We start from the raw sequence: 70,997 nt of genomic DNA, 5'->3' as shown, positions 1-70,997 counted from the left end.
TGTTGAAAGTTGGGGATAGTCTATTTTTTAGCAAAATTATGATATGTTTCGTCGTGATAGGATGACATCTTGAGAAACATTATTGATTTCTACTAAGATTCTACTGTTTTTCCTCCCCTATGAGTTTACTTCAGTTGGGGTTCTAATTTCGTGATGCTCAACTTCTTTTGTGATTCAGATCCTCGATTTTGTCTTGGGCCATCAAGAGGCTTTATTTAGGCGACCTCAACTAAAGGCTCTCGTATCTATCCATAGCCAGGAGGTATGCCCTTAAAGTAAAGCGTGATCGACTATATAATAGTAACACATACATGCCATACCATTTTCTAAAATTGAAAGTTCCAGCATCCCCCCTCCCAACGAAAGAAATAAAAGTGATTATTTTTTTTATACTATTTTTTAATTTGGTTATGTCATAATAGGCAGGCAGAGGTGGTGAACTTACTCATGACGAAGCAACAATTATTAATGGAGCACTAGATTTGACAGAAAAGGTATGTTCACGTTCAGAAGGATCATCTTGTGTTATTTTACTCCTATCTGTTTTCTATCCTCTTTTAGTTATTGCATTTCTGGCCTTCTCATTTGACTTTGTATTAATTCTTTGTCGTTACCTAAATTTTCATGGGATGCAAATGGGAGAAATTTAGTTCCTATGAGTTCAAAGTATAAAAGCTCTTTACTTAATGGAGGTTTAGTCAATCCATGGCAAAATGCTTTGTCCTCTGTTTCTACTGTCATACCTACATTATTTTAGATTCATATTTCAAAATAAAAATTGTACTCTTGAGTTCTATGACAAGTGGGGAAGAAGTATGTGAGCAAAATTAACTAACATCTGAATTAGGTACCTAGCTTTTATATATTTCAAATTTGCAATTCTGATAATAAATGGCCTCTTCTTATACATTTGCAGACAGCCAAGGAGGCAATGACACCCATTGAATCAACATTTTCCCTTGATGCGAACACCAAACTGAATTGGTGAGTGTGATCCTACCTATGAGGGATTGATTTTACCTAAGCATACCCTTGTTCCACCTTCTCTCTCTCTATCACACACACACAGTTCCAAAGCTCAAACGAAACCTGTTTATGTTCTTGCAAGCTCTATTCTGCAGGGAAACTATTGGAAAAATCCTTGCACGGGGTCATAGTCGCATTCCTGTGTACTCAGGGAACCCAAAGAACATTATCGGACTTCTGCTGGTATGCCGAAATTCCCTCATTATTGAGCGCGTTTTGGATAAGCCTTTGTTACTAGATAATCGTCATTTGCCAATTCATCTTTTGAGCTAGGTGAAAAATCTCCTCACTGTAAGAGCTGAAGTGGAGACTCCAGTTAGCTCGGTTTCAATCAGGAGAATGCCTAGGTGTGCGCATCTCTCTGAATATTATCATATTTTTAGCACGAGTGAGTGACGTATTTGACTCATAAACTCAATTTACTATGCTACAGAGTACCAGCAGATATGCCCTTGTATGATATCCTTAATGAGTTTCAAAAGGGTGGCAGCCACATAGCAGCTGTAGTAAAGGTGAGAGAGAAGGAGAAGAAGCTTATTTCCTCTAATGTGATGGTTGGAGAGAAAATTTCCACCAAAGGTGATTCGCAATTAAAAATCCCATTGCTCGACAAGTATGGTGGAGAAGCAAATACTGTTGTGGTCAACATCGAGAAGCCTGAGAAAAAGGGTTTCGTGACATACAACTCGAATGCTGTAGAGGATGTTGAAGATGGAGAAGTTATCGGCATAATCACCTTGGAAGACGTATTTGAAGAACTTCTACAGGTAATGTTTACAATAAGTTATTGATCTTCCCTTGAAATCATGTTGACATTGACACCTAAATTTACAGTTGTAGATTATTATTTACAAATATGCTCTTTATGTCGTACAGGAGGAAATTGTTGATGAGACAGATGTTTATATAGATGTGCATAAAAGGTTATTCCATTGTTTTTGTTGAAGTTATTTGCTCTTTACCACCTTATATCTTACTAACATAGTATTGGACAATGGACGATGACTATAGCAGAATACGTGTAGCTGCTGCTTCTTCAGTTGCTCGAGCTCCTTCGACTCGTAGGCTTCAGAAGCCAGCCGCAGTATGTCATGCAGCACTTGTCTTTGCTCATTTTTCCGTCTTCCATTGTAGCATCTGCAGTTTGTTGATTGTGCTCATGCATTAGCTTGTTTCTAACAAGATAATTAATGTACTATTAAGTTTGCGATCTTGCTGACATGCTTTTCATCTTCACAGGTCGGCCCGGGCAAGCAATGACCGTGTGTGAAGAAGATGACATGGTAACGACACAGATGTGTGAAAATGATTCACGGTGTTTGTATGTTCTACAGTGGACTGAGTTGTATGTCTAAAAGGACATTTTTAAAGGACAACTGAGATGTTTGTAAAAGTAGCCAATACTCATGAGTCGATATAGCCTCCTTTTTGTAGAATGGCAACTCTCAAGCCAAAGGTAGTTTCTATTTGAAAAAGAATGACTAGTGTGAAATAATATGACAAACCTAAGTTGTACTTCAGTTTTTATTTAGTGATGTTAAGTGGCATCCTAGCAGATTTCGGGTCAATCCTACTCGTATTGCAGGCTAATCGGATTGTAATTAATCAGGTTGTTGCCGATAAAATAAACATGCGCTTAATCTAATATAATGATGAAATTTAATCATTTTCATATATGAAAATTTTAATGTATACAATTAATCTCAAATATGATGAAATACTAATTTAAGATTTATACAAATAAAATAAAATAATGAAGGAACATATTTCCAAAAATTTTAAAATATGTTTTATAAGGGATGATTAAATACTAATTTAAGATTTATACAAATAAAATAAAATAATGGAGGAAGAACATATTTCCAAAAATTTTAAAATATGTTTTATACGGGATGTGATCCAATACAAACCATATATCTAATACAAACTCAAAAATTTAATTATAGTCATTAATTATAACAGATCTGTGGTTAAGATTGCGTAGAATTTCTATCTCAACAAGAGCATGTATTTTGTCAACATAAGGTATTTTTGTAAGTTAAGTTTCTGAACGGTTTATGTGTTCCTAATTTCTCTCTCACCTTCCAAAACTGAAAATATTCACATCTTCGAAAGGATCTTAACACCACTGTAATTGACGTCGAAACTTTAATTGCGTTGATTCTTTGTTGATGTTGAATTTTGTGTTGAAATAGTGTTGATTCTATGTACATTCTAAAATCTGTTATTTTATGAAGATTTTTGTTGAATTTGTGTTGAATAGATCGTGTTGCTTTTTTGTTGAATTCTGAAATCTATGTTGATTTTTTGTGCTGAAATTTAGTTGATTCTTTTGTTCTGCTGTTGGTGATTTTTTGCGTTGAAATTGCGTTGATTTTTTTATTCTGCTGAAGTTGAATATTTTGTTGAAATCGTATTGATTCTATGTTGATTCTAAAATCTGTGTTGATTTTTTGTAGATTTTTTGTTGAATTTGTGTTCAGTCGATCGTGTTGCTTTTTTGTTGAATTCTAAAACTTGTGTTGATTTTTTGCACTGAAATTTCGTTGATTCTTCTGTTCTGCTGTTGGTGATTTTTTGCGTTGAAATTGCATTGATTCTTTTGTTCTGCTGCTACTTCACAAATAATCGTCACTGCAGCCGTTGAATGAGGGTTGAGAGAACGAGGGGGAGAATAGTCGAAAAGGAGAGAGAACGACAAAAAGGCAAAAAGTTGGAATGAGGGGGAATAATTGAAACAGTTGAGTTAACATGAATAGTGGAAGTAGAGAGAACGATGAAATCGGGATTACACAATTATTCTATAATTAAATGATTCGCCGTATTATGAAAGTGTCTAATATACCATCGGTTGATAGATTCATAGAAGTTATTGAAATTTTAATCATGAAACATAATAAGCGTTGATCTATAATAATTAGTGGCTAAGATTAAAGTTTTTAGTTTGTATTAAATATATGGTTTTCATTATATCACTAATTTATAAGATTACCTAATAGAGAATTTGAAATTTTTTAATTTATTTATCTTTTATTATATTAATAAAAATCAAATATAAATATAAAATAGAAGACTATTTTTTATAATTATTTTATTAATTTTTATGAAAAACATCAATAACATATATCAAATTAGTTATCAACTAAGACGAAATAAAGATAATAGTTATGTATAGGTCTAACCCACTAGGCCAGCCCATTGGGTTATGAATCAGCCTGACTCGAGTTACGACTAGGGGAGGCGCGGTACGGTAGATCGCACTGAGAATGTCATACCGCATACCGTACCGCAAATTGCGGTATGAGAAAATGTCATACCTATACCTTACCGATTTTTTCGGTATACCGCAATGCGGTATACCGAAAATTAGGTATGATAATTTCCGATATCGTTACCATACCGTTTATGTGGTGTATCATACCGTATTTCGGTATACTGCACTTTTACGGTATACCGAAATGATGTATGGCATACCGAGTACAGTATACCAAAATAAGATATGACATACCGTTATACCTATGTTTCATACAAAAAAAAACCTATTTTATAACCAAATATATAAAATAAAATATCACCTATTTAAATAATGTCCAAAACATTAAAACTACACCACAATCAAATCTTATTCAAAAAATTCAAATCAATAAAACTTCAACAATCAAATTACAGTGGACTGGATTTGCATCTCTGCTTGAGTGTGTTTGGGGTTGGGGGCAGAGGAACTAAAATGTGAAAGCAGGGTTAGGGATTTTAACTTTTTAACAATTTTTATATAATTTATAAAAATAATATATATATACCAAATTTTTGGCAAATACTATATATGCAGTATACCGCGGTATACGAAAATCTATACCTTTACCGTACCGAAATATATCGGTAAGGTATCATATCATACTGCAACTTGCGGTATACCGCAAATTCGGTATTTTCGGTACAGTAAGTGCGGTATTTCAGTATATTTAGCCAGCCCTAGTTACGACCTATTGGGTTGTAATTTAATATGGCTGTAAATGTCCAAAAATAACCTTCTAATTTTAGCGAGTTATTCGGAATAACTCATAGATTTCGGGCAACACTAATATCCCTGTTTCTATTAGACCAATTGGAGTTGTATGATTTAATCATGTTATAGTTTGATTTCAAGTTTGTTTCTTTTTATTTTTTATTTTTTATTTTTTATTTTTTATCTTTTGTGTTAAAAATAGAAATATTTGAAACGACACGAGTTTTAACGCAAAATTAATAAAGTAAGAGAGATAGAAAGAAAGTGTGTTAGTAGAAAATGAATCCCACCTCATTAGAGAGAAAGAAATTTCCTAAAAATAAAAGTTTTTATTTTTAGAGACGAACAAAAAAGAAAAAAAATTCACTTTAATGAATGAAGGGAGTAGTTTGTTCCCTTTCTTCATTAAATCCATGAAGTATAAATATTCAATGCAGTAACTATGAATTCATTTATCTTAATATATGGAAAAAAGTGAAAAATTTAAGCATTTTCTTATTGAATTGGAACTACACGGTAAAATAATACTCCTTTCATTCCACGCTAAGTGGAGCATTTCTAATTTGACAAGGGATTTTATGTAGTGTTGTTTCTATAAAGTAAGAGAGGAAAAGTGGAGATAAAATGGAGATAATAAAGTAAGAGAGAGTGATAAAAGTAGAGAGAGTGATGTTTCTATATTTAGAAATGTCATTTAGAGTGGGACATTCCAAAAAGAAAAATGTGTCACTTAGAGCATCCGCAGCGGTGAGCAGGACGGCGTCCGTTCGTGCCAGCGGCACGGCACCGCTGTCTGCTGCTGCGCTCTTGCCGCTGGGGCGGCGCTGCTCGATGCATCGAGCACGTCCGTGCCAGCGAGCAGCTGACGTGGCGCGTTCTGATTGGCCAACAATATTTCCGTTGAAAAATCAATTTTTTTTTTAAAATCGAAAATAATACCAAAATTTTAAATAATATATTTTCAGAATCCCAAAAAGCTGGCCGTTTTTTTACCATTTTTCTTGATTTTTTTTATTATCCCCAAAATCATCTATAAATACACACATTCATCATCCATTTTGCACATCAAATCATATCTCATTAATCTCTCATTCATATTTTTTCATACAACTTATATCTACATCTTCCTCTCTCACTCAAACCCTCAAATGGATTTCACCCATCTCATTGCGGAAGCGGAGCGCGAAGAACAAGAATACAATGAACAACATCGTGCCGCCTATGAAGCCTATGTCGCAGCGAATACCCCCACCCCTCCTCCTCAACCAACTAGATCAACTCGCCGATACATCCATCGTGACCGGGAGGGAGCCAACGAAAGGCTCGTTGCCGACTATTTTTCCAACCAGCCGCGGTTTCCGAAAGATTACTTTCGGCGCTGTTTTCGCATGTCAAAATGCTTGTTTATGCGTATTGTCAACACATTGTCCGCCCGTGTTGAATACTTTCAAACAAGTACAGACGCAGCTGGTCGGCAAAGTCTCTCGGCGTTGTAGAAGTGTACGTGTGCCATCCGACAACTTGCTACTGGGCAAACGGTTGACCTCTTCGACGAGTATTTGCATGTCGGTGAGTCCACTGGAATCATTTGCCTTAAAAGTTTTTGCGAGGGCGTTCGTTCAGCTTTCGGGGATGAATTCCTCCGGGCACCCACCACCGATGATTGCCAACGGTTGCTTCGTCGTCACGAAACAGTCCATGGTTTTCCCGGTATGCTTGGCAGCATTGACTGCATGCATTGGAGGTGGAAGAATTGTCCGACTGCTTGGAGGGGGCAACACTTAAGCGGCCACAAAGGCGGCGGCCTAACACTTATCCTTGAAGTGGTCGCCGACTACCGCCTATGGATTTGGCATGCATATTTCGGTGTTGCCGGATCCAACAACGACTTGAACGTGCTCTATTCTTCACCACTCTTCAATGATGTGTTGAATGGTGTAGCACCGGCGATCGACCACACCGTCAACGGAAATACGTACCACATGGGTTACTATCTCGCCGATGGTATCTACCCAACGTGGTCGACTTTCGTGAAGACGCTCAGCAACCCGCAAGACCCAAGACGGGTTCTTTTTGCGCAGCGTCAACAGTCCGCTCGTAAAAACGTTGAAAGAGCTTTTGGGGTCCTTCAAGCCAGATTCAACATTGTGAAGGCCTCGTCTCGGCTGTGGTACGTGAAAAATATCGCCGACATCATGTACACGTGTATTATCTTGCACAACATGATTATAGCCGACGAATGACCGATGACGGCTAGCTTTTACGACGAGGGTGAAGCCGGAAGCTCAACCGCGAGGTCTCCCCCACGCTGAGGTGTGCATACTACGGTGGGTGAGAGGATCGAAACAAGGCACACAATGCGCGATACCCGAACCCACGTTGAGCTAAAAGAAGACCTAATCAAACACATTTGAGCAAAATTCGGCCACGAGTAGTGGTTTTTTTTTTTAATTTTATGAATTTAATTATGTAATTTTTAATTTTTAGGATTTAAATTATGTAATTTTTAATTTTTAAGACTTTAATTATGAAAATTTTAATTTTTAGGTTTTTAATTATATAATTTTTAATTTTTTTGTAATTTGTAATATTATTCCGGTTATTTATTTTTAATGCATTTTAATATTGTGGAAATATTTTTATTTAAATTGAATAATAGAATGGTGAGACCCTTGAGCTTGTCCTTGCGGAAGAGCACGGATGTGGGTGTTGTGCTCTTGCCTAAAAGTAGGGAGTAAAAGTGGGTCCGAACCAACATCCGTGCTTGTTGGCAAGAGCACGGATGTGGATGCTCTTAGAGTGATATGGGGAGAGTATAGTTCTAAACAATTAAATACTATTGTAGTGAATTGAAGTAAAAACAATAATATTTTAAAACATATGACAATTTTTTTTATCGAGGTTCGACATAACATTCCAAAAATTAATGGATAAAGTAGAAGAAAGAAAGAGAAAAAATTGTGAAGAAAATTCCACTGATAAAAGTGATACTCCCTCCATCTCATTCAAGATGTGCAAGTTTCCTTTTTAGTTTGTCCTACTCAAGATGTTCACTTTCTATATTTGTAAATAAATCTCTCTCTCACCTCTCTTTATTATAATATTCAACTGCTTTTTTTCTCTCTACTTACTCTACCAAAAAAATTTTAATGGACGAACTAAACAGAATATGATCGAAAGAGGAAGTATTAAAGTTTATATTTTTTTATAAATTATTAATGCATTCAAATTTTGAACATTTCGAAATTATTTGTTATATTGTCTTTTCATTTTTAACTAAAGATAGGTGAAGTTGATAAACTTTTTCATTCTTTTTATTTTTTATTTTTCAATCCCATTACAAAATTTGTGAGTAAATTGCGTTAAAAAAAAGTGTGGGTCGAATCCATATATTTAATTTTAATCCATATCTTTCATAATAGTCCATCCTTATTTAAGATCATGATTAATACTCCTTTGTACACCTAAATTATAATGGATTTAAAAGATGTAGATAGGGACGGAACTAGAAATCGAAATGAGCCGGTGCTAAAATTTAACAATAAATACGCCAAAATGTGTGATGCTTTCATAATACTAGTATATCCATTTGCGATTACTTTGACTCGTTTCTAATAGTATTAAAAGGGTAAAAAAGAAAAAAATAGTGGAATGTGCGTCATTTTATATACTAGTACTAATTTTATACAATATGAGCAGAACGTGAAATTTATTTATCAAAATTAATAAAAGATAGTAAATAAATATGTATTTGGATAGACCAAAAATAAAATATGAGATGAATAATACAAAATATTAATCAATAATGTTATTATACAAATAAAAATAATGAAATTAAAAAAATATTAATAAATAAATTGATTGATATAATATGTTACTCCTAAAAATAATAAAATAATAAAAATAATAGTAAAATGTTAAATACTCCGTGTGGTAATTAATTTTGAAACATTTTTCAAGAATAACAAATATTAGTAATTTATTCCTAAACTAATAATCACACAAAACAAGAAATGTATACATATATAAAAGGAGAGTTTTGAAGATATTTACAAAACTGCCATTCTAAAAATAAAAATATAATTCAATTAAAATTATTTTTTTAATATATAGTATTAACTACGTTGTAACGGCCGGCTGTTTCAAAACTGATTAATCACTATGAATTTGGTTTCTCGCTAGTACATTAAATTTTCTTTTTGTTTTCAATCAACACTCATTAACATAGGGATTAATATAGAAATGAGAAATTTCTATAGAAATATGAAAAGTGAGGAGTCATTTGAATTAAAGAGACTCTTAGCATGAAACAATGCATGCAAACTCTCTATAAATACTCTTCCCAAAACAATTCTTGTATCAAAATTCCTCTACGACTCATGTGATTGGAAGAAGAGGTGATGCAAATCGGAAAGATGAATTTCGTTTGTGCGTGGAGCATAGTGATAGATCGAAGTGAAGTGGAGGTTGGGAGAGAGACAAAATAGAGGCGTATTGATTTAGGGAGATTCTTTAACCTAATAAATTTATATCTTAGTAATGGTCTTTTTATGTTGCTCCAATTATTTTATTGAATAGTCTAGACTAGATGATTACTTTTTAATTGTTTTAATAAATAAATTTGATTACAAATAATTTATGAGTTTAATTTATTGAATTGTGTTACTCCATTTAATAAAATTATCTTTTATGAATTAATTTATTTAATTGGCTTAACTTAAATATATTACTACATGATATATTATGAATTTAATAAATTATTTAAAATAATAATAATAATAATAAACATACTCCATAATATATAAATCCTAAAAATAAAAGTTACAAGTAGGGCTGGGGAAAAATATCGAAAAAATGATATATCGCTCGTATCGTATTGAAAAATATCGAAAAATTATCAAATTTTCGATATATCGTAATTTTCGATACGATACGATACCGTATCGTAAGTTTTCGATATGATAACGATATGAATTTCCTTATATCGTGATATATCATTTTAAATCGAATATATGATATATATCGATATTTTCGATATATCGTTTTATATCGAATATACGATATATATCGTATATATCGAAACATATTGAAATTCAATACATATTAAAATTTAAAATTATAAATATATATAAATCCATTTAATTGTACTTGGTTGTGTTGTATTTTGATTATGGAGATAAGAACACTATTAATTTTATTGTGTTGAAGTTTTATTAATTTTTGTGTGAATTTTAAGTTTTGAAATTATAATTTTCGATATATAGGTATTCGAATTTCGGTACGATATATCGAAATATCGATACGATAACGATATTGATATTATCCATATCGAAAGTTCGATATATCAAAACTTTCGATACGATAACGATATGAAATTCTTTCATATCGATATTTTCGATACGATATACGATACAACGTTTTCGATACGATATACCCACCCCTAGTTACAAGCCAAATGGTATGTTAAATTTATTTTAATTACAAAAGGGGTACGTATTGAATCAATTATATATTTAATTATTTATGTAAATATCTAGAAAATATGTTATTTTTACGCATTGAAGTCTTGCCAAAAAATAACGGCATTTACCATCAGAGTACCAATTTAAATCATCATGGAGATGGGTGGGATTGAGTTGATTGGGTTGGAGGGAGCGAAATTCGTGACACAAATTGTGGTATATCGTGGGGAAGGAAGAATGAATTCTCTTGGAAATACAGAAAATGGAGAGATTTATGGGAATGAGTCTATACTCTATAGACTATAGTGCTCAAACGGCTAATTTGAATGGAAGGTCAAATTGAACGCAAAAAAAATTATTTCAATTTTTTAGTCATGATCGTGAATTACCGTTATATTATTAGTGATTGAATTATAAAATTATAGCTACAATTATTATATAAAAGAAAATAATTTACAATGGACTACGCCAATACACTTCAAATATCTTAAATTTAAATTTTATTAAGTTATTGATATTGTAGATATTGACTAATCATAAAATAGATATAAATAGTTTAATTAAACTATCATAATGTTAATAATAAGGCAAAATCACCAATCAATATATTTGTGTGTTATTTTTTATTTCTTTGATTGATTTTATATTTTTTAATAATTGTTTTTTATTTTTTATATTTATGATTTCAGATTTCATACAATAATATTTTTATGAATTTATAAAATCATTTTACAATATAAAATAAGTTTAAATAAAAGAAAATGGATCTAGTGAGATTTAAAGGTTATCTTTTTGTTACCGAGGTCATAATTACTTTTCAACACCCTCATTTCTCTTCCCTCAATCTCTCTCTATTAGAGCATCTCCAACAAGGAAAGGTAAATGAAAGAGGTATATCATCTATTTACCTCCTCAAAAAGTGAAATATACCCTTTCAAAAAGTAACACATTCCAAAAGAAAAAATGTATATAGAAAGGTAAATGATTTTTTAAAAATAAAACAATACTACAAAATGCATTAAAAAAATATAAAGTGTAATACTTTCTCAAATATCTCCTCTCTTGGAGAATGATTTTTCATGAAAAGAAGACAAATATGGTAGTTATAAGATTTTACCTCTCCAAAGATACATTTTCAAAATGGGAAAAGGTATAATACATTCTCAAATACCTCGGCCTGCGAGTGGGTTTCGCAATGCCGACGTAATAATTCATTTTTTTATAAAAAAATCGAATTAAATAAAAAAAAATTAAAAATTCAAAAAACGGTAATATTACCGTTTTCGACCGTTTTCTTTTTTCTTTTTTATTTTTTACTCTATAAACACTCCTATTTCATCCTCATTTCACACACAAACACACATCTAAACCTCTCAAATCCTCTCTCTTTCCTCTCCAATTTTCATCTCAAATCATCTCTCTTATTCTTCCCCCAAATTTAATCGATCTAATGGATCCATATGAGCAAATGCGTCGAATAATGGAAGAATCACTTGAAGAAGATCGACGCCGGGAGGCGCAGAAGCCGCGCCACCCCAAAGACGCTCCCGGACTTACATCCATCGTAATCGGGAGGAAGTCGCCGCAAGGTTAGTCCGCGACTACTTCAGCGATAACCCGGTGTGGGGAGATATCTACTTCCGTCGCCGTTTCCGCATGCGGCGACCGCTATTTCTCCACATCACAAATACATTGGCGGCCCGGGAAGAGTTCTTCCAAGAAAGGTTCAACGCCATCGGCCGTCCCAGCCACACGACGTTGCAGAAATATACTGCAGCAATCCGTCAGCTTGCGACTGGACAAACGACGGATGTGTTCGACGAATACCTCCACATTGGAGAAAGCACCGGGATAATGTGCTTACTCCAATTCTGCAAAGGCGTCCGGGCAGCCTTCACCGACGAATTTCTTCGGAAGCCAAGCACGACATATTGCCAGTTCCTTCTCCGCCTTCACGAAGAAGTGCACGGATTCCCCGGGATGCTTGGCAGAGTCGATTGCATGCACTGGCAATGGAGGAATTGCCTGGTGGCGTGGAGGGGTCGTACACGAGCGGCCACAAAGGCACCCACCCCACCGTTATACTCGTGGCCGTTGCCGACTACCGGCTATGGATCTGGCATGCGTACTTCGGGGTCCCCAGCTCGAACAACGACATAAACGTGCTCCACCAATCCGACCTCTTCGCCGAAGTTTTGGATGGTAAAGCGCCGACCATCAACTTTACCCCCAACAACCGGTGCTATAAAATGGGGTACTATCTTGCCGACGACATCTACCCGAAGTGGCCAACCTTCGTGAAGACGTGCACCAGGCCTGTGAACGCAAAGCAGGCGCTTTTTGCGCAGAAGCAGGAGGCTGCTCGGAAGGATGTGGAGCGAGCGTTCGAGGTTCTCCAAGCGCGCTTCAACATTATCAAAGCCCCGGCTTGTACGTGGTTATGGAGAGCATGGTCGACATCATGTATACGTGCATAATCTTGCACAATATGATTGTCCAAGACGAAGGACCCGAGGCGGGAAATTGGTTCGACCCTGAACCCCCCGGAAGCTCTACCGCAAGTAGTCCGCCACGCAGTGGAGTGCATCCGTCTATACAAGAACGGTTGTCTATTCGGGCAAGGAAACGTGACTCTTCCGCCCACACCCAACTCCAAGATGATCTAATGGAGCACATTTGGGCAAAATTTGGCGGAGGAGATTATTAAATTATGTATTTTTAATTTTTTAGGAAATTATTAAATTATGTTTTGTTTTACGAATTTTATGTTGTAAGTTTATTTTATTTAATGAAGTGTGTTTTTATTAATTTAATTTGGTTGGAAATAAAAATAAAAAATGAAATTGAATGAATAGTAATTTAAGGGACGGTTAAGGGACGAAGGGTTGCAGGTTCCGTCCCTTAGTTAAGAGATGGAGTAAAAAAGTACAGTGAGACCCATGAATAGTAATTTAAGAGACGATTAAGGGACGAATAAGTGACAGCGTTGCGAATGGCCTTAGGATCGTATCATTCTCCTGCAAGCTTTCTAATCTCTGTAAAAAATAAAGCACAAAATCACTATAGGCGATTCCAAGAGGACGGCACCGGCCAAGCCGCCACTCCAGCGGGGGCTTGGCCTATGCTATATTCATCCCTGGATGTAGAGGTAAAAAGGTATACAATGGAGTACAAAATATAAATTTATTTAAAAATAATATATAATGTAATATTACTATTTAAATAAGTATATGGAGTATAGAATTATCCTAAAAAATAATTACATTATATAAACCTTAAAATAACAAGAAGAAAACGTGTATAGCTTAAGCATGATACATATCATTAACGTATCATGGATGAGATTCGATTACCATTATCCACGTACGCCTAAATCGATTTCGCAAGATTATCAACATTGACCTTTAACACAACTTATAAATAGTTGCATCACTCCATAATCTTTTTGCACTCCATAATCTTTTTGCTGCTCACTGGTTTAATCTCTTTCCATCTCTCTATGTTTTATGTTTGTTTAGGTTTTTCATGTGCGATTTTATTCTGAACTTTAGCCTGCTAATTTTTGTGTTATTGTCTTAATTTTTGTAGGATTTACGGATATGACTTTCCAGAAAATCTACTACTCACTGCGAGATCTTTTTCCGATGGTGATTTATTTTAAATGCAGACAATTTATTTTAAATGCAGACATAAATAGGCTGATTGAGTTTTATGATTCTGATTATTTTAAATGCAGACAATTTATTAGTATTTAATGATAGATATTCTGACTATCAGTTTGTTAGTTATTTCTAAATTTGCTCTGGTTGTTTTTCACTTTTCCCCTACTTAGTAGTTTCTTTAACTGTTGAAAGGTTGATGATCGAGCTCTTAGGGCTGTTGCCATCGATCATATCAACGATGCTGATGCGGCTGTTGAAGCAGTGCTTGAGGAGATAATTCATTTCTTCACTGAAAGATCTGCACCAACTAGTCCTTTGACTTGGAGTGCTATTGCGGGCGAATCATCATACGGTGTGTAGTTTTATTGTTTGCATATTCTTCTCTACATATATATTGAAGTGACTTGCCTTGCTGTTTCCTTCAACTAATCTCTAGTAGCTCATGCTGGTGCAATGCAGGTAGCTCGTCTGTGAGAACAAAGTTCGCTGATCAAGCTGATGATGATCATAGTTTTTTTGTTAGTGGAAAGAAAGAATCTTCCGGTTGTGCTGATGTTGGGCTAAGTGAATCTGTTGGTGATGCAAGTGCAGGGCATCTTGATGTGGAAACTCATGATGACATTCATTCTCAGGCTGAATCACTGGTGGTGGTAGGTGAAACTAGAGGGGGAACTTGTTGTATTGAAGTTTTGGAAGACTCTCAAACAGAGAGAACAATTACAGCAGAAGATGAGACTTCATGTAGTAGTAATGCACAGCCGAAGATGGATTGCTTTCAGCAAAACAAAGATGATGCTGATGGGATTGCATTAGAGGTGGAGGCGTCTGACATCGATGGGAGTGATTTAGATGAATATGATGAGAGTGGCATAGATGATTATGATGAGAATGAAGATGAATATGATGAGAATGGAGACGAATATGATGAGAATGATTTAGATGAATATGATGAGAATGATTTAGATGAATATGATGGGAATGAAGATGAATATGATGAGAATGAAGATGACGAGAATGAAGAGGAATATGATGAGAATGGAGACGAATATGATGAGAATGAAGATGAATATGATGAGAATGATTTAGATGAATACGACGGGAATGAAGAGGAATATGATGAGAATGAAGATGACGAGAATGAAGAGGAATATGATGAGAATGAAGATGACGAGAATGAAGACGAATATGATGAGAATGGAGACGAATATGATGAGAATGATTTAGATGAATATGATGAGAATGATTTAGATGAATATGATGGGAATGAAGATGAATATGATGAGAATGAAGATGACGAGAATGAAGAGGAATATGATGAGAATGGAGACGAATATGATGAGAATGAAGATGAATATGATGGGAATGAAGATGGATATGATGAGAATGATTTAGATGAATGTGATGAGAATGAAGATGAATATAATGGGAATGAAGATGATGAATATGATGAGAATGAAGATAATGAATATGATGAGAGTGATTTAGATGAATCAAATTTATCCTCGTCTACTACTAACAGTACTTCCAGTGAGGAGCACCTGATTGTTTTAGATAAATCAGATTTATCCTCGTCTACTGACAGGGCTTCCCGTGGGAAAAACATGAGCAATACTCTTGGAGCGGTGAATGAAACAACCTTGAATTCTTCCATGTGTAGTCAACATGGTACTAATATTGATAACTTGGAGGAAATCATTGCAAATGCAAGAAATAATAAGGTATCAGCATTACAACATTCTCATACATCCGAAACATTTAGATGTCTTTGATTAACCTTCTCAACTTGTTTTTCAATTTGATGTGACTTAATATTTGATATTTACATTTTTCAGAAAACATTGTTCATGGAAATGGAGTCTGTCATCAACTTGATGAAGCAAGTGGAGGTGAAGGAGCATGCTGCAGAACAGGCCAAAACTGAAGCTGCAAGAGTGGAGATGGATTTGCAGAATGAGATTAAGGAGCTGAAAATAACTATCAAACATGCGAAGGAGTCAAATGACATGGTTTTAATCCTTTTATTGGCTTGTATAGCATAGTTTTAAATGTAAGCCATGGTTTTAACTTTTTCATATTACCTCTCAGCATGCAGGGGATGTTTGTGGTGAGAAGGTCATCTTGACAACCGAGCTGAGAGACCTCCATACTCGCTTGGTTTCCCTCTCGAATGACAGGGATAAATCACTTGCAGATCTTGATGAGGTGAGTTTTTATACTTCTGTACAAATATCTCCTGTGAATTCAATGTTTGTTTTTGAAGAAATAGTTAACTAAGTAATATTTTCCAAAAATTTGCTGCAGATGCGTCAATGTTTAGAGGTTCGACTAGCTGCTGCTGAGAATGAAATAGAATCTGCAGTGGTGAAAAGATTTGAGGATGAAAAATGTGGAAAGCTATCCCTTATTAAAGAGAAATTAATTATGGAACAAGTGGTACAAGAATCAAAGAACCTGAGACAACAGGCTGAAGATAATGCTAAGGTAATAATGAATCCCTTTAGGATGTTTGTCTCACCTAATTACTACTTGGTTTGAAGTCTTCATGAGAATTGAAAATTGGACAAAATTATGTGTTATGTGACTGTGAATTGGGAGTTTCTGTCAAGATTCTCAAAGGCTATATTTGTTTGGTTTCTTATTGTTAATTCTGTTACTGCTGCATCGCAGTTACATGCGTTTCTCGTGGATCGCGGGCAACTGGTAGATACGTTACAGTAAGTTGCTTCTTTTATGTTAATGTGTTGAATCCTTGTTTTCCAAGAGTAGTTTTTCATTTCTACATCAATATCATTTCTTCATATAACATTTGTAGTCATGATAGATCTTTAACACGGCCAGGCCAAATCACTCGACCGCCATTTTAGCATATACGTTTAAAACCTGTAATGCCTGGATAAGTTAATATGAATGCTGCTAATTTCATCATCTACACTCTCAATTTCATCATTGATCACATTTGATGGCTTTCTTTTCCTTGTATTGTGTCTGTCCACAGGGGAGAAATAGCTGTTATATGTCAGGATGTGAAGCAGCTAAAGGAGAAATTTGACCAGCGTCTTCCGCTTAGCAGATCACTTTTCTCCACTCAGACGAGCTTCCTCTTAGCTTCTTCGAACTCATCCTTGAAAAGCTCGGTCCAAGATCAAGTGGAGGCCGTGGCAGTCAGAGATGATGACCGTTTGGAGACTGGAGATCACAAAAAGGACCCTGAAGACGAACTAGCTAGTGCAGACCCCAAGGCGCTTGCAGAAGACGACGATGGATGGGTACTTTTTTGAAAGCCTAATAGAGAGAATAATGTCCATTCTCTCTATATGTTTTAGTAGGACCTTGGCTCTTTTAAAACCATCTTATTTAAAATCTTTCTAGCTATCTGAATGTTAGTATTTTTTTATTTTTGGATTTTGGATTTTTGGCTTCTTAAAATGTGAATTATCTCTGCTTTTCTTCTGTTTTGTGTCAATTTGTTTCTGCATCTACATATCCAAATCCAATTGATATTACAAAGTCATCTCAATCAGAACTCAGTAAATAGTTAAATGTAACTCAAAATACTTAAATTGTAACCAAAATATGGTTCCTTTTTTCTTTTACATTGACATATATATGTATGTCCAAGCCATTTGGATTACACAGCCTGCATAGCTCAAGAAAGTAGCAACACAATCTTGGTCATGCTAATTTAATGCTCAAAACTAGTGTTAATTTACGAAAATCAAGATCACAAATATGAGCCTTGAGAAAAAAAAAATAGTCATATGATCTAAACCTATTGTGTGTTGTGTATATTTGCAAGAACACAAACTCTTCATTCATGCCAACACAATAGAAGCACTGTGCATCTCCATATGATGTAAAGACGAGCCTTGTGTTCCCTCATTTGCTTCGAACAACGTTGGACCGATCTCTGCTTCAAGTTTCTTGATGGGAAGACTGAATATGCAGCCATGTTTTTGTCTGAAAAAAAGCCTTGAATGAAGAAGTAAGAAGTTGAAGATTCTTGAAGTTTTTTGCAAGTGGAAATGATGAGTTTGATGAGATGCTTGTAGTGGCTATATATATATATATATATATATATGAATAGAGGAAGAGTGGAGAGAGAAGATATGGAAATTAGAAGTTGTGGTGTGTGTGAAATAGTGGCCCTTGTTGTAGGGTTGAGGGGTTTGGGTGCATTCACCTCATGGAGAAAAAACATTAAGATGACAAATCAAAACTTGTGGAATTTGTCTGCATGCATGCCCTACTAGAAAATGACCTATTATCAACTCCTACATGTTGAGGGACATATTGTTCCCCTTTTTTATGGATATATGTCCTTGAATAAAGGCAAAATTTTTTTGGAAATAAATTAGCTGTATCTTATGGAATATGGCAACCTATTTAATTTGTTTGGAGTGAATGAGGGGTTGCAATTATGTACTTGCCTAGAATTTTAGATTTTTCCTCTCGAGATTGCAAGTATTTCATGGATTTGAAGTCTTCTTTCTGTTGGGGGCGAAAGTGAGTTACGTCGGACAATTTATGTTATAGTATTATACAGTAAAACTATTTGGAAAATTTTAAAAAATTAAATAAACCGTAATTTAAGATAATTCGGTAGTTTATGATTAATGATCGACTTCGTTCCGAAATTTGTGAATTTACAAATTGTATTCTAATTTTAAACCGTGATGTATATAGAATCGACTATTAATCTTAATATATATTTTTTAATTATCTTTTACCCGATGAAATCGAGTCAACTTGAGCTTAAGTAGACATGTTTATTGATTATACGATTTGTCGAATATCTATGTTGGATTTACACATATTTACGTTATGTTTGAAAATATACCTAATTTGCCCAATATATGCTCCAAGTAAACCTAAACCATTTTAAAATTTATAATAGAGCACGTAAAATAATAGGGAACAATATGAGGCACAACGACAAGTTTAATTTGTAGATTTGGAAAGGTGTATGCAAGTTTGATCTAATGACGTATACTATATTGCCTTAAAAACACCCGACCTCTTCATTACTAATACCATTAGTTAGGTTTTAAAGTATTAAAAAATGGGATTCCACTTGCAAGTATTTGGATATGATTGACCAATAAATATTGTTGTTGTTACAATTGTTTCTTAGCAATACCTTATTTTTTATGTGTTAGTTTTGGGGTTCATGCAGCTGACAGGTTAGGTACAAATTATTTGCCCTTACATGGTATGTAGCCTATGTATAATGCATTTTGTTAAATATAGTTTCTTTTTGTCAATTGTCTCGTGTATATCATTTATAAGTATGTGGTATGTGAATACTTGTATTAACTAGGTGGTGTGTAAGAGTAAGACTCATCCCAATAATCTTAATTATGATTATATTTAAATAAGTTTTGAAAATGACTAATGCCCTTGATTTGAAAACATACAAATCCCAACAGCTCACATGGCCTTTGATTAGAACCATTAAATCATAAATGGGCCACACAGCCCACGAGTCGAGTTGACAGAGAGATACCACTATTCAAATCTTTACATTTAAAACGGCGTCGTCACGTGCAACCAATATTTGATTATATCCTCTCATTTTCCGACAAACCCTAGTTTTTAGCCTCTTCATTTATTTTGTTTCTTCATTGATTTTTTTTAGCCCCTCGTTATTGATGTCTTGATTCTTCACGCAATTTGACTTTAAATTGATTCAAATTGTAGCCATTAGCTAAAACTAGACTTTGAAGCTAAGAGTGAAATGTTTAATAATCATGCGAAATTGATCGATATTGTTGTGTATTATTATCTCCGTCCATAAAAAATAGACTAAAATTAGACGAATTCTAAATATGAAAACTTTTACGTAGATACTAGCTCTATTGTGGACCCACAATGCACTAACACTACTTCCACCATATTTTCCCTCCTCTTACTTTACCAATTACGCATTAAAACTCGTGTCATTTACAACCTTGTGTATTTATTGTGGACGAAGGTAGTATTATTTATCAAAGTTAATCGTGCCAAAATTCAGCCAAGACTTGAAACACAAGAATCTCAGTACATAATTAAATTGAAAAAAAGAGCTTTAATATAGTGTAGAGTTTATCATGTTTTGGAGTAGGGCGAAACACGAGCATTTCTTGCATTACACACCCTCTAAAATCGTTGTGGCCTTAAGTGGTGTTGGAAATATTGAAGCCTTTTAGACGGGCAAACTCTTGCTATTACAAAAGAACTAAAAACTGGAAGGTAAGTAAAACAAAGTAAATACAATAAAAGGAACAAGATGCAAACTATATTCTTCTTCAAGTCGAGTCGAGGTATCCCTCTCTCCGCAAGACGAAATACGCCCCGACTAGTGCTCACGGATTGGCGTAATGTCCCCAAAGATGAAACGACTTTCCTCCTATCGAGTTGAAGCACCTCAAACTCATAGGCAACGACAAACTTGAATTGGAGGCGAAAATCGAGCAATGCAATGCTCCTAATGCGAACTAGAATGCTTAAGCTAGAGAGAAGAGAGAGTGATTCGTTTTTGTTATGTTCTCTTCTCCTAAAACCCATCTATTTATAGGAGAGGAAAGACCAAGTGAAAAGTCTCACCATCAAGGCACCTCATAAAGTAAAAGGTGGTGAAAGGCCAAAAGCCTAGACTTTTGGAAAATCCACACGTTTTCCTACAATCCCCCACATTGGTTAGAGCACTGCAAGCTCAAACCAACACCAGACACAAATGCATGTATGCAGACTCTTTTGCTCAGTTCTCAGGAAACGATACTGTATTTGGAGAGGTAACTTGTGGTTTTGAACCTTCCATAGTCAACACTATCGGACATACCGGTGGACTAGTGGACGCGATGCCTTGAACTATTCCTCCTTGGTGTATGCCTAGTCAATAGCATCAACACAATATTGTCTCAACTCCATCAGTTCTCACGTTTGTGTCTGTTTCGGCCGTGGAACACCTCTTTGGAATTCATAAGTGACTCACACACACGAAGCGGCCTCACTTCTCACTTACATAGGTGATTCTTTCATGAGTATCCTGCCGTACTGCATCTCCTTGAGATTTCAAGAATCATTAAAAGTCAAAGACTTAACCTCTTACCACGTGCAGGTTACAACACTCAATGCTTTCTAAAGAATGGGCGAAGATTAAAATCTTCTGAGTGTTACAGCTAGATTTGTATAGCTTCGTTTTCCCATTGAACCAATCCCATGGGATCTCCAATCGTATGGTTGGGTTACCACTATACTCATCTTTTAAAATGTGGTTTCCAGTCCCATTCCTTTTAGCAATTTATGCATTTGATCACGGTTTAAACCTTTTGTTAATGGATCCGCTAAGTTATCCACTGACTTTACATAGTCAACTGAGATAATGCCACTTGTGATCAACTGCCTTACGGTATTATGTCGCCGACGAATATGTCGAGACTTACCATTATAAAAGCCACTTTGTGCTCTACCTATAGCTGCTTTGCTATCACAGTGTATCAATACTGCGGGCACTGGCTTCTTCCAACATGAAATTCATTCTAGGAAATTTCTGAGCCACTCGGCTTCTTCCCCTACTTTATCCAATGCGATAAACTCAGATTCCATGGTGGAACGAGCAATACACGTCTGTTTTGTTGATTTCCACGAGACAGCACAACCCCCCACAGTGAACACATACCCACTTGTCGAAAATAAGTCTTTTGAATCAGAGATCCAATCTGCGTCACAGTACCCTTCAAGTACTTGGGGATATCTTGTGTAATGCAACCAAAAGTTAAGAGTATACTTCAAGTATCTCAAAATTCTACACAGAGCTTTCCAATGTTCCTTACTTGGGTTGCTCGTAAATCGGCTCAACTTGTTTACAGGACAAGCAAGATCAGGTCGAGTACAGTTTGTGATAAACATCAAACTTCCTATGACCTTTGCATACTCTTCTTGAGCAACAGAATCACCCATATTCTTGCTTAGATGGACATTGAGCTCCAAAGGAGTCTTTGCTGGCTTACAATCAAACGTGTTGAATTTCTTAAGCATTTTCTCAACATAATGAGATTGCGTTAAGGCAATTCCCTCATTAGTCCTCAATATTTTGATTCTGAGAATCACATCAGTTAGACCCATATCTTTCATATCGAAATTTCTTTTCAACATGTTTTTTGTCTCGTTAATAATGACACTATTGCTGCCCATTATCAACATATCATCAACATAGAGACACACAATAACAAACCTGTTATCTGTGTTCTTAATGTAAACACACTTATCACACTCATTGATAGTGAATCCATTTGCCAACATCACGTTGTCAAATTTTAAATGCCATTGTAATGGTGCTTACTTCAACCCATATAATGACTTTACCAGTTTTCATACTTTACGCTCTTGCCCAGGCACAACAAACCCTTCGGGTTGTTCCATATATATTTCTTCTTCCAGATCACCATTCAGAAATGCTGTTTTCACATCCATTTGGTGAATCTCAAGATTGTGCAAAGCAGCAATCGCTAGAAGCACCAGAATGGAAGTGATTCTCGTAACAGGTGAATAGGTATCAAAAAAGCCATACCCTTCTTTCTGCTTAAAGCCTTGGACAACTAGGCGAGCTTTGTACTTATCTATAGTACCATCGGGCTTATATTTCCTTTTCAGAATCCACTTGCACCCTAAAGGCTTACAGCCTTCAGGCAAGTCTACTAACACCCAAGTGTTATTTCTCATGATGGATTCAATTTCACTGTTGATAGCTTCTTGCCACCACGCCGCGTCTGGGCCAGACAGAGCTTCCGCCAATGACTTTGGTTCGTCATCCAACATAAAAGTTATGAAGTCGGGACCAAATGTTTTAGCAACTTTAACTCTTTTACCACGTCTTGGTTCAACATCCTCAGGACTTGACCTCATCCTTTTTGGAGGATTAGAACTAGTGGATTCATCCATCATTCTTTCACTAGAACGATCCTCTTGCAAGGGTATACATTCTCAAAGAATATAGCATTCCTTGACTCAATCGTTGTTCCTTCAGCCACGCCAGGCACAACTGACCTATGGACTAGGAAACGATAGGCACTACTATTAAGTGCATGGCCAATAATGATGCAATCGACTGTTTTAGGGCCTATTGCAACTTGTTTCGGAGATGACACTTCTACCTTCGCTAAACACCCCCACACTTTGAGGTATGAATATGAAGGTTTCTTCCCTTTCCACAACTCATAAGGAGTCACATCCCTATTTTTTAGTGGAATTTTATTCAGGATATGATTCGCTGTTAACACAGCCTCCCCCCACATGTTCTGGGATAAACTAGAATTAATCAACAGAGCATTCATCATCTCTTTAAGTGTTCGATTTTTTCGTTCAGCAACTCCATTTGACTGGGGAGAATATGGAGCCGTTGTTTGGTGAATTATACCACTTGCATGACATAATTCTGCAAACGGGGCTACATACTCACCACCTCTATCACTTCGAACACACTTAATTCGACAATTAAGTTGATTTTCGGCTTCATTTTTGAAGTCTTTAAACGCTTCAATTGTCTCATCTTTACTTCTTAATAAGTAAAAATAACAATACCTTGTGCAATCATCTATAAATGTGAAGTACTTTTTACCACCTCTAGTTTGCACAAATTTTAAATCACATACGTCTGTATGGATTAACTCTAGAGGTTTTGTGCTCCGTTCTACCGAGCGAAACGGTAGCTTGGTCATTTTTGCTTCAACACAGACTTCACATTTTTCTTGTGAGTTAAACTTATCTATTTTTAGTAAATTAAGATTTACTAATCTTTTTATAGCATTTAGATTTACATGTCCCAATCTTTTATGCCATAAATCAGAGCACTCAAGCAAATAAGAGGATGTGTCATCTTTCTTATTTCTTAATCCTTTTCCACGGTGAATGACCGTAACATTCAGCTCAAAAATCTCATTCACTAGGTGACCTTCACCTATGAACTTTTCATACTTGGTCAATATAACCTTTTCACACTCAAATTCTAGTGAAAATCCATGATTTACTAGAAGTGAGCCTGACACTAAATTATTTTGGATGTCTGGGACATGCAACACATCTTTGAGGGTAAGAACCTTTCCGGATCCTAATTTTAGGAACACATTACCCACACCAACCACCTCGGAAGAGGCTTGGTTTCCCATATGTACTTTTCTACCTCCAACAGATTTGTAAGTAGAAAAAAAGCTTCTCTCGGAGCACACATGACATGTGACACCGGTATCAACAAACCATTCATTTGGATTATTACCATGGTCCACGTCGGAGACCACTGCGATCACCTCGTGATCTTTGTTGTTTATAACAACACGTTCAAATAATTTGTACAGTATTGTTTCCAACAATAAGTACACAATTATATTGAACCAAATGTGCATTGGTATATTCATCAACCCATGCATCACAATTACTACTACCAAGTCTAAATTGGTCTTGCTTGTCAAATGACAAACGATAAACATCATTCTCAAGAGAATAGATCTCAAGGAATTAACCACTCCATAGCGCATCAACATTGCGACCGTTCGTTGCTTTATTCCAGCTTTGTATTTCATGTTTCCTCCAGCATCGGTCGACATGATTTCAACAAGAGTACAATATTTCGTCTTGCGATTGTTGGAAATATTGAAGCCTTTTAGACGGACAAACTCTTGCTATTACAAAAGAACCAAAAACTGAAAGGTAAGTAAAACAAAGTAAATACAATAAAAGGAACAAGATGCAAACTATATTCTTCTTCAAGTCGAGTCGAGGTATCCCTCTCTCCGCAAGACGAAATACGCCCCGGCTAGTGCTCACGGATTGGCATAATGTCCCCAAAGATGAAACGACTTTCCTTCTATCGAGTTGAAGCACCTCAAACTCGTAGGCACCGGCGAACTTGAATTGGAGGCGAGAACCGAGCAATGCAATGCTCCTAATGCGAACTAGAATGCTTAAGCTAGAGAGAAGAGAGAGTGATTCGTTTTTGTTATGTTCTCTTCTCCTAAAACCCATTTATTTATAGGTGAGGAAAGACCAAGTGAAAAGTCTCACCATCAAGGCACCTCATAAAGTAAAAGGTGATGAAAGGCCAAAAGCCTAGACTTTTAGAAAATCCACACGTTTTCCTACAAGTGGCGCCACCCAAACGACTGCCAACCCATTGGGAAATGTCTGATAGAACAGAAGCACGACAACAACCCGTTGTATTGTTACGACTAATTAAGAACTAGATTTCATGCCTTTTCAAGCCCACCTTATAAAAGGACCTTGAGCTTGTTTTTCAAGCTTTTGACTAACTTTGAGTTCATATCATATTTCATCTGGCTGCTTAAGGATCAACTTAAGCATGAACGATTGAGGATTTAGCGATGACACTGTATTCTGCCTCAATAGTTAATCTAATTTGTTTTCATATTTTCCTTCTTGTCTCTTTTACTTGTTTTAAGCTATTTGTCTATATGGATAGCGGTTAAGGGATGCCTTCCTTAACGTCCGAATTCCACACAATCAAGAAACACATGCCGAAGTCGTCGAGCGCCCAAGAGGTTTGGGTCGGCGATTACTTCCGGCAAAGGGGATGCTGTGCGCGAGAGAGGTTCTCGTCGACAGCGATAACGAGAGTTTCTTGTTGCACAATTAATTGAGCCAAAATAATATATTCATTGATTAAATATTATGGAAGACTCCACACATATTTATAATATGTGTGGATAAAAAAAGATACGATAATCCCTAAAATATCTCAACAAATTAAACAACTAAAGACTAATATCAATAGCTAAACTTATACTAACATTTTAGCAGTTGAAACTAACTACTTAGACTCAGATATATTTTTTTGATTTATGTATTTAATTCTAGACTTGTTTTACTTTAGTAATTCCTTTATTTGAAACTGACTGTTTGATAGATTGCATGCTTATAATCATTATGCCAATAATTAAATGCGTTAGTGTGTTGTTTACCACACTCGAGAAATTTGTATCTAATATGAACATATGAATTATTAATAACAACTCAATAATAATTGAATGTATTGTTATGTTTTAAAATTATGATTTTTATGTCACCCTAACTGACACATTTTTCTTTTTAGGGTGTCTCGTTCTAAATAACACATTTCTTAAAATAGAAACATCACCCTCTCTACTTTATTACTACATCCGTCCATGAAACAATGTCTCAATCTGTCATTTTGAGACATCCACAATTTAAAGTACAACTTACCTTTTTTCATTTTAGGCAATGGACCTCACACTTCACTAAAATCTTACACTCACATTTCACTAAAAAAATTAATATATTAGTAGTATAAAAGTGAGACCTACATTACACTATTTTTTTCACCACTTTCGTTCATAGTATTTCTAAAACTCTTGTCAAGTCAAATCAGGACTATAAATGGGAGTCAAGTGAGTACTCTCTATCTTACTTTATTTAATTTCCACTTAGCTCGCTAAACAATACGGCATAAAATTACTTGTCAAATAAGAAATGTTCCACTTAAAATAGAACGAATATAAAATAGCTCAAAAGATGCTTTCAATATACCTATCCTAACAAATCATTGCATAACACCAGAGTACGTGATCACAAAATAGTTAAGTCAGAACATTCCTAGTTCATAGGAGTATGTAACTAGAACAACCTTGAGAATTATAGGATATAGTACTGAATAGAGAAAGAAATAGAAAAAAAAATAGAAGAAAGAAGAGTTTTATATGAATTAGGTCAATATGTAGAATCAGTATTTTATAGTACTATATGTAAAGGCAAATTTAGGATTTGATCTTGATAAGCATTTGGTTAATCTCACACAAAATTTGTAATACGTGACCCAAAAGGGCCAAACATGGGCTACAGTGACTAGGACGGCTGAATCAGGCAGTGGGCCCACTTCACATGCTAACCCCCAATGTTCCATTAAAGTGAAGCATTATCTCTTATCTCTATTTCCACTCTCAATCTAAACAACCACATTTAATAATTCAATTTTTCTATGCTTCGCCATTTTTGGTTCACACATATTTACATATACTTTTAGCTATAAGAAACGTGTCGGTGGATCTAAATCTTTTTCTTTTTTTAGTTATATCATCTTTTTTTAGCTTTATATAACACTGCTGGAAAATGTATTTTACAACTCAATCATATAGATACATACTTAGTACTACTATATTTTTCCTCCTTTTTAGGTTGAAACTACCTAACTTTTATGGTGAATAGTAGAATATGTCCTTTTTGTACCTGTTGAATATATTCATAAATGATGATTCAATTTGGACTTAAATAAACATACCATCTCATGCCCCCACAAAAAATAATTAAAACTCCTAATTGTGAGTTATAAAGAGTGACAGAAGTCATGTTCCAGAAAAAACAGAAAAATTGAGAGCGTAAGTCCATAAATTGAGAATGTTATAGGTTTATACTATCACCGTGCATAAAAAACGTCATATTTTTTTCATTTTGCGTCGTGCACTAAAATTAGTCTCTATTATTCGGAGTAAGGTTTCCTCTTCAACGAAGTGAGTCTCATTTTTCACTAATAACTTCATCCAACTTTTCTCTCTACCTCTTACTAATTTTGTATTAAAACATGTGTAGTGAACTAATAAGACTGTTTTTGGTTGATGGAGTTAGTACTATCATTTTTTGCATGTTACAAATGCTGATAGAGATGAAGATGCTACAATAATAAACCGAAGCAGTGAACAGATAAAAAAACACAAGAAATTGGTACATAAAGTTGATCAAATACAATAAGAATAAAAGTTAGATAAATACACATCTACCTAGTTTGCCGCTCCTTTGAGTTATCACATCCTCTTTCAACTTTCTCCCAAGGCTTTCTTTACATCATCACCCTGCAACCATAAATGTGAAATGTGAATAACCATGAGAGAGAGAGGGAGAGCGAAGAAGGAGGGATGACCTCGATTGCCAATGGTGAGGTAGACGTTGCATAACGCTTGATTACAATCCCATCTTTGTCAACTAGAAACTTAGTGAAGTTCCATTTGATTTGGGAGCCGAACCAGCCGCCTTTGCTTGCTTTAAGGAACTTATAAACTGGTGCTGCATTTGGCCCATTCACTTTCACCTGACAGTCAGAGTAGAGCATCAAACAGTTAAATATGACAAAACTAGGGATCGTCGTAACATTATCTACAAACAGCTTCAACTCCACCAAGCAGAAGACCATTTCACCTAAAAATGTCATCACAATGCAATAGACAAACAAGGAAGCAGGAAATACTCCCTATTTTGTCATGATCGGCGTAGAGTCTTAAATGATTACTACTTTTTTGATACTAAGGAAAATGGTCGACCATCCATGGCCCAGGAAAATAATAATAATAATAATAATAATAATAATAATAATAATAATAATAATAATAATAATAATAATAATAATAATAATAATAATAATAATAATAATAATAATAATAATAATAATAATAATAATAATAATAATAATAATAATAATAATAATAATAATAATAATAATAATAATAATAATAATAATAATAATAATAATAATAATAATAATAATAATAATAATAATAATAATAATAATAATAATAATAATAATAATAATAATAATAATAATAATAATAATAATAATAATAATAATAATAATTTATGGCTCCACAATAAAGGTTAGTGAGTCGTGGCAGAATTAATTTGAGCAAAATTTGGACCGGATTACCTAACATGTGAAAGCTACTACTCGAGCAACATATATAGACCGACTAACTACCGCTATTACAACCACCATTTAAGCATATTTGTGATCTTTTATGTTCACCACAAACTTTGAACTTGTAGGGTTTATTGAAATAGATTTCAATCCAATTTTGCGATTCTAATTTAAACAATACCAATTATGACTCATCCCTATTCTACGAATGCTTACTAACCACCCATTATATCAAAGCAAACACAAATGTTTTAACTTGAAGTGTACCGGTTCAGACTTGGGATTTCATGTTTTCAGATTATCAATGCCAAGTGAAATAATGTGCCAATGGCTTACAGTATAGGACCACTTGGTTCAGTGACAAGCGGGATGCACGACATTTTGAATTGTTCGCTTAAATTTCTACCAGTTATTCGTCACTTTCTCACAATAACATTTTATAGTATATCTTCAGAATCAAACAGATGACACAACAGTTATAAACAAATGATATTCCTATAGCATTTAAGACAGCATTAGCACATCATTTGCCCAAATAAAGTCAATGCTTTTGATAATATTAGCGGTTAGGCTTATGTTGGTAAAAGCTTTACATATTCATATTGTTTAATCTCCACACAAGAAGTTTCTAGCACAATAAACACAAGCTTAACTAGATGCAGAAATATTTATACCGGATCAAAAACAGATGATGCTTTATCAAGTCAAACCTTTAACAACTTCCAACAGCATTGGTATATAAACCACTTACCACTCTTGTGGACGTAAGTAACTGTTTCCTAATTGTTTATTTTCCCTTTATTTTTTTGAGTTACTCTACTAATCTACTAAACTGAGCTCTCAACCACCCTATAAATTCTTCTAATTTCGGATCCAAGAAAGATATTCACTTTATAGCCATTATTCTGAACTGAACTATACCATAATAAAGGTATATCTTTTACATTCCGAAACCATGCTTAGATATTTAGAAAAAACGATTCTTTGAATAAAAGACTTGGCTTATGTGTTTTTTATTCTGAATTTTCCAATTTTGACAAAATGATATCCTACATCTGTAAATGATCAACACCTTCCTAAACACTTGAATCACAAAGAAGGGGAAATCCCAATAGCCAAATGAAATCAAGTTACCTTCTGGAAAATGGGATACTCAGCTTTGAATCTGGAGCAAGTAAATTGTTATGCATCTTGGCTTGTTCCGGGTTCTTGATACAAGAACTGGTTGCACGGGAATGCCAATATCTCGAAACCTGTCCAAGCAAAATCTCAAACCCAAAACATTGATGAACAAATATGCTATTTTGGTTCATATATGAATATGCAACATTACCACCTGAAAAAAGAGCAAATAAGAAATTAACAGACCTTTATCCTTGTATTTCGAGTGAAGCTCAGTCAATTGGGTATAATTCGAATTCGTGAACCCACTGTTTAATAAAAAACACAATTAAGAACAAAATCCATACAGAAGATTGAACTTTTCTTCCTTTTTATTCCAAATTAAGAAAAGAAGACTTCTCATAATTTGGAAGCAACATTAACAACGAGCAAGACTTTCCCTTTATAGCTACTCAAGTTGATATCATTACATTTGCTGTCCTGCTCAACGCAATCAAAATTGGAATATTCAGAAGCAAAAAAGGTGGATTCTTTAACAAAACCCAAAAAAGAAGAGGATTAAAAATTGAACCTTGACAGTGAATTCGTGTATGGACTTTTCTAGGACTGAAGAAGAAGCGCCCATCTCTCCCTGTCTCTCAACAGCTGGTCGATGTCTGAATGCAATTTAAAGTTCGAATTTTTTGGGATGATAATGTGAAAGGAATGGAGACTTTGAGTAATTAAATGAATTGAGTGAATTATACTCATCATCATTCATAATCTTACAGCTGTTTTTTATTCTCTGCTTGAAAAAAGGCCACACAGTTATTATCTTTCAAGTACTACTAACTAACAGTTTACTACTTGAGCAACAATTTAAGGGAAATACGTAATATTATTATGTAAACAACCATTTAAGGGAAATACGTAATGTTATTATGTAAACAACAATTTAAGGGAAAGTGTATTAAACAACAATTTAAGCAGTAATGTTATTATGCGCTAAGTGCTAAACGTTATAATTAATTTTACAAACTATCATATTAGTATAACCTTGGCCGGAAAATGGTGTCTTCGAATCTTAGAAGTATATTACTATATGATAGATACGTGGATGTATTAAAAAAATAGTATAATTGTTATGAGGGATTACTATTCACAAAGTAAATCACACCAAAAGAATATTCACAAAGGATTATGAGCAATGTTTTAAAAACCGGACCGGTGAGTGAACCGACAAAGCCACTGGTTTATGGTTCAACCGGTCCAACCGGTTTAATCACTGGTCGAACCGTTATACTGTTATAAATGTGTATATATACAATTATATAATATACCAAATATTTTTAATTAAGTGAATGATAGAATATATAATATATTAATAGTATATCCCAAAAACATTACACCTCCACCTATAAAAGTTTAGTGAATGATTGAATTTTATTAATTTTTTATCAATAAATATGATTAAATATATAAATTATACTAGTAGTAAGTTATTATAAATAAAAAATTAATATTTATGTATAAAAATAAATAATTTTATAGTATTATTTTCAAAAAGTAATGTAGCAAAATAATCACAAAGATATATGAATAAGCATAAATTAAAAACATACATTTAGTAAATACTCCTAGTATATAATCAAATAGTAGTAAACTTTAAGTATAATTAATCACATATTCATAATATACATATATACGTATTATACAAATAATAATAAAACTAGCAGTAGTAAGCGATACATAAATAAAGTGGATGATAATTAAATATCATAATTAGTATTATTAATTACTTTGCTATTAAACACGAATTATTAGTTTATATAGATAAAATATTTCGTGCTTAACATATAAAAATAACTTCTGTTCATGTTATTACCAAGAAGTCCTTGTGGTGTAGTGGTAGAATTGTTAGTAAGTTCACCGGGAGGTCTTGAATTAGATTCCTATCAAGGCCGGAATTTAAAAAAAAAATTGAAAAGCATTTGAACCGGTTTCCGGTTCCCGGTCCGGCCGGCCGATTTCGGCGGTTCATGGCGGTTAAGCATGTCACTGGTTTTATAGGGCTAACTGGATCGGACCACTTACCGGTTCGCGACCGAACCGGTCGAACCGACCGGTCCGATCCAGTTTTTAAAACATTGATTATGAGGGATTACTATTCTTTACAACATTTACTATTCTTTGATGTATATTCTCATCCTTGTATACTCATCGATCAATCTCTATACCACAATATATAATTAGATCTCAATAGTAGTAATAATTAAGATCAATTTTTAAGCTTTAATTTGGAATTTTAGTAATTAAAATAATGTCAAATGAATTACTCCCACCGTCCTTGAAAAGTATGAACTATTTTCTTATCAGTCCATCCCTGAAAAGTATGAATTCTCTAATTTTGGAATAGTTAAACAGCACATCATTTTATTTACAACCTATATAATTACACCACACTACCTGATGATGTGGAGCACATTCTCCACCAGCACTACTTACATTTAGGGCTGGCAATTTTAGACACGACACGATAATCTGACACGAATCCGCATGAAATTATTGGGTTGGGTCAAGTCTTATTGGATCCGTGTCCTTATCGGGTTGACCCATTAAGAACCCGATAATTTCGGGTTGGGTTCGGGTCGGATGCGGGTCGGATACGGTTAAGAAATAATATTATTATTTTTATTATTATTTAAAAAAATATATATTACTTTAATGTTTTAATTTCTTATAAATTAGGTTTAAATAGTATAAAACGAATTTTAATTGTGTAAAATATGTTAAAAATTAAGGTTTAATCGTGTAATATTAGGTTGTAATCATGTAAAATCAGGTTCGGGTTGTTATCGTGTCGTGTCAACCCATATTATATCGTGTCGATAACGGGTTCGTGTCGGGTGCGGGTCGTGTTCGGATTTGAAGGTAGCAGGTCGGGTTCGTGTTCGGATTTACAAATTCTTTAACAGGTCGGGTTCAGGTTATGCCTTATTGGGTTGGGTCATTATCAGGTTGACCCGATAACGATCCAATCTGCACGATTTGCCAGCCCTACTTACATTACCTTTTATCTCTCTATCTTACATTACCTACTATATACTCTCTTCGTTCCATAGCAATAGAGGCATTTCATTTTGCGCACTCGTTTGAAAAAATAATTATAAATAGCTGAAGTGGAGAAAAAGTAAAGTAAGAGAGAGAATATTGTAGATACGACTCTTCTCTACATTATTCTTTCTCTTACTTTACTCTTTCTCCACTTTAACTATTTATTATCATTTTTTTAAAACGAGTGCAGAAAATAAAATGTCTCTATTACTGTGGAACGAAGGGAGTATTAAAACTCATGCCGAACCAAATGTTCATATTTTCGAGACGGGAAGGAGAGTATATTCTAAATTTGAAAAATTATTAATATTGAAAAAAACAATGTCAATCTTTATACAACTTATATCATACTTAACAAACATTTTCACTCTTAAAAATAAAAAAAAATTTAAATTTGCATAACTTTATCAACTTAAATTATTTTTTCGCTAAAAATATATCAAATTAAAGACCATTTTATAAGGATTCTAACGAGATTTTAATTGCATATGTTAGGATCATGCTCGGATGAAAATATGATAATTTTTATTTGAACCTTTGTTGTATGTATTTCAATAAGCAGTTTAATATCAACAAATCTATCAAAAGATATTACTCTCTCCGTCACACAAAAGTATGCTCTTTTGGTTGGACACAAGTTTTAATGCACAATTGGTAAAGTAAGAGAGATGTAGAAAGAAAAAGTAATTAGGGTATTGTTAGTGGAGAATGAGTCCAGTTCATTAGAGGGAAAAAATTCAAAATTAAAAAGTGCATAACAACATGTGCATTATTAATATAGCTGCATTGATATTTTCATGTAATTGTTCACGTACACATGTCATTATGTTAATATTTTTAATACATTATGTTGATATAATGAGAATCACTAAAATTAAATTACTAGTTTCTAACAAATTGATAATTACATCATGCTACTATTTATTGAAATTTAAAAGTTTTATATTTATCTACTCATTTTAATACTCCCCAAAAAGGCGTTAAACGCAGAATTTTCCCATCTTTTAAGAGCCATATAATACTAGTATAATTGGTCTTAATTGTATATTAAAATATTATATATATTTTAACATGAACCTATAATGCATTAAAATACTACTATGAATTTTAACATGAACCTATAAATACATGCACATAATTATAGATTGCATTGCCACACATAAATGGAAATAATTACTCATGTCAAAGCACAATCAGATTGTAATGGTATGGTTGTACCATACCACATTGATTAGTTGGGCCAGCCTTATATTTAGGTGGGTAATTTTTTCATAGCTCAGCCCAGATTCTAAAAATTAGGCGGGTCAGGCTTAGTTCGAAAGTTTTATCCATAGTGGCTAAGCCCACAAATGCAACCGTAGTCATTAGTAGGTCATCTCCAACCATTTACACCAAACTCATTTTTAGGTATATGTTATATCCAAAAGTAATTTTACTCCAATCATTTACATCAAACTCAAATCAAAAAAATATTCCATATCCACCTACTTTTTATACCTTTTCAATTACACCTACATACTTATTTAAATTACACATTAATCCTACAACATTATATCAAAAAAATTTAATTAATAACAAAATAAAATTTCTTATTATATAGTATTAAATATAATCTATTTTTAAAAAAATACACTTACTTGAAAATTAATATACACTTCACATGCTATGATAAAATTAAAACATAAATCAAAACATATTTAAAAATATCACAATTACAAAAAAATATATACCGCAATATGGATATAAAATTGAAAAAAATTCAAGACTCGAGATTTGTGTTTGTTCCCACAACTGATCAATTAGTGCAAGTCCAGAGGAGCATTTATCTCTTTTTGCGTTATATCAAGTCAAATACTTTTAAAATCGAGCATCTTCATCTTCATTTGTTATCGTAATTTTTTTCTTGTTTTAATTCACATAATTAAATAATAATGAACCGATTTGCAATATCTCATAAATTTTTGCAGTAACACCATATTTGATGTAAATCCGTAGAAAACACTAAAAATAGGTTTGCGTTTGGTGTATGATTGGAGATGATTTTTACACCAAAAATAGGTATTGGTTTATGGTTGAAGTTGGTCTTATGGAATTCTAAAGTAACCAAACCCACAAAGAATTAACGCTCTCAATGAGGCTATTCCAAATATCTATCAAGTATAATAACAAATGAGGCATAAAAGCCTATATATACTAGAAAGACGATTACACATAAAAATGTCCCAAAAGTTGACTTACTAAGCTTAAAATCGGAGTCAGTAACGTCCACTCGGATGAGTGGAGTAAGGGGTAAACACCACTCGATCGAGTGGTAGAGTGTGATTTTCGTAAAACGGCTACAACTTCCTATACCGACTCAATTTAGGTGTGTAATAAATCCCCGTGAAGCGCTTTTGGCCCTTTCCAACTAGATGTTGACAAATCATAACCGACTTATGAGCATTATCTCATAGTTGGAAAGATAAAAATTTACTAATGAACATATTTTGATCTAGAGGTTGTAAATTTATATTGACTTGTTAGCATCACCATATCTAGCGCCGTAAAAATGAGTATTGACTTTTTAATGTTATCGTGCCTCGAACTTACAGAATCAAAACTAAGTTATTAACATAATCTTGTCTGGAGTGGAATTTGACAAACCACTTTCGACTTTTAAGCATCATTTCATCTGAATGAAACTCATAAGTCAAATGTGAAAATAATGTGTATAGTAAACTAATAAATGGAAAATATTAATGTTGAGTGATGGAGTACGTACTAAACAAGCCCAACAGCAGTAAAGCCCATCAGCCTAAAGCCCAAGAAAGAGTATCAGTCCGGCATGACTAAAGAGTTCAGTTCGGCACAACCAAAGAGTTCGGCCCCAGCCTACAGCTTGGTAAAAGCCAACCAATCAAACTCTGCTCTCAGGTCGGCATCAAGCTCTACTCTCAGATCGGCAAAAGCTGCTCGGCAATAATTCAGCAGTTCGGTCTCAGTATTCGACCGAACTAGGAGATAGTGGACTCATGCAGGATTTCCACCTCCACTACACCCACGATCTATTTAGTGGTGTCAAGCAGTCTTTAACTCATGCAGGATAGTGGACCCATGCAAGATCGCCACGATCTCCACGACATCCACTGCCTAGTAAATAGTGCTGCATGCCACGATCTTGGTTCAATGTATAAATAGAACCTAGATCAGATAGATAAGGTTAAGTTCTAAAAGCTCTCTAGAGATAAAAGATAAAATAGCAAGTCTGTATTGTAAGCTGTAGAAAACAGATCAAGCAATACAACTCTGCCCTCTTTTCTTCCCGTGGACGTAGATTTACCTCAGTAAATCGAACCACGTAAATTCATTGTGTCGTGATCTGCATTTTCCTGCATTCGTCACCATCAAAAGTTCGCGGATTCATCACTGGCGCCGTCTGTGGGAACCAGAGAACCAAATTTGTGATAAAGCGAATTTTTGACCCTTTTTCCACCCCAAAAAAATGCATACCAGATCACATAACACCCATAATACCGTTCGTGATAACCGTGAGGAAGCTAGTCCAGCTCGCAGGTCTGAAAAACGGCCTCGGGAGACATCTACCTCCGGTTCTCACGAAGAAGGAACAAGCCACTCCAGGAGTCATCGCACCGAGTCTTCCCAGCAGCCCGATTTAAATGAAGCTATCAAGCTGTTCTTGGCCGAGAAGCAGGAGGAGTTCTTAATCTTCCTGCAGAAGAGCCAACAGCCGGAGAAGACAACGGCGGATTCTCCCTCCTCATCCAGACATAAAAGTCACTACCGCAGTAGTGACGTGTCTTCCAGGAGAAAGAATCCTCAACCCCGACATGTTCCTGTTCCTCCTCGGTACCGGAACCACAGGAGAACTCCATCTCCTCCGTACCGAAGAAATATCGGGTTCGCCATGTACGGAGCATTAAAGACTCCGTTCTCGGACGATATCACCCGAACTCCTTTGCCGCGGAACTACCGGACACCGTCAATGACTTATGACGGGCTCGTGGATCCTCATGATTTCTTGGGACGCTATCAGTATAACATGGCGAACCAGGGTCTCAATGAGGTCCATATGTGCAAGCTGTTCCCCGAGCTGCTCATCGGGAACGCCAGAAGGTGGTTCGACAGCCTACCTCAAGGCAGCATTAGATCCTACCGAGATCTAATGGATGCTTTCCACAGGAGGTTCTTTCAGAAAGCGGAAGCCCGGATCACTTCGGCTCAGCTGCTTTCTATACGTCAAGGTTGCGACGAAAAGATCAGCAACTTCATGACGAGATTCCACAAGGAATGCCTACAAGTAGATGATCTCAACGATCTACTTGTCATTTCGGCATTCCAAAATGGAATCCTGCCCGGAGCTCTCTACAGAAAGCTCGTGGAATGCAGTCCGCAAACAGCTCAAGAGATGTGGGACATTGCGGACCAGTTCTCCCGTGCCGATGAGGCAGACCGTCGAAAACGGTCTTTAGACAGCTCATCTAGAGGAGACGAAAAGAAGCCCGATCATAGCGATCAGAGGCTTCCTCGCCGAACTCCTTTTGAAAGAATTCAAAGGGCACCGGTACAAGGCAGATTGGGACCACGTCTCAATCCTGAGAAGCCGCCCGCTCAGTTCGTACCATTGAACAAGTCAAGAGCGGAAATTTTCGAACTGCATTCCGATATGTTCGAAAAGCCAAGGCGGATGACGAAATCGGCCGCGCGCCGACCTCAGGATCAATATTGCTCCTTCCATCAAGACTACGGTCACGATACCGAGGAGTGCCGACATTTGGCTGCAGGTATTGATGCCCTTGTGAAAGCAGGGACGTTAAAAAAATACCAAAGCAAGCAGCCGAAAAAGAACAAAAAGCAGGGAGGTGCGAACTGCGCCCCTCAGGATCCGAAAAGGCAACAGGATCCCGAAGACGATAACGAGCCGCAATATGATGGAGTAATCCTAACTATTGACGCTCTCCCTGCCGGGAAGACTAAATCGTCTCTGAAGTCATAGAGCAGAGGTTTAAAAGCTCAGTCCGTTTCTGGGTTGTTGGGTTTCAAAGGACGGACTCAAGGCAAACCCCTCAAAAGTTCAAGTCGTTCAGAACATGGCAATGCCGAAGTCCATACATGACGTGCAAAGGCTAACCGGATGTCTAGCCGCACTGAATCGATTCCTTTCCCAAGCAGCCGAAAAGCAACTGCCGTTCTTCAAGGTGTTGAAAAAGGCACCAAAGTTCGAGTGGGGAGCCGAGCAGAAAAAGGCCTTTGACGAGCTCAAAAGTTATCTAGCCGAGCTTCCTATTCTCTCTGCTCCAACCGAAGCCGAAGTAATATTCTTATACTTAGCGGCATCGGATCAAACCATCAGCGCGGTGCTTGTACGAGAAGAAGGCCTAAAGCAGCTTCCCATCTACTTTACAAGCCGAGCATTAAGAGGTCCAGAAACCAGGTATCAACCTCTGGAAAAGATTGCTCTGGCATTAGTAAATGCAGCAAGGAGACTGCGGCCATACTTCTATGCTCACAAGGTATGCGTCTTAACTGATCTGCCACTTCGGCAAGTGTTGACCAAACCAGAAGCATCAGGCAGAATCGCCAAATGGGCCATAGAGCTGGGAGAACACTCAATCGAGTACCTACCTCGAAAAGCCATCAAGGGACAAGCCTTGGCAGATTTTCTTGCAGAGGCAAAGTTCGATCAAGCAATTCCTGTTATTGCCGAACAGAAGAATTCTGAAAATGCCGAACTAGCACAGCCCTTGGAATCCGAAGTAGAGCCGCCGGACTGCTGGAGCGGATTCGTAGATGGAGCTTCAAACAAGATGGGAAGTGGAGCTGGTATTTTACTTGTCGCTCCCGACGGACACGAGGTAACCTACTCACTTCGGTTCCTATTCCCCACTACTAATAATGAAGCCGAGTACGAAGCCCTCCTGGCCGGACTCCAGTTAGCGCAAAGTCTGCTCGTCAAATCTCTCAAAGTCCATTGTGATTCACAAGTCATAGTAAATCACATGTTGGGTACAAGTGAAGCTCGTGACGAGAGAATGAAGAAGTATTTGGACAAAGCGCAAAGCATCAGCCGAAGTTTCTCCTATTTTCGGATAATCCGCATTCCCAGAGCGGAAAATAGCCGAGCAGATACCTTAAGTAAGTTGGCCTCAGATCCGAGCTCAAAGGCGGAAGAATTAATGCATCGAAGCATTGATGAAGCCGAGGTACATTCAGTATCCAGCTCGCCGAACTGGATGACGCCGATCTTGCAGTATCTGGATCAAGGACAATTGCCCGAGGATAAGAGAGAAGCTCGGAAGATCACGTGCCGAGCACTTCGGTACGAACTTCATGAAGGAGTCCTCTTTAGAAAGTCTTACCTCCAGCCGTTATTGCGGTGCGTAGGACCAGAAGAGACGGACTACATCCTCAGAGAAGTTCATGAAGGATCGTGCGGTAGCCACATCGGAGCCAGAGCTTTAGCTAAAAAAGTTCTGAGATGGGGATATTATTGGCCAACCATGGTACAAGAGGCAGTGCAGCTCGTCAAGAAGTGTACGAAGTGCCAAATTCATGCAAATGTCCCAAGGATGCCGCAGACCGATCTATACACTATGCAAAGCCCTTGGCCTTTCATGCAATGGGGCATAGACATAGTGGGACCACTTCCTCAAGCTCCTCGGCAAATGAAATTCCTTATCGTTGCCGTGGACTACTTCACGAAGTGGGTGGAGGCTGAACCATTAGCTACGATAACGAGCTCAAAGGCATTGGATTTCGTCTGGAAGAACATAGTGTGCCGATTTGGCATACCCCACATCCTCATCTCGGATAACGGGACTCAGTTCACCGACAAGACGTTCAAGAATTGGTGCCAAGAGCTGAATATTCAACAGCGGTTCACTTCGGTCTCTCATCCACAAGCAAACGGACAAACGGAGGTAACAAATCGTATCCTGGTGAAAGGGTTAAAAGCTCGGTTAGAACAAGCCAAAGGACAATGGGTAGAAAATCTCCCTCAAGTCCTATGGTCCTACCGAACTACACCCACAACCTCCAACGGTGAAACTCCGTACAGTCTTGTGTACGGCACTGAAGCCGTGATTCCGGTGGAGATCGGCATACCCAGTCCCCGAACTCTAAATTTCTCAGCAGAAATGAATGACGACGGACTGAGAGCCGAGCTAGATCTTGCCGAAGAAAGAAGAGAATTGGCATGCATAAAAGCAGCCAAGTACAAGGAGCAAGTAGCCCGGTATTATAACCAAAGGGTGAAGAAGCTGCAATTTCAAGTGGGAGATCTCGTCTTGAGAAACAACGAAGTAAGCCGAGCAGAAAAGCTGGGCAAGCTCGAACCCACATGGGAAGGTCCGTATCGGGTGTCAGAAGTCCTCGGCAAAGGGTCTTACAAATTGGCTCACATGTCAGGAGAACAGGTACCCCGAACATGGCACATTTCCAACCTCAAGAAGTTCCATTTGTAAGAGACAGTCCGGTCAGTCAGTCTTGGGTCCTGTTCGGTCAATGTGCTTTCTTTGGTTTGCTTGGTCTTTGTTTGTCTCTGTGCGTTTTTGTCTCTATGTGCTTTTTGTTTGTCTCTGTGCGTTTTGTCTGTGTGTTTTGTCTGTCTCTGTGCGTGTCGTCTCTTACAAATGTTACTGAGGTATCTTGTTCTTCGAAGGCTGATCCCCTTCTTAGAACATATAATAAGCCAACGATTGTGAGTCAAAGCTTCTAAAGAGGATACAAGACCACAATTCAGCTTAAACAAGCAGTTCGTCTAAAACGAGCTGCAATAAGCCAACGATTGTGAGTCAAAGCTTCTAAAGAGGATACAAGACCACAATTCCGCTTAAGAAACAAGCACTTCGTCTGAAACGAACTGCAATAAGCCAACGATTGTGAAGTCCAAGCTTCTAAAGAGGATACAAGACCACAATTCGGCTTAAAAATCAAGCACTTCGTCTGAAACGAACTGCAACAAAAGTCTGATTCACGCGATAAAACTTGCCTGAATTAGGACAAGGGAAAGTCCGATCCACGCGATAAAACTCGCCGAATTAGGACAAGGGAAAGTCCGATCCCCAAATTAGGACAACGGAAAGTCCGATCCGAGCGATAAAACTCGCCAAATTAGGACACAAACCAAGTCCGGTCAAAGAAGAGTTCACTTCATAAGACCGAGGACAAACATCAACTTACCCCGTACCTTTATCCAGAATGCCGAAGTGATTCACTTCGCTTTTCGGGGGGGGTAGTGATGGAGTACGTACTAAACAAGCCCAACAGCAGTAAAGCCCATCAGCCTAAAGCCCAAGAAAGAGTATCAGTTCGGCATGACTAAAGAGTATCAGAGTTCAGTTCGGCACGACCAAAGAGTTCGGCCCCAGCCTACAGCTTGGTAAAAGCCAACCAATCAAACTCTGCTCTCAGGTCGGCATCAAGCTCTACTCTCAGATCGGCAAAAGCTGCTCGGCAATAATTCAGCAGTTCGGTCTCAGTATTCGACCGAACTAGGAGATAGTGGACTCATGCAGGATTTCCACCTCCACTACACCCACGATCTATTTAGTGGTGTCAAGCAGTCTTTAACTCATGCAGGATAGTGGACCCATGCAAGATCGCCACGATCTCCACGACATCCACTGCCTAGTAAATAGTGCTGCATGCCACGATCTTGGTTCAATGTATAAATAGAACCTAGATCAGATAGATAAGGTTAAGTTCTAAAAGCTCTCTAGAGATAAAAGATAAAATAGCAAGTCTGTATTGTAAGCTGTAGAAAACAGATCAAGCAATACAACTCTGCCCTCTTTTCTTCCCGTGGACGTAGATTTACCTCAGTAAATCGAACCACGTAAATTCATTGTGTCGTGATCTGCATTTTCCTGCATTCGTCACCATCAAAAGTTCGCGGATTCATCATTGAGCGATGTCTCAACTTGAAAGACCAATATAACTTTTTACCATCCTTTAGTCTGAAGTTTCATCATTAAGAGTTGTAACCATCATCATTTGGCATCTTCTAAATACACCTTCTGAAATTTGTGTGGCTTTCATTGAATAGGGTTTGCTTGTGAGGAGGAGTAGCCATGGCCATGGTTGCTAATATTAAGAACATCAACAATAGGGAGGCAGATGCACATTCAATTGTGGGATGGCTCTCGTTGAGATGGCATGCATGTTAGGGTATATACTAAAAACATATTTTGTGCTGCTTTGTATTTGTAAATCGTTATATCCCAAATATATTAGAAGAAATTGTTTTATCACATGGTTTGTCTTTTATTACTACTGTTGATTAAGTTAATAGAAATAATATATAAATCGAACAAATAAGTCATGATGCATTGTTGATTGAATGATAGACTCAGACTCACTGTTATAGTAGATCATTCTATCAGTAACTTGTAGAATAAAGTTATTATTCACAACCTATATACATTGGACAATCTACTGTGAACTTGATACGAGTATATCTAATATCTCTATTATTTTATATATTTTTGATTTAACATATCTAAATTAGGTTATTAGGGAGTATTATAAATAGGAGCCTTTGTTATCTTTTGAATCATGCATTGAAGAAATACAATTTATCTTTTTTATCGTCTTTTACTTTTAGTTATTTACTTTCTCTGCAAATTCATCTCGCCAAACCTTAATTGGCCGAGAAATCTAGGCTGCTCGACGGGGAGACCCCGCGAACGAACCTACCCCTTCGCCGGCAATCTCTCGCTGCCGGAACCGATACGAGTACCCTCGTATCATCTAGTGCTTTTATTGTGATCTCTTCCTCCATATTTTCGCCATCATGTCGTACACCTACACTGACTACCACCATCGCCAATTCGACAGACAGCTCTCCTTTCCACTGCCCATGCCGAGCCCCACATCGTGTTGGTACCCCCAGAGACAAGAAGTGCAATTTGGGTACTCCTATCCAGATCCGGAGTTCACACTGCCCCTGCAAATCGCCCAGCCACACCAGCCAACTGACTCAACTTTAATTTACCCAATTAATACCCGCAAGTGTACGGGGTTATTGTAGCATTTAGCAAGCAAGAGTATATCGTATCTCACAGAGGCAATTAAGTGTAAACATAAGTACCACGAACAAATTTCAACTACTATCCAGACAATCAGGAAAATTTGGGTTTTGAAACTAACAACTACTAAGAGCATATAAATTCAGAGATTAAATTAAAACACTTAAACAAGAAAGCAATTAACCAAGTTGTATAAGATGATGGAGAAATATGCAGAATTCCGGGATCCGATGCGCAACTCATGGTCTAACCCAATTGAAATAGATTTACCATTTAAAGTCTCCAGAATTGTTGAATCAATCACAATTGTAGATTAAACCCCTCCCGAGGTGAGAAATCCGTAGATTATGTGTAATAATTGAAGTCCCATTCTAATTCTTAGACCTAACTCCTAACAGTTTGATTATATTAATGATCTCACTCAAAATCTCAACTCTCTCGAGTTCTATTGAATTAAGGTGTGAATTATTCCTCTTTCAAGATTAAATATTTCATCTCCCGATTACTCTAAGAAACCCTAACACTCCCAATTGGTGATCAAACAATTGATAGGAAAAAGCACAAGAATAATTCAAACAATTGCAAGAGCAAGATAAACCGAAGTCAATTGGATTAAAACTATGAATCAATGCATCTTCACCAAGAATTCTACATGAAAGGTGCTTAGCTACTCATGTTCATGGTAGACAACAAACCAAAACTAAAAAAAACAATGGAATTCATGATACGAATTACAATTGGCGGAGGAATTGAAGCTTGAATCTTCAATCGTCTTCCAAGAGTTCTTCGGAGAGAGAGAGAATGTGTGTTTGGCGGTAAGTGTGGAATAGATTGAACCGTAGGCTTTTTCTCATTTTAATCCCCATAAAAAATCACATTTTTGGCATAAAAATACGCCAAAACAACGTACCCGGCCTGGTGAAATTATAAAGGGTAAAACTCACCTGGCCGGGTTATGATTTTCGACCAGTTTTCGCTCAATTTGCGACACCCGGCAGGGTGGAATTATAGGGTAACAATTCACCCGGCCGCGTGAGATTTTCTGGACAACGCAGTGCTTGCAAAACGGCCATAACGTCTTCTACAGAGCTCCGATTGAGGTGTTTAAGATACCCACGCGAAGCTCTTTCAAAGACGAAGAGAATGATATGCATTGGGGTTGATTGGAATTCAAAATCTCCAGTAAAATTGTCTCAAACCAAGGCTGCTGCACATCCACCTATTTTGCACCTTTTTCTACACATTCTTAACAAAATGGTCAACATACCAACATAATAGAGAAGTAGATATAAACACGCCTAATAATAGACGATATATGATCAAATTCATACAAAACCACCCTCTAAAACCATGTAAAATCCAAGTATGCCAACTCCCCCAACTTACACAATTGCTAGTTCTCGAGCAATGAAGAAAAAAAAGCTAAAAGAAGACTTTGATTTAAAGGGGTTTTAGACATCATCATCGTCTCAAAGAATACGGAAAGGAAAAAAACATATCACAATACAAATTCCATCAAGTTAAGCTGTCGAATGCACTTTTACTACTAACTCGTATATCACCTTGGATTCATGCTTCACTCAGGATGTATATATGTGTGTATATTCACCTCACTAAAAAGTGTATAAGATATCAAGTAGTCACTCAAATCAAGCAAAAATGCATGGTTTACCATAAGCTTGCTCAATGTCTAACCTCTCATCTACCTCGTGTGACAATAAATCAAGAGTCTGAAAGATCTTTTATTTAGGTTATAATGTAGGCTCTTTGGTAAGGTGAGGAAATATTTGGCTAAAGTGACTGAAATTCCCAAAACGTAAAATCCCAAGAAATCACAACAATCAACTTTTAACTTCAACCATTCTCAAAACACTTCTCGATAATAACTAGACCTTGTCTAATTTCTTCCCAACTTCCAAAGACCTCAAATTATTCTCCATATACAATTTTTTTTTCTTTCTTCTTTTTTTTTCTTTTTCTTTTTTTTCTTTCTTTTTTTTTCAATCACGCCTCTTTTTTTAAGTACAAACTCAACCAACTTTTTTTTCAATTATACTCTCCCAACTCTTCTTTTCATATCTCAATAAATTTAGAGTCTAGGATTCCCAACCCACTTGATTAGCTTGACAAAAGAAAAGGCTTAAGGCTCAAACTTGGTTATCAAGGATGTTATAGATTAAGGTTAGTGTTTAGGTAAAAATGAGGCTAACAACGATGGCCTAACATCTTCCCCTATCTTTAAGGTCACTATGTAGACTCAAGAAGACCAGGAGCAAGTTCTAGAAACATATGCACAATTGATGATAAAACGCACATGAAAGAATTGAAGGCTAAAAAATCTCACTTGGGTAAATAGCATGAATCAAGGCAAACAAGCAATTCGTTGCTTATGCACCCTATGACTCAAACTCTCAAGTCAATGGTCAAGTGATAGCTCAAAATGGATGGTTCTTTTATCATAGACGACTAGTCTTACCCCAATTACTACAAAAAAAAAATTCAATTCAAGAGAAAGCAATTCTATCCTAAAATAAAATAAAAAAGCAACAAAAGACAACTAAACAATCTAAAGCAAAAATAAAGCAATAAGATAAGTATCTCATTAGTGTCCCTATCCACCATATCACCCCTCCCCCCTAAACTTATTCAAAGCTATGCAAAGAATAAGTTTGAAAAGTTGGTAGAGAAGGGAGACTTACATGATGTGCAAGTAACACAAAACACACCAAAAATAAACTGAAACGATAAAAATAAAAGTTACCTACTAGGGGTTACCTCCCCCACAGTGCCTTTGGTTATCGTCGTTGGCTCGACGTCCTCCATGAGCTGCATCATGTCACGCCATAACTGGTGGTGTTAGACTTTCTGTCAATCTTGGAAGCATATGATCTAGCCAATCTCTTCTTCCACCAAGTATTTTTCAGAGCTCCATCAAAAAATTTGGTTTCCACTTTGGGTGAATTTTCAACTTTTGTTTCTTCTCCTTCACTTTAGGATTTAATGCAGTCTCTTCTTTAGAACTTGATCCACCACATGAACCAAACATCCACTACAGCAAAGAAAAATCCCCAAATGTGGACTCAATTTCTTGTGCCTTTTGAACCTCTACAACATGCACAACTTTGCACTCATTCTTCATAACAAGTTCCTCTTCCTCACGACTCTTCATAGCATTGTAGATAGATAAGATGTGGCGTTTGTTGCCCATATGAAGAGTGAGCTCTCCTTTTGCTATATCTATCAATGCTTTTCCCATTGCAAGGAATGGACGCCCCAGGATAAGCGGTACATTCACGTCTTCTTCCATATCCAACACTACAAAATTGACGGGAAATATGAAGTCGTGTACCATCACAAGAACGTCCTCAACAATTCCTTTAGGATAGGTGACGGTTCTATCTGTCATCTGCAGTGTGATTGTTGTCGGCTTGAGAGTGCCGATCTTCATCTTTCTGAAAAACGATAATGGCATCAAATTTATGCTCGCCCCCAGATCACAAAGTGCCTTTGTCTGTCTGTCATTTCCAATGACGCATGAGATGTTGAAACTGCCAGGATCTTTAAGTTTGGTCGGTAGCTTTTTCTGAATTATGGCACTACAGTTTTCAGATATGTTCACCGTCTCATAGTCAGTCCACCTCTTCTTCTTGGAGAGCACATCTTTTAGGAACTTTGCATATGTAGGCATTTCTTGAAGTGCCTCCACCAATGGGATATTCAAGTTAACCTTCCCAAAGATGTCTAAGAACACTGAGCATCTGTCTTCTTCTTCTGAACACGTTGAGGATAAGGGATCCTCACTTCAGCTGGAGTATGAGCTGTAGGTGAATGTATAGCCGTGTTCTCCTTAGGTGGAGTAGAAATCTGCACAGTCTTATTTTCTTTGACCAATTCCTTCTCTTCAGCTCTCTTTTCTGCTACTCTATCCTCATTTTCGGATGGCATTGGAGGTCCCTCATAGCTTGTTCCACTCCTCAGATGTATAACTTTGCAGTCCTTGGGATTGATGATAGTATTTGATGGAAACTTTCCCGGTTGAGTACTAGCACTCACAGTTTGGGAAATCTGGCTGATCTGTATGTCAATATTCTTCAGATGAGTGGCCATTCCTTGCACGTCTGATTCAACTTTCTCCATCCTTTGGTTGTTCTGTTCCATGACCTTATTAGTCTGAATCATGAAGGACTTGAGTATGTCCTCTGTGGTCATCTTCTTTTGATCATTAACCATTCCATCAGTAACTGTGAACCCCTGAGGTGGTTGCAGAGCATTATTGAGGTTCCCATAAGAGAGGTTGGGATGCCCCATGTTCCCGTACTGATTATAACCTCCACCCTGATAGTTGGGGCGGGGGTTATTATAGTACCTGTTGTTGCCCCCTTGTTGCATGTAGTTCACATCTTCTACACCTCTTTGGGGTCCTTGAGAGGGCTGCCCCATCGCCATGCAGTCAAATTTAATTGTAAGAGCATCCAACTTGTCGGATAAGGTGCTTATTGGATCATGATCTGTAGTGGAAGCCACCCTATGCACCTTACTCCTCTCATTGCTCCATCCTTCATCATTATAGGTGAGCTCCTCAATCACTTCCATAGCTTCATTCACTCTTTTCTTGAGAAGATTTCCACATGAGCTCAAATTCAACTCCCGTTGTGCTTCAGGCACGCACCCTTTGAAGAATGTATTGACTTGCACTGTTGGGGTTAACCCATGGTTGGGACACCGCTTCATCAAGGCTTTGAACCTCCCCCATGCTTCTCTAATATTCTCTGCAGGGTTCATCTGAAAGGCAATGATCTCATGTTGCCTCTTAATAGCCTCACTCGAGGGATAGAACTTTTCCAAAAACTTTTCCACCATAGCATCCCATGTTCTAATAGAACCCGGCTTCAAACTCTCCAATCAGTCATTTGCCCCTAAAAGGACTGAATCTGTTCATCTGTCACTCCATTCAACTTCGTTGTGTTGCAGATCTGAATGAACTTGGTGATATGCTTGTTAGGGTCATCTGTGGATTTGCCCCTAAAAGCAATGTTCTCCGTCATCTGGATCAATCCTCTTTTCAGCTCAAAAGTGTTGGCCACGATGTTGTTATGGACATGTTGGGTTTGCCACTCCTTGGTATACATACTGATTTTGCACAGGCACGGGTGGTCCATGATTGACCTGTTGGCGCAACTCTTCCAGCTGTCGTAGAAGCTCAGCATTAGTGGGAGGAGGGGGTGGTGGGTCGTTGTTACCTTCTTCGTTCTCCATCAGACTATGAGAAACGAGATCAAACTGAATATGATCCTGAACTGGTGATCGGATGGGTGAAAGATCCCTCTGATCTGAAGATGCTCCTGCGCTGGTAGGCGAAGAAGTGTGAATTTTCTGCGTGAGCCTCCTATATGCGTTCCTCTTCCGGTTCGATGCTTCGATCTCAGAGTCCAAAGGTTCTAGAGGCAAGCCTTTAGAACGTGTGTGCATACACCTGAACACGAAACACAAATGTGAAACTCGAAAAATTAAAAGAAAAATAAAGAAGTAAAATCTGAAGTAGTAATCTTGATTATTATCACGATATCAAGCTATATAACACAATATTGTCCCCGACAACGGCGCCAAAAACTTGACTCAACTTTATTTTACCCAATTAATACCCGCAAGTGTACGGGGTTATTGTAGCATTTAGCAAGCAAGAGTATATCGTATCCCACAGAGACAATTAAGTGTAAACCTAAGTACCACGAACAAATTTCAACTACTATCCAGACAATCAGGAAATTTTAGGTTTTGAAACTAACAACTACTAAGAGCATATAAATTCAGATATTAAATTAAAACACTTAAACAAGAAAGCAATTAAGCAAGTTGTATAAGATGATGGAGAAATATGCAGAAATCCGGGATCCGATGCGCAACTCATAGTCTAACCCAATTGAAATAGATTTACCATTTAAAGTCTCCAGAATTGTTGAATCAATCACGATTGTAGATTAAACCCCCTCCCGATGTGAGAAATCCGTAGATTATGTGTAATAATTGAAATCCTCTTCTAACTCTTAGACCTAACTCCTAACAGTTTGATTATATTAATGATCTCACTCAAAATCTCAACTCTCTCGAGTTCTATTGAATTAAGGTGTGAATTATTCCTCTTTCAAGATTAAATATTTCATCTCCCGATTACTCTAAGAAACCATAACACTCCCAATTGGTGATCAAGCAATTGATAGGAAAAAGCACAAGAATAATTAAAACAATTGCAAGAGCAAGATAAACAAAAGTCAATTGGATTTAAACTATGAATCAATGCATCTTCACCAATGAATCAGTTGATGGGCTTGTCCCCTAACCCACCACAGTCGTCGGGCTATGTTCAACCAACGCCTTACTATTAGCAGCCCCTAACTGCCGTCCTGCCACCACAGTCGTTGCCTGCTGCTGCCCCGAGCTCGATGAAAAGGGTAACCTCGGCTCCTAATCCTGACCGTTTCTACTTCCAATCGTTGGAATGTGCTTTCAAACTAGACAACTACTTTCCGAAACTCAACTCCACTGCACTGGGATCCGTCAAGAATACAATTGAAGAACATGTCATAGATTTGGATAAAGATGGTGACGGATTTTCATCGTGTGGAGAGATTAATACTTTGCATGAGATTTCCATATGTGTGATTCATGAGCGTGACAACTGCTCTAGTTTTCCTTTCGGCAAGAGGATAATAACCGAGGAATTTCACAAATTTGATGATAAAATTATTAATGATGAAGTGAATTCAGATGCTGGTGATGAGACGTCTTTCAATTTATTTTGTGATTTAGCGCTCGACGCTGATGCTAGGATGATTCCTCCGCGAACCGACGCACCGTCACCCCAGCTCTGTGCATCATCTTTCTGGTTCGATATGTCCATGGATTACCCCTAGGAATATTGGGACGTTGTTGATTCCCGATATCATTGGAGATGAGGGTGATTTGCTACTCCGTCCTTGAATCTGCCCCCGCTAGCTCCTCCGTGCAGCTCCGATATCATTGGAGATGAGGGTGATTTGCTAGAGGATGACCGGCCTCCACCAACCATGATGACTCTGTCGTACAACCCCAATATTAGGTATGATTCAATGGAGTTAATTGTCGATGATAGTGATGAATCAGTAAAATCTTGTTCGAGTACTGCAATTGATCGATTGACTAACCGAGATCAAGTTGGAGTTGAAGAGTTGTTAGACGATGATAAGAGTGATGGATTTCTGAAAGCTTCATAAGTGTCTCCAATGTCTATGTGCATTCAGAACCTTTGTTTTCGAGCTCATCGTGAGATACTAGGGGGCATTCAAATTGGGCTAGATGTCTATGAAAATGCTAGGAGTGGTTTTGTAATCATCATGAGTGCAAATGGAAAAATATATCAGCCAAGGGCTCTTGGTGTTTCGATGGGTCTCTTCACATTTATCAGTGGTATAAGCAAGGATCTCTCTACTAATCTTTGAAACACTCAATCAGTTACTTTTTGGGTAGAAGACATTGATGAGTCCTTTGTAATCCACGGTAATTTCCTCGTTGTGATGGTACATTTTGCCATAACTAATGTTGTTGAAGAGGTGGCTGATTCAGAAAGTCAGAATGTAGTAGCTTCAAAAAATTTGATTGCCAGTGGAAAAGTGGAGGCTCCTATTGTGGACTTTCTTGGCAGAATTTCAGAGTTTGGTGTCTTAGCCGAGGGACTTATGAACAATCGATCTAAGAATTGTCCAAGGATTTCTCCAGTTGATCTATTCGTCATGGCTTCTTCATCAACGCTCTTTGTTGCTTCTTGGTTTTCACCTTGAGGACAAGGTGAATTTCAACCGTGGGGGAGTTGATACGAGTATATCTACAAGATATTCTCATATCTCTATTATTAAATATATTATTGATTTAACATATCTAAGTTAGGTTATTAGGGAGTATTATAAATAGGAGCCTTTGTTATCTTTTGAATCATGCATTGAAGAAATACAATTTATCCTTTTTATCGTCTTTTACTTTTAGTTATTTACTTTCTCTGTAAATTCATCTCGCCAAACCCTAATTGGCCGAGAAATCTAGGCTGCTCGACGGGAAGACCCCGCGAACGAACCTACCTCTTCGCCGGCAATCTCTCGCTGTCGGAACCGATACGAGTACCCTCGTATCTGAACTATTCTAGATTAGATTCTAAAGTCACTTTATACTTTGGATGACCGGGGACACTAGTTGTGGTATAACACTGAATTAGATTCATATCAAGCAATTTTTGTAAGCATGGTATGGATTGGCTGAATTCATAGGAAACTTAAAAAAGACATATGCACAACCATGTCTTGGCACTACGTGCATAGGTTTGGTAAGTATGGTTGAGTTGTTGGAACACATATCAGGCTTACCGAACTTCTGCTCAGTTTCAAATCTTGTCGCTCACAGATTTTGAACAAATTCGTACCATACTTACTAAACTTGCAAGCGCAATATCCAAGCATGTAAATCTGATTTGAGTTCGGTATTCGTATAGTGTTTAATAGCATCCCCAACTATTTACACAAAACTCAAACTCATTTTAATGTAAATGTCACATCAAATATGATTTTACTCTAACCATTTACACTAAACTCAACTTAAAAGAATATTCTCTATATTATGCTTTTTTACTCACAAAATTTGAAAAACTTTTGGATTTGGGTTTAGTGTAAACCTAAATAAAGCTACTCCCTCCGTCCCCAAAGAATATACACTTTGGGTTCGGCACGAGTTTTAATGTAAAATTGATAAAATAAGAGAAAGGTAGAGAGAAAAAGTCATTAAAGTATTGTTAGTGGAGAATGAGTTCCACCTCATTAGAGAAAAAAGAATTTTCAAAATTAGAAAATTTATATTGTTGTGGGACGAACTAAAAGGAAAGTATACATATTCTTACTGGGAGGGATGAAGTATTTTTTTCCCAAAAATAAAAAATGAGATTGATTTTAGAGTACTATTGGAGCTAATTACTAATCTCATTTTAAGTTTTAGTGTACCCTTGGAGATGGCCTAAGCTTGCAAAATATGTAACCAAAATTCTTGTGCATAAATAAACTAAGAAATGATACTACCTCTTTGTCATGTTATCCTTTTATATTCGTCTCATACAAAATTGTCACATTTCTTCTTTTAAAAAATTCTTTCTTATACTCCTTCCATCCCAAGGAAGATGACTCCTTCCTTGGGTGGCATGAGATTTTATGCAGCTTTATTTTGTGTGTTATGTGGAGATAGTAAATTAAGAGAGAGAAAATATAGTATAGATAAAAGGTGTTTCTAAATTTAGTAATAAGCCATCTTGATTGGGACAAACAAAAAAAGATAGTGGGTCATCTTCAATGGGACGGAGGGAGTATTAATATGCTCCATCTATTCTTGGAGGAAGACGATAAGTACTACCTAAGGGCATCCACAATGGGGCGTCCTATAGTCCGCCCTATAGGGCGCCATATACTCCGCCACATCAGCATTTCATCCTCCTACCCTTCCACCTGCAGTAGGATGCCCTATAGGTCGCCCTATAGTCCGCCCTAAGCATTTTATTTATTTGAATATTTAAAACACTACAAAAATTGGAAAAAAAACTTCGTTTTATTAAAATTCAAACATTACATTACGGCATAAAAAAAACTACAAATTCTCAACGGCGGTTACGGTCCCAAACTTCTTCTATCATGTCGTTCATGAGCTGAGCATGGTCTTGTTGGTTGCGCATTGAGACCTGTCTAGATAGAACCTCATTGAAGCCCATCGGTAATCCTCGAACGTGGGGTGGGGCTGCCGTGTTGGAGCTAGATCCACCTTCATCATCGCCCCAATCGGTGACTCTTCCACCTTCGTGTTCGACTATCATATTATGCAAGATGATGCACGCATACATGACATCGGCGATGACGTCCTTGTACCAGAACCGCGCCGGACCCTTCACTATTGCCCACCGTGCTTGGAGCACACCAAATGCCCGCTCCACATCCTTCCGCGCAGCCTCCTGCTTTTGTGCGAATAAAACTCTCTTCTCACCTATTGGGCAGCTGATCGTCTTCAAAAACACAGGCCACCTCGGGTATATGCCATCGGCCAAGTAGTACCTCATATGATATTGGTGTCCGTTGGCAGTGAAGTCGATGGTCGGGCCATTGCCATTGCATTGCGCGGTGAATAGGTTGGATGAGTTGAGGACGTTGATGTCGTTGTTCGACCCTGCTACATCGAAGTAAACATACCAGATCCAGAGCCGATGGTCAGCGACGGCTTTGAGGATCATCGTCGAGTGGCTACCCTTGTATCCACTGGTAAATTGGCCTCTCCACGCCGTCGGGCAATTCTTCCACTCCCAGTGCATACAATCGATGCTCCCTGACATTCCAGGAAAGTCGTGCGCCGTCTCGTGCATCTTCATCAGGGCCTGACAATCCTCAGCAGTCGGCTTTCGCAAATAGGTGTTGCTATAAGCCTCCACAACTCCCCTACAAAAATTCTTCAGGCTCGGCCAGTTGTCTCCCTGACGTGAAGGTACTCGTCGAACATGTCCGTCGTGGTGCCGTAGGCCAACTGCCGGAGCACAACCGTGCACTTCTGCAACGGCGTAAGTTCGGGTCTGCCGATGCCATCTTCCCAATACTGGAAGTATTCATCACGTGCCTCCAACGTTTTGACAATGCTGAGAAAAAGATCTCGCCGCATTCTAAAACGGCGGTGAAAAACCGTCGGGCCTCACCGTGGTTGCTCGTCAAAATAGTCTGCGAACAGACGTTGGTGAGCTACGTCGTGCTCGCGGCGGACAAACGTCCGACGTCGAATCGGACGTGGGATCTGCACCGCCTGGGCCTACTCCACCGCTTCGCGCTCCATTTCAGCCAAGCATTCCGCCGCAGCCTCATGAACGCAATCGTATAAGGCCCGAGTAATGCCTTCTGAGGTACTCCAGTCGTCGTTAGGTCTCATTTTTTTCAGTGAGAAAGATTGGGAGTGAAATATTGGTGTGTGGGAAAAGTGAGAGATGGGAGAGAACTATTGGTGTGGGAAATAGAAGAGAAATGGGGGTTTAAATAGATAAAAATTTCGAAAAAAAGGAAAACGGGTTGCATTGTCTGCGGTATCGTCCGCGTGACCCGCAGTGGGGCAGACGATGCGTGTTCCGACGCCATCGTCCGCAAACGATGTATAGGGCACGGACGATGCATCAGGCATCGTCCGCATAGCTACAGTGGCGGACGATAGCCCGCCCGATGCATCGGGCGAACTGCGGATGCCGTATCTCTTGTATATATCAGGATTCTTGTTTTGCTACCTCTCGTGAAACAGGTGTCAACAACGTCGAATTGTACATTTTGCTTTTGGTGCATTACAAAAAGGTATTGGCTACCCAAAACTAAATTGACCTAACTAATTTTTTTTTAAATTTTAATATTGGATGTTAGAGATTCTGTTCATGTGCAAACCAAACATGGACCACGTTGTCCACATCCCACGTTGTCCATGTGAAAAGTAAATCATTAAACACTCAGGCACGCATTTTTATGCTTTCTTTTCCAAATTGTGATTATATAATATGTTTTCGACAACGATTAATAATTATTATTTTATGATGTCGGTTCTATTCTCTCCGTTTATGAGGCGAAATTTTTCGACACTTTCGACACTGAATTTAAGAATGAAATATTAAGTGTGTTAAATAAATAGATAAAAACATAAAAATAAGAAAGATAAAAAGGTAGAAAGAATAAAGTAAAAAAGTGAATAAAATATAAAGAATAAAGTAAGAGAGAGTAAAGTAAGAAAGAGAAAAAAGTTATTATATATAAAATGATTCAACTATGAAGAAATTGTCCGAAATAGAAAAATGACTCAACTATGAGAGAACGGGAGGGAGTAACTTTTACCAGATGTGATGGGCATGGTCAAGGCATGTCGAGAATTGCGTTTCTTATTAATTAACTTGAGGAAATATTTATGGTGTTTTTTAACCATAAATATTGCCATATAATTTCCCCTAGTGTCAAAGATTTAACATAACTCATCTCTAATTTGTTGATAGACAAAAAAAATTCTTCAAATAACCACTCTTTCTAAACTTATTTAGCACAATCCGACATGAAATTGCTTCAACGAACCATTGTAATTCTTTGTAAAAATGCATATACTTGACAGAGACGCTAACTAACAATTATACACTATTCTACCAAATCAGAACCACTTATAATTAAATAAATATCTTGCTCTGTGTCGCTAACACCTGTATTAGTAGTACAAGCTGGCATAATCATTATCTAAATGAAAAATGTATCTGTATGAAATCCCGACAACACATGGAAGAATTTATTTAAATCCAGATCCCAAAAACGAGTCAGCAAATAGACAAAATAATTTGTTACGTGGTGTACAACAACTACTCCCACGCGTACACCCCTCATTAGCTACATCTAGAATTATACATAAAACCCAGATATTTAGCCCCCTAATCCGCCACGTATACCTTTTCAAGATATTTTCGAGCCACGAAAAGGATATATCCAAACCAAACTCGCTACGTGGCACTTGCTCCCCTCCCACAAGGTGGACTTTTCCCATGTGCCGCACCTCCCCGTACTCCCCCCAATCATATTCAACCGCGTGTATTTCTGTCCAGTGGGAACACACCACGTGCTAGCTCTTCCGTAGTTGGTTTGGTCTCGCCCTCCACGTGTCCCACCCCGTTATAAAAAGCGCCGCGGAAATTTGTTGTTGGCGGATAGAGAGGAATGGGGGAGTGGGGGAGCGCGAGTCAGGTGCCGAGACTCAGTGAGTCGGCCAACTCGGGCCTGGTCAACGAGCGAGTTCTCTTTCTGGTGTTCGAGTACATGAAGTGGGACATCCGCACGCTCTGCCGAGTCGCGGCGGTGAGCTGGAAGCTCCGCGCGCTGGCGAAGCGACTCCTGTTGCGCGAGCTCTGCATCTACCGCGCGCCGCGGATGATCGCGACGCTGACGGAGGGGGCGACGAACAGCCGGATCATCGGGGGATGGCCGGCGCTGGCGAAGCTCCTCTTCTTCTGCGGCGGATGCGAGTCGACTCGGCATTTCCGGCTGAGTCGCCCCTCGCCGGGGCACTTCGCCGAGGAATCGCGATTCTCGAAGACGTCGGGGATGAGCTTTTTAGCGAAGAGCTGCAGGGGAGACGTTCTGTACGTGAGCGATCCGTGCGAGCACGCGGCGGCGGAGGAGGAGGGGAGGCACGACGACGTCGGGGTTTACCGAGGGGTATTTAGGGCATTTTTCAAGTCGAGGACGCGGGAATGCCTAATTAGGAAGCGGATCGGATTCGAAGAACGGATGCGGTGCCCTTACTGTGCGGCTAGGGTGTGGAGCATGACGGCGGCGAGGATGATCCCAAAGAAATCCGCCGCCAGGAAGCTCGGATCCGGCGATGGCACCGTGGAGTATTTCGTGTGTCTGAACGGGCACCTCCACGGCGTGTGCTGGCTGGTGCACTTGTCCTCCGACGACGGCGGCGGCGGCGGCGATGAGGAGGAGGAAGAAGAAGAGGGCAGTTTCTGCCGCGGCGAGGAAGACGATGATGGCCACAACCGTAATTACGCTAACAACGGTAACTAATTGACGCAATTAGATATTTAATTGGGATTAGTAGAATGTGGATTAAGTCGGAATCGCGATTTTAGCAATTGGATTAGTTTGATTAATGTGCATTGGAATCAGTGTAGTAAATGGTTGGTTGATGTCAGATCAGATGCAGTTTGTATTAGTAAAAGTTATGAGTTGGAATTTTTCTAATTCCCATTAGTTAGATTTAGAGTTCATTTTGGAGGGGGGGAGTTTTTTTATTTTTCTGTTGTCACAAATTTTGTAGCTTCGTTCACCGTAGTTTATTATTTTCTCGGTTTACGATTTAAAATGCTCGTGTATATTTTGCACTGATGTATAGATTTTCTTGAAATATTGAATTAAAAAAACTACAGAATATATAAGTGGCACTTTCCCGAAATGAAAGGCTGCGATAATTTTCTTCCCAATTAAAGGGAATTGCTGGATAATACTTCCTTTTATGTAGTGTATTATACAGTAATAGAGAAATAAAATTAATATATTTATTTACAAATATTACATTCTTGCATTTTTTTTAATTACGAAATTATACAATACTCATATGAAACAAAAGAAATAGCAATTTCTATGAAGTACTGATTCTCCAAATGGAGATTTCTGGCAATGTAGATCCAAGAATTAGTTAATTACAATATATTCCATGTTTTGGTTTGATAGTAATTAGATAGTATACTCGTGTACACTTTTAACTGTTCAGAGATGCTCAATGTACAATATAGAATAGTCATCATTTGTGGATATAATAATAGATGTCACACCACGTCCTACTAGAAGACCAATCTTGCACTTTTGGTCGATTACAATTGATTAACATATCATGAATTCAGATGGCTAGGTGTTTACTCGGCTTAATTGAAAATTAATACTTTTTTAACATTAAATATTTAATGGTGAAAGTAAAGGTTTTAGCGGCAACTGTAGTAGGACAGAGGACTTATCGCGATGCCTGTGGACCAATTTAATCCATGTGGAATGTCCGGGGTGAGTAAAAGGGTTCAATCCAATAGCTCCTTTTTCTCCTCAAACATACTTCCTCTCCATCCAATAATAATAATACACTTTGAAATAATACAAATTTTAAAACACAATTGATAAATATGAGATATAAACAATGAAAAAAAATTTAGAATATTGTTTATTGTGAATGATGTCCACTTCATTATAGAGAAAAATATTTATCAAAAAAAAAAAAAAAACTAATGATCAAAATGATAAAAGTAGGACAGGAAAAATTTATCAAAAATTGAAATTTGACATGAGCTAATGATTTTAAAAAGCTGAAAATTATGAGGGGAATTTGATGATTTACGAGTTTAAATTCAACTACCTAGTATACATAAATATCATCTCTCTCTTCAAAGACGGAGTCTTCTTCTCCTATACATTCTTCTCACTACTCTACGAAAAATCAGATTCCAGTTTCTACAATCATTTCTGCAGCAGCACCCATTGCGCCAATCCCACTTATTCCAAGAAGAGCCAAAGCCAGTTCCTCCTCATTCCACTGCTTCAGCCCCTTACTCACTCTCTTGATAACCTCCACGTCCACTTCGAGCGTCCAAGCGGGCGTGCATCTCACCATCAGACTCAGATACCTCGTTACGTATGCCCTCCATGTGGCCTTGTTACACCTGAGTGATATTTTCCCGTCAATGGCACTCGCAACAAACTCCAAGTACTTCTGGAGAACCTTGGGCCGTCGCTTGGATGCAACTGATGCTGAATCAGCCCCCCACGCGAACATCCCGGAATACACAGTGAAGTAGGCGAGAGCATACCCAGCCAGCATCGCGCCCATACCTCCTGAATCCTGTCGGTTGGGATAGGATCCATGAAGGGAAAGGAACCACGAGGGTAGAATCTCGTTGAATACCGCCTGCACTGAGCTTAATCCACCGGTGAGCCAAACTAAGGAAGCTCCCAGTGAAGCTGCAAGCTTCACCTGACTCATCGCAGCAGAGAGTGAAACTTGGCCGTACTTCATGCTGAACTTCGTCTTCTTCAGCTTCTCCATTTTCTCCGGGGGTAACCCGCTGTTCATGATATCTTTGACAGTGTGCATTAGGAGAGAGACGATTTCTTCAATCATAAACATGATATTTCTGACAGCTCGGTGAACTCTCAAGTAGAGAATTCCGGGGGCAACAGCAGAAAGGCCTCCAGAGAAGTTGGAACCGAAACCATGACCCAGAAGAGCACCCACACCACCTTTGCTTGCAACGGAGGAAGAGTTTGAACCAAGGGCTGTCGCAAAACAGACTCTGAGGAGTTGAACTATGGCATCATGATTGTGGTGGAACACGGTTTGGGATGCGGAGAAAACAAGAAAGTCGCTCCACCGTTTTATTTTTTGAATCCATAGAGAAGATATTATTGGCATACATGGCCACGGGCAACTTATGCCAAGACTACTTAAGGCTGGACCAATCAGATTAAGAAGACGCTCAGAACCCCTGTCAAGTTTATATGTTATTGTGAGGCTCACCATAGCTGCCAAGGGTAATGGAAGTGTGAGCATAGAGCTTCCCCCTGCAACAATGATACTTGTTAGCGTAATGTTGAACCAACGATCAATAGGCTTGGGAGTCCCATTTGAATTACTCCCAGAAGACATGTAAGTTACTCCAATAAAAACTCTCTATATTATTTGAATTACTCTTATCATAAATACGTACTCCTAATAACTATATTTTGGATCTAATTTTGAATTTACTTAAGCAAAAAGAAATACTGTGAATTCTAGAGAAAAGAAAACTAGGCAGTAATAGGCTGTTTAAGGCAAATATAATGAGTCTACTTGAGTTATTATTAGACAAAATATAAGGCCAGCACTAAAAAGACATACCGTCAGAAAGATCTGGGACATCGACACCAGTGGCAGCCAAGATTTTATGTATCAGTTGCTCAACCATGGCTAAATTTGCGGCAGGGCTTGGCCAATCAGTTCCATTCATACAAGCGGGCTTCCAAAGACCCCGAGTCACTTCTGCTGAAAAGTAACTTACAATAGTGGCCAAAGATGCAGGAAGAAAATCAGCAAGATCTTTGAGCCCTGAGATGAAAAACAATGATGTCACTTTGTAAGATTGATGCAAGATGGAAGGAACAGAAGTGACAGCATGCAACTAATAATAGATATACAGATGCAACAGGAGCAATGCTTTTTCAACACATTCATTCATAATCTATTTTGATATATGAGCTTTGAGAATCTAAAACTGAATGTTACAGACAAATACTCATATATTCCAATCAAAGATAGTAAACAATCCGATTGGACTCATATATTCCAATCTAAGATATTAAACCATCCGATTGGTAAGACTATAGTTGACGATTATAAGAGGCAGCCAAAACCTATTCGCTTTAATCAGATAACAGTTTCATGCATATCAATCAGAAAACAAATGTGTGCATTCTTGGGAGATTTGTTTGCAGGTCCAATGAAACTGGGTAAAATGGATATTTTCTCTTGTGTGCAGTGCAAATGGATTTCACAAAACAGGATGATGTATTTGTGAAGTAACAGAGTGTAACATGAGAAAAGTCTATCCCAAAATACCAAGTACATTTAATTGTAAACATTTTGACAAACCGGTGGTATATTCACGAGGCGATAGTCTCCCATGGGCACAGGCTGTAAGGGCGGCATCAAGGACGAAAGGAACTGCCTCAAGAATATCCCAAGCAGGTAGCTTAAGACGGAGAGAGTAATCATCAGGTCCAGATGCAGATGAAGTGCTGCTTCCAGAAGTTGTAGAAGCCAGGGTTTGACCTCTGTTAATTTTTCTGAACATCATGTTTAGGAGAGCCTCCACAATCTCGTGAACAGGATTTCCCGGTTTTAGACCAGAAAGAATAGAAACAATACATTCCTGATGTTTTCTGTACCATCGCTTCAATTTTGGAAAAGAATCCATGAATATGGGTCCTTTCGGAGATGTGTATGATAATCTTGAAGGTTTATTTGTTTTATTTTGATTTTTTGGTGAATCTTCATATGAAGCCAATTGGGAATTATGCACCAATAGGAGGTAGTCTGGGGTTAAATGAGATCCTACTGGAGTAACGTCCCCCCTTACATGTTCCATAGGTGGCTGATCAAATCTCCACAACTTCAGCAGCATAGTAAATGCATTTGAAAATACAACATGAGAAGAAATTTCCTCCCCGGTGTTAAGACTCCATGACATAGTTGGTGCATAGGAACCGAAGACCTCACAAACTGGCATCAATGCAGCAGCAAGTTGAGGAACCTGAATAATTTTTTTTGTACAAAGTTAGAGCATTTTTTTATATTTTTAGTACTCCACATACATTGAGAAATGAGCATTGGCTTAAAAAAAACCTTATTGCTTTGTTCTACTCACTCTTGTTCACTGATTTTTTAAGACTCGGATTTTATTCATTTTAAAAAAGGGAGACTAGATTGATTAGAGACCTGGGACAGGGAATAGATATGGCTTCCCAGGTTCATTGATAATGGCCTTCACATCATGGATAAAAATGTTGCATACTATCCTTTTTTATCATGGTATTCAACTTCAAGAAAATAAAATGACAAAATTCCCAAATTGGTCCTCTACATTTGTCCGAATAAACTTTCTGGTCCTACACATTAAGTGTGATAGCTTCTGGTCCCAAATAATATGTTTTGGTCCATATTTAACGGTTCCGTCAAAAAGTTAACCAATTTTGAACTTTAGTCGAATGAAACTAAAAACTAGATTTAATATAGATGGACCTACCAAGCCATGCGAGGAAAAGATCTGAACACAGTCAATAGATGAAACTCCGACAAGAATAACATTCAAAAATGGAGCAGAGTCAATCAAATGGCTTTCACTTCCAGAGAAATCTGTAGGGACAGCAGGCGAGAGCAGTCTTGTGATTAGAAGACCTGTATGTTCCTGTAAGCATATGCACAATGCTTATTTTCAGAGAGAGAAAGAAAAGGGGGAAAGAGTCACTTTGGCTCAAATGATTCATTTGATATCTCTTCTATTTTCAGGATTTATAGAATTAGCAATCAACAAACATAAATTTCAAGGAGGAAAATATTGAAGAAACACTTTAATCAGTAGTACTCTTTTCTTAGTTTCTATAGCAAATTGAAAATCTATTACCTGTATGCTCCAACCACGAGTAAGAGAAGCCCCACAGAATATTGTGGCAGCCGAGATCTTCTCATCATCTGTGCCACTGACAGCAATCTCATACAGTCGCTCTAACTCTGCTAAGCTTATATCGATGCACAAGCTCAAACTCAGTTTTCTTACTAACAGAAGGAAAAATATGACATGGGTTTAAGCATTAAAGAACAATCTTATCTATGCATCATTGCATCTTACTATTATTGGCTACCAATCAAACTGAAACTTGGAATATATAAGTCAGTTGATAATCCAAATTAGGATATTCAGTTAAACAGATGATAACCGTCACAGCACCATGACGAATGGGTAGTAATTTGATAGATCAAATTTTAAAATCTATTGTCTTGTTAAACTTACTTAGAAAATTGTTCTGAAGGTACAAGAAAACACAGAGAATGTGTGGGTTGAAGTCCTTTGTTTCAAAATGATTCTTGTCTTTCCCAGTTCAGCAGGAACATGAAAAAGGGAATAGCAAAATGAGGGACAAGTTTAGATCCCAAATCTGGTCTTAGAGATCCAATTGCCCTAGTAAAACAAGCCATGAAGTATTTGGCAGCAACATTAGCAGCAAAACTGATAAAGATATTATAATTTCAGACCTTGGGCACTTGGCATCTGAATAGCACATACAAGAGTTGTGAAAGAAAATTAAAATTTTCAAAATTGTACGTAATGCCTACCTAGTTGCTGGAGTTGACACCAACGCACTGACCATTGGAGGAGTTAAAGGTGACCCTTTCATGAAAGAAGACCAACCAGGCACTTGCCCAGAAATGTTTCGAGGAATTGGGCTGCAGCGACCTTTTACATATCCAGGCCACATATACGCTGATGTGTCCAACACATTTCTAGCAATGCAAGCTTCAACAATAAGATGCCTGAGATTACCAGCTGCATGTGATAAAAAAAACGGATCAGAGGGGGTCACTTTCAACAATAAACAGGAACACGAAAAGCAGGAAAGATACAGAAGTACATCACTGCAGTGTGCTCCCATGACTGTCCACCAGAAAGAGACTATAGAACCCGGGTAAAGAACTAACAGACATAGATAGATAGATATGGGCATATAAATGAAAAGAGAAATAAGGTAAATGAGGCCGAATCATTGACCAGTAGACAGAAGGAAGAACTATTGATGAAGAAAATTCACCATTTCATATCACAAGAAATAGTGTTTATTTGTAATACTTATTTGAAAAAACTGCGTTGGGTAGAGTCCTATTCAGATCCAATAGTAGCTCAAAATCAGAAATCAACTAAAACAATCTCAGGTAGAGAAAAATCCAGACAAAAACTTCTACAAATGGTAATTTTGTGAGTGTAAAATTCCTGATGTTCATAATGATGTACAAGTAACAAAAAATAAATAAAATAAAATAATTACGCATTAAAAATTAAAAGCAGATGCTATAAATACTCACAGCAATTCAAGGGTATGTCATTCAAGCTCATGCCACTAAGTTGGCCACTACCAACAGACATGCCTGAAAGGAAGAACATTGCTTTTGCAGCAGCTTGATTGGCCAAAGAACTAACAGGTGGTGGTGCAGTCAACAACCCTTCAAAGTCATCCAACCGCTGAAGGCTTGAAATTAAGTCTTGACGGCGTTTTCCCACCTGTTCAATATTTTTTCTCTGACTGACTGCACATTGTTCAGCTTCACCATTCAACTCATTCTCGTCCTCTTCAATAATATTAACAACTGCAAGTATTGCAATGGACAATAACATGCATAAACAAGTATCAATGCGGGGAACAGGGCCCTCACTTGAATTCCTCTCCTGTGAAGATACAGAGGAAAGTTTTCACAGAGGTGAGCACAGTTTAATATCTTACTAATGTAGAGATTCCTCATAACAATTTTACCAAACTAATCAACAATGGAAACATCCACCGACATGTAATTTACCAGGTGAATATTAACAGCAGCTTCATGCAGAGAATTTAGGCAAAACAATTTCAATTGACTAGTTCATATAGCTGTTATTTTCCTTTCCGGTTGAAGGACAATCATCATATTTATACGAATGCATCAAATGAACTAACAAAAACCCTCAGTAAGTCAGTAAGTGAAATGAAAACCATATGCTAACACATTATGATAAGTTGATAACATTGTGTTTTTCTTTGATCAAAGGATTTAATACTTTAATAATCATCCATATCCAGTGAAAATGACCAGTCTTGACAGCACAGCAGGAAGCACAGAAATAGTCTATCATTTTTCCACATGATTACTGAGCCCGTATTATCGGGTGTGTTTCAATTAATGCTCGGGCAGAGAAACAAAAAGGGCAATCTTGTCTTTATTTAAGATTATACTAAGAAAACTATGTATTTCATTATTTTAAATTAGCACTCACCCTCTGGACAAGACGTAAAGCTGCAGTCCACAAACCAAGAAATGCCTCTTGCCAAGTGGTCTCATTTAAAGCCTGCAGACCTTTCACCAAACCTGACAAACCAATTCTGTGCTAAAAAATTTATATAAAGAGAATTAACTTGAAAACATGTGATTGTATATATACGTACCAGTAAGAGTTTCAACAGCACTGGTAGCTCTGACTTGTGATCCATCCATTGTATCTTCTAAATAAAGATCTATGGGAAGCCAAAGTTCTGAACGAACTGTAGCAAGACAATGGCCGGCAGACGACATAGGAGAAATAGCTGCTACTGCATGAAGTTGTTTCTGTGAGTTTGTTTTGCATTTAGGAGACAGAACTTGGCGTGCAGCAGATGCCAACTGCAAGAGTGCCTCTGGGGATATGTTTTTTGAGTTTCTTAAAGAACCAGACTTGGCAGCCAGCAGTCTTAAATGATCGATGAAGCATTCCCAATCCACTGGCCTAAAAGTAAAAGATGGTGAATGTTTCAGATCCTGCATACAATCCCAAAGGAAAGAAGTCCAACAGCTAAAGTTTCCAGGCTATATAACATTAAGGGAAAAGTATTCACTATTCTGCCATATAATTAGAACTCAATGCCGAAGGCATGACACAATATTATGAGAGCCAAAAAAAAGGAAACTTACATATTTCGACGGGCCAAGTAGAGAATCCTAGAAGTTGTTTTATCACGGAAAAACTCCGCAAGCAATTCAACAGCCATAATACTATTTATCTTACTCAATGCTTCCTGGTGTTCCATTCTTTTTCCATCAAAGTTATCAAGATAGTCTATGTCCATGTCTTGACTCCTAACTAGCCACCTCGATTTCTTTTCAGCTGTGAATTCTAACAGACCTTCATCATCGAGTGAAGCATCAAGTAGCTCCCATACAACAGAGAATACAAATATAACAACTAGAATCCCTGGTTCAGAGAATTGAACACCAAATATTTGGTAAAACTGGAGAACATCATTGATAGATTCCATTATCCTGCAATTCAATGGTTCTAGTAATCAGTTGGAGTAACAGAATCTGGACCTAGTCCAAGGCCAAAAGATAGAGAAATTCAACAAAATTAGAAGGATCTCACAAATCCCAGCTTGCGTGCCAGTATAAGATAAATGGAGTTTGGCTTTCCAGAAAGGAAAAAAAGAAGTAAAAGGAAAAGTTACAAAAACCAAGTCCAGTATGCACATCACTTGCGTTTACAAAATTATAATAGAGGAAAAGAAAACATATCAGATAATATGGGAATTTTGTACAAGTAAACAAATCTCTCATGATAAATTTTATCTCTAAAACATAGTAAATACTTTAGGGTTAAAACATTTGTCCGAGCAGAATCCTATAGTCTCGTGCTCACATTCATTGAAGATGGACATGCATAAAGCACAAACTTACGTCAAAGATGATAGGACATACATAACCTATTGGAGTAAAATATAAAAATACATCTAGTTCTCATCCTATTTTCTAGCTCCATACCCTGAACACACTTCGGGATAAGCTAATTACAATGGATTGTTCTTAGATTGAATGGTGGTCAGAGAACAAACAATTTCTATGACAAGCGTGCTGCTAATGGATGTGCACTGATAAAAACTTTCACCTGATCCAGAAGCCAAATTCCTTATATTGAACATCCCCAAAGATGTCCCAAGTAAATAAGAAACAGCTCTAGTAATCAGTATTACCCAATAGCATTAGAGCTCCTGGAAACCTAAGCTAACCTTCAGGTTAAATTAAACACAACAAATCTTTTGGGAACATTATCTGATATCTTGTCACTCAACTAAGCAATACCACAGATGTTGGCAGAGGATAAAGAAATCCAAGAGATCAAAATGAAAATTATCTATTACTTTGATACTATAGCATAAATGTTAGAGAAATTGAAACCAGGCTCGCAAAATAACGCAATAATATCATACTTGTGATAGTTAGGACCATTGATCAGAGACAACAATGAGAATGCATATCTCTTAAGAAGCTCCATATACAATCTGTATGCCACTGGGTACCTCCTTCGACTCGGTATTACCCTGCACAACACTACAAGACATGAATAAATGAACATGCCATACGACACCTTGGTCAGCAGTCTTTTGGTACTATGTACTGGTAACATTTTTTTCAGTTCAAATAAGAGTAGTACTACTACTCTAAGATGTCGTAGAATTAAGCTGTAAAACAGAACAATCTAGCTTAAATTGTGACCTAACAGTCATACCTAGAAGAGAAATCAAGACAAAATACAGATATAGTAGTATATCATAATTTAGCAAGAGAAAGGCATGTGATGAAAGGTGACCTAGTGGAAAGAAGCGCAAGGACGAGCATGGGTGGAACGATACGAACAGTGAGCGCTTTCTCGAGGAACTTCCAGGCAATTGGATGGTTATTGGACCAGCAAATATGAGAAACGAGAAGGTCAGCGAGCTCTACGGATGGCATGGAAACTCCGGCGGTGGTGAGGGTGGAGGAAAGCTGCATAGCCCATATGAGGGGATCGGTGCCCTTCTCCTGCGCGGCCTTGGTCAGCTCCAGCACATAGTCCCAGAGCCTCTGCTTCGCCGTCTCCGCTGCCATGTGATCACTAATTGGGAATTGCTGAACTGTAGCACCGGAGCAGTAGGAAATTAGGGCATGGGAGGAAGAAATACTCCGGCGATACCTTCACTGTGTGACGGCAAATTTGAACTGAAACGACAGGGCGAATTGGAACAAGGTTTAGTTTATTGGCCGCTATTTTTAAATGCGGACATTCATGCTAACAAAATAATAAAGCATCTATTAAACTAATTAATTGCTAGCACTTTATAATATGGTCCATATTTAATACTAAGATCGTATCTCAATATTAAATATGCAGTGTATTTGATTTATGAGATTGAGTCTTACAACTCAATCTTAAATGAATAATCATGTGATAATTAGTCATCGTCAACGCTCTTAACTAAAATAATCTCTCAACTCAATTCTAGATTATATCTTAGTACTATTTTATCTATGAAACTGAACACCACCTATGAATACTGATTGATTGCTATTGATAAGGCCACCAGCAACGCGTCACGAGGGTGGCCCGTATTCCGTCACTAAGGGACGGGACGGCGGCGTGACGCGTTGCAGCGCCCCGTCTCGTCCCCAGCCCATTCTGCATTCCGTCCCACAGTGACGAATGGCGAGATGTCTCGCCACGCGCCATGCGTGACGCCTACTCGCCGGCCCGCGAGTGGGCATCGGCACACTGACGCAATAAATTATTTTTTTAAAAAAAAATCGAATTAAATAAAAAAAATTAAAAATGAAAAACGGTAATATTACCGTTATATTACCGTTTTTTCCTTTTTTTGTTTTTTTTTTATTTTTTTTACTATATTAATACTCATAATTCATCCCCATTTCACACACAATTACACATCTATTCTTCTCAAATCATCTTCATTTCCTCTCCAATTTTCATCTAACCTCTCATCACAAAATGTCCGGCGACGGGAACTCTGGCGGTGGCGGCTCCAGCGGGTTCAACATCAACGCGTTCGGCGACTGGGGGGGCATGTACATGACCGCCACAATGGCGGACACTTCCCGCATGACGCCTCCCCAATAACAAGCATGTCTTAACGGAATTGAGTTTATGGCAGCACAACTTGGCATTCCGCCTCCTCACGGCTTCAGTGCACCTCCACCGCCTTCGGGGGATGATTCGCCTGCGGAGTAGTTTTTTTTATTTTCTATAAATTGTATTTTAAATTATGTCATTTTTATTTTTTCAGGATTTTAATTATGTGTTTTTTTTTATTTTTTTGAATTTTAAGTTGTATTTTTATTTTATGTTGTAATTTTATTTTATTTTTAATGAAGTGTGTTTTTTTTAATTAATTTGTTTGGAAATAAAAATAAAAAAGAAATTGAATGAATAGTAATTTAAGGGACGGGGGGTTGCAAGTTCCGTCCCTTAGTTAAGAGATGGAGTAAAAAAGTACAGTGGGGCTCATGAATAGTATTTTAAGGGACGGAGAAGTGACAGCGTTGTGGATGGCCTAAATATACTATATTGTTTTATATATTGGCCGGTGCAATTTTAGATGGTGGTTACATACTTGTTCAATTGCTTTATAGTATGAAATAAATTAATAGCAGTATTTCTATAACTATATCGTTATAATTATTCGTAACTTAAATGCAAACCATATAACTTTATAGGGATGTGATCAAATGCAAACCATATATTTAATACAAACTTAAAACTTTAAGCCTAGCCATTAATTATCACAGATATGTGGTTAATATTGCGTTCAATTTCTATGTCAACAAGAGTATATATTTTGTCAACATAGGGTTATTTTGTAACTTAATTTTCTCAGCAGTTTATACGTTCCTAATTTCTCTCCCACCTTCCAAACTGAAAATATTCACCTCTTCAAAAGGATCTTTACACCATTGTAATGGATGTCAAAACTTTATTATCAGCCTAATTCTTACCCATCCTCAAGACTTAATACGATTTCTTTGCCTGCGTATTAAAGAATTTTTTTCTGACTGTATTGTCACCGGCGTAAGCAGCTTCGGATAATGTATTGACATTTTGATGAATTATGTCGATGGTGTAGGCTTAGGCGTATTTATGATTGTCTGTTGACGTTGTGATGCTTTTAGTTGATCCTGTATTGACTTTTTTTAATGCCATTTATTGATCTTGCATTGACATTGTGATGCTATTTGTCGATAATGTATTGGCATTCTGATGATATTTGTTGATCCTGTATAGATATTCTTTTACTATTACGTTGATCATGTGTTGACACTGTGATGATATTTGTTGATCATGTATTGACATTGTAATGCTATAGTATTATTGTTTCAACAATGGTTTAGATTTTCAACTATTTGATAAGCAAGTTTTCGTTCTTTTAATTGCTTTTGTCTGTTCAATATTTCTACCAACTTTGGACAAATATTTGTTACGTTCTTATAAGAGAATAAAGACCAAAAATGTAATCAATTTGAAATGAAATGCGTTCCTACTGTTTTAAATTCATATAAGAACAATGTTACAAAAAAGGAACCTTTCTCAAATCACAACAAAGTACACTGTGAAATAGTTTCAACAACTAAACTAAATGGTTTCAAAATAAATGGTTTCAACAACTAAACTAATTACTAATTACCAAACTGTTGCTTGAACTTGCACAAAAACCACCAACTTTCTCAAAACAAACAAACACACTTTCTTTTCTTCTTTGCCGGCTCCTTGTTGGGCATTTTATTGGGATCTTTGTTCAACAAACCATTGACATGCCTCGCGAAATCTGTTCTAAACGAGGGGTCACGTTGATGTAACTGTTCATGTAAGCTGTGAATCGGTCCTTGACTTTGTTGGATTGCGAAAGAATCATTGTCTTGCAATACCGCCCCCTCAAAATCTGCAACGTAACTTTAGATTTACCCTTTCCTGCCAACATAACCATTTTCACAAAATCAACACAAAATTAACTAAACTTACAGTATAGAATGCACCTCAAATCAACACACGAGATCAACACAAAATCAACGTGCAATCAATACAAATTAATCACAAATTTAGCACAAACGCAGTGGACCAAATTCAACACAAAATTAGCAGAAGTGATTCAACACGATTAAGACAATGGACACAAATTCAACCAAAAATCGACATAAAATCAACACAAATTTTAGAATCATCACTGAATTAACACAATTTCAACACTATTAAGACAATGGACATAAATTCAACAAAAAATCTACATAAAATCAACACAGAATTTAGAATCAACATAGGATCAACATTATTTTGCAAAAATGATAATAAATAGTCAAAATGTAGAGAAAGTAAAGTTAGAGAGAGAATAATATAGAAGAGAGTCGTATCTACATTATTTATTACATCATTTTCTCCAAACACGTACCGATTATCTTTTTCCCAAATACGCGCCGAAAAGCAGTCAATCACTTGAGACGTGACCTAATAAAAATTATAGATTTATATGGTTGGTTATAATTTGGGTTGGTTATATACTTATACATGTATAGAATTGGAACCCTAAGAATTAAGTATGCAGTATTCAATTTCATTCATCCATTTCGTTGAAGTTCTTAAATCCTAAATACTACTGTATTATTTATACGATAACACGACATCATCTAATAATCCATATATAAAATCGTATGTGAGGCATATAGCATTAAGATTAATCAATGTCAACTACACAAATGTCTATACATCCAAATAGCCCATGCCCGAATTTGAAAAGAAATACTATTTCCAAGTAATGCAGGAGTAAAAAGTCTCCCAAACTTAAGACGAAGAATCCACTGCTTCGAGCTCATAACAACAAGGCTTGGGTCACCTCGAGTTAACCCCCTCGTGCTTCTCTTCTAGTGGCATCATGCAGAAGCTCAACATCAACTCCCTCGGGTGGCAATTGGACGTATCGGACCACAGATCCTCGAATGAAGCAGTTTCGCACTGAAAGCTGTAAAAAAGTCCGTTTTTTTAGCAGGGGCACAAGATAGTACGGATACAAAACATGGGATTACATGAATATAAGTAGTGTGGGAAATCAAATATATGAGGGTTAAAAAATAGCACCACAAGAAAAGGTTTGTAGTATGAAAATAGTACTCCTCAATTAGTATCAGTATCTCGAGAAAACAAAATTTACAAAGAGAAATCAATAGATCACAGATAGACATTACATGCACAGAGCAAGACCA

The 70,997-nt window shown here is 37.3% G+C and overlaps 5 protein-coding genes and 1 pseudogene across 5 annotated transcripts in view; 3 read left to right on the top strand and 3 right to left on the bottom strand.

Annotated features, from left to right (window-relative positions):
- Positions 1–2,581, top strand: part of LOC121762947 (DUF21 domain-containing protein At4g14240-like) — a 4,060-nt gene extending 1,479 nt beyond the window's left edge. The window contains exons 5-13 of the mRNA XM_042158976.1: positions 179–262; positions 423–494; positions 917–984; positions 1,122–1,209; positions 1,300–1,373; positions 1,460–1,793; positions 1,903–1,949; positions 2,041–2,110; positions 2,266–2,581. Of these exons, the coding sequence (XP_042014910.1) occupies positions 179–262; positions 423–494; positions 917–984; positions 1,122–1,209; positions 1,300–1,373; positions 1,460–1,793; positions 1,903–1,949; positions 2,041–2,110; positions 2,266–2,286 (858 nt within the window). The 3' untranslated portion in view covers positions 2,287–2,581. The remainder of the gene's footprint in view (positions 1–178; positions 263–422; positions 495–916; positions 985–1,121; positions 1,210–1,299; positions 1,374–1,459; positions 1,794–1,902; positions 1,950–2,040; positions 2,111–2,265) is intronic.
- Positions 2,582–13,958: 11,377 nt separating this feature from the next.
- On the top strand, positions 13,959–17,588 carry LOC121760413 (kinesin-related protein 4-like). The gene is made up of 9 exons (XM_042156090.1): positions 13,959–13,970; positions 14,083–14,141; positions 14,349–14,508; positions 14,616–15,874; positions 15,989–16,162; positions 16,242–16,358; positions 16,458–16,637; positions 16,824–16,870; positions 17,152–17,588. Exons 2-9 carry the CDS (start codon positions 14,094–14,096, stop codon positions 17,432–17,434), a joined length of 2,268 nt encoding a protein of 755 aa, XP_042012024.1. The 5' UTR covers positions 13,959–13,970; positions 14,083–14,093; the 3' UTR covers positions 17,435–17,588.
- A 10,246-nt stretch (positions 17,589–27,834) lies between these two features.
- Positions 27,835–30,747, bottom strand: LOC121760170 (annotated as a pseudogene).
- A 15,384-nt stretch (positions 30,748–46,131) lies between these two features.
- Positions 46,132–46,770, bottom strand: LOC121760412. Its single transcript, XM_042156088.1, has one exon. It carries the CDS (start codon positions 46,768–46,770, stop codon positions 46,132–46,134), a length of 639 nt encoding a protein of 212 aa, XP_042012022.1.
- Positions 46,771–55,821: 9,051 nt separating this feature from the next.
- LOC121760341 (EID1-like F-box protein 3) lies at positions 55,822–56,993 on the top strand. Its single transcript, XM_042156025.1, has one exon. It carries the CDS (start codon positions 55,844–55,846, stop codon positions 56,693–56,695), a length of 852 nt encoding a protein of 283 aa, XP_042011959.1. The 5' UTR covers positions 55,822–55,843; the 3' UTR covers positions 56,696–56,993.
- Positions 56,994–57,922: 929 nt separating this feature from the next.
- LOC121761350 (mediator of RNA polymerase II transcription subunit 33B-like) lies at positions 57,923–67,011 on the bottom strand. The gene is made up of 12 exons (XM_042157006.1): positions 66,568–67,011; positions 66,188–66,298; positions 64,899–65,246; positions 64,397–64,713; positions 64,228–64,319; positions 63,285–63,645; positions 62,541–62,751; positions 61,831–61,945; positions 61,453–61,614; positions 60,300–60,960; positions 59,550–59,756; positions 57,923–59,233 (listed from the first exon to the last, which is right to left on the bottom strand). Exons 1-12 carry the CDS (start codon positions 66,843–66,845, stop codon positions 58,113–58,115), a joined length of 3,984 nt encoding a protein of 1,327 aa, XP_042012940.1. The 5' UTR covers positions 66,846–67,011; the 3' UTR covers positions 57,923–58,112.
- Between the last annotated feature and the right edge of the window lie 3,986 nt (positions 67,012–70,997).

The sequence above is a fragment of the Salvia splendens genome, chromosome 13 (assembly GCF_004379255.2).
Source record: "Salvia splendens isolate huo1 chromosome 13, SspV2, whole genome shotgun sequence".
NCBI classification, from domain to species: Eukaryota; Viridiplantae; Streptophyta; class Magnoliopsida; order Lamiales; family Lamiaceae; genus Salvia; species Salvia splendens.
This window is presented reverse-complemented; position numbering and strand designations above follow the sequence as displayed.

Coding starts and splice junctions, on each gene's coding strand:
- LOC121760413 (XM_042156090.1), top strand. CDS start 14,094: ATGACTTTCCAGAAAATCTACTACTCACTGCGAGATCTTTTTCCGATG. Junction 15,875..15,988: donor CAAATGCAAGAAATAATAAG/GTATCAGCATTA, acceptor TACATTTTTCAG/AAAACATTGTTCATGGAAAT. Junction 16,871..17,151: donor CAACTGGTAGATACGTTACA/GTAAGTTGCTTC, acceptor GTCTGTCCACAG/GGGAGAAATAGCTGTTATAT.
- LOC121760412 (XM_042156088.1), bottom strand. CDS start 46,770: ATGCCTACATATGCAAAGTTCCTAAAAGATGTGCTCTCCAAGAAGAAG.
- LOC121760341 (XM_042156025.1), top strand. CDS start 55,844: ATGGGGGAGTGGGGGAGCGCGAGTCAGGTGCCGAGACTCAGTGAGTCG.
- LOC121761350 (XM_042157006.1), bottom strand. CDS start 66,845: ATGGCAGCGGAGACGGCGAAGCAGAGGCTCTGGGACTATGTGCTGGAG. Junction 63,646..64,227: donor CTTTACGTCTTGTCCAGAGG/GTGAGTGCTAAT, acceptor GTATCTTCACAG/GAGAGGAATTCAAGTGAGGG. Junction 59,234..59,549: donor TGTCCCAGATCTTTCTGACG/GTATGTCTTTTT, acceptor TCATTGTTGCAG/GGGGAAGCTCTATGCTCACA.